The sequence below is a fragment of the Rutidosis leptorrhynchoides genome, chromosome 1 (genome assembly GCF_046630445.1).
Source record: "Rutidosis leptorrhynchoides isolate AG116_Rl617_1_P2 chromosome 1, CSIRO_AGI_Rlap_v1, whole genome shotgun sequence".
Taxonomy (NCBI): Eukaryota; Viridiplantae; Streptophyta; class Magnoliopsida; order Asterales; family Asteraceae; genus Rutidosis; species Rutidosis leptorrhynchoides.
In genome coordinates, this window is record NC_092333.1 from 409680902 (window position 1) to 409752990 (window position 72089).

Genomic DNA, 72089 nt, shown 5'->3' on the forward strand with positions numbered 1-72089 from the left:
TTTTTTTAATTAAAATTACTATTATCAGTATTATTATTATCTTTAAACTAGTATTATTACAGGTAATAATTTTACAAAAACAAAAGGGGTATATATATATATATATATATATATATATATATATATATATATATATATATATATATATATATATATATAAGTATAAATATATTTATTATATATGAAGTATACTAATACTATTTAAAAATTTCGTTTTTAACTAATAACATTTATTAAGAATCAAATAAGTATCATAATGTAATATAAGTATTAATAAAATCACATATATATAAGAATATTAATCTTATTACATAACGAAATATATATATAAATTTGTTCGATTACAAGTATATGTTTTAATATATATATGAATAATATAGGTTCGTGAATCCGAGGCCAACCCTACTTTTGTTCAATGTCGTTATATGTATTTTTACTACAAAATACATTAGGTGAGTTTCATTAATCCCTTTTTAAATGCTTTCGCAATATATATTTTTTGGGACTGAGAATACATGCGCTGCTTTTATAACTGTTTTACGAAATAGACACAAGTACTTAAAACTACATTCTATGGCTGGATTATTAAAACGAATATGCCCCTTTTTATTAAGTCTGGTAATCTAAGAATTTGGAAACCGATCTCCAAATTGACGCGAATCCTAAAGATAGATCTATCGGGCCCAACAAGCCCCATCCAAAGTACCGGATGCTTTAGTACTTCGAAATTTATATCATGTCCGAAGGAGGATCCCGGAATGATGGGGATATTCTTATATGCATATTGTGAATGTCGGTTACCAGGTGTTCAATTCATATGAATGATATTTTTGTCTCTATGCACGGGACGTATGTTTATGAGAAATGGAAATATGAAAATCCTGTGGTCTATTGAAATGTTGGAAATGATTATTTATGTTAAACTAATGAACTCACCAACCTTTTGGTTGACACTTTAAAGCATGTTTATTCTCAGGTATGAAAGAAATCTTCCGCTGTGCATTTGTTCATATTAGAGACATTACTTGGAGTCATTCATGACATATTTCAAAAGACGTTGCATTCGAGTCGTCAAGTTCATCAAGATTATTATTAAGTCAATTATAGATGGATATATTATGAATGGGTATGCATGTCGTCAACTTTCGATGTAAATGAAAGTTATCTTTTAAAAACGAATGCAATGTTTGAAAAATGTATCATATATAGGTCAAGTACCTCGCGATGTAATCAACTAATGTGAATCGTTTATAATCGATGTCGACTTTGTCCGGATGGATTAGGACGGGTCCTTTCAGTTTCAATAGGGATTATCTCCTGCTCTTTCCTTTCTTCACTTAACTCGCTGATGTGGTTCGTTAAGATGGATGACGCCATATTTGATACCTATTTTCGGCTAGCGGCTAACAAGTATCAGTACAAAGCTAGAACTATTTAGTGTGGAGATGTAGATTGCCGATTGATGTTTTCCCTCGGGATGGATCCCTGCAGACCCGGTTCACGGCCAGAATGTCGTGGGTGGCTTTATCAATCTTGCGGAACCAACTTTGAGTTGGCCCGTCTAGTGTTCTGCGGCTAAGTGTTTAAGGAGCAAGTACTATGTGAGAGAGAAAGTTGTTCTCTGCCACAAGTCCAGTGAGTTGTAAAGTGATGGCCCATGTAACCTATTTATAAGCATGAATGCTCCGTGATATTCGGGGACACGTGTCATGCTGCTATTGATTGATTTATGCGAGATTTACGTAACTGAATCTATGCTAAATAGTGATGTGGCATTTGTGCTACTTACTTAAGGGCTTAAGCATAGAAAGTTGCCTTCAGGGCCTACGCAAAACGCTAGGTTGCCTTATATGTAATTTATTTATTGTTCTTGACAGAACACGCTGAACGGGTAAATATTAAAAAATGCTTTTAACACCGTTTATATGTGTTCTGAACGATTCTTCCATATATAAATGATGTTTTTATTCGTGTAAAATATAAGATACACCATTATCTATCATCTAACTTCAATGTGGAAATGTGCAATAAAGCTGATAATATTTGTCATCTAGTTAATATTTCATTTTTTCTTTCCTTTTTTTTTATATAAATTTTATAGTATTGTCAATTGTCAATATATACATATTAAAAATTTAAGAGAGATTTTAGAACTTATAATCATACAACATTCATATTAAGCATCCTAATCCTACAACAAAGTTTGTTGAAAATAATTGTCATTGTGTATAGCAGCCAAGCACAATCTTATCCCACTCCTTTCTACCAATCTTTACATTTTATCTTAAAATAACTAAACATACAATACAATTTATTAGTAAAACACAAAGATTGATGGGAGTGTAGATATAAAATTTTGATTTGAACTTATATAGTAATTTTTTTATATTTTTTTAAAGCGTTCAACTTAGTTACATGTTGCAATCTATTACTATCACTTTGGTATGTAGTAAAAAATGAAATGTAACTGCTATATATACAAATCAGCATCATCTTGGTTATAATAATCATTTATAGGCCTTTTATTACAAGAAAAAATATAAGATACAATCCTCCATCGATATGATATCACAAGCTTTTGCATCTAACCTTGATGCATAAAAATTTTCGTTTGTTTATGACAATTAATATATAAGTTCATCGAGTAATAATCAATGACCCGACCCGTTCATTAACTCCTTCCAATCCTCAAAGATGGATCAACACCTTTTCCCAAACTTGTTGCGAAGAGCCTAGCGATCTCCAACTGAGTGTGAGCAATTATTTCAGTTCTTTTTAAATCAATTTCGCCTCTTTTAATCTCAGCGTCCGCTCTTATTTTCTCTAATTCTCGCAATGTTTCAACTTTAGCTTGTTCAGACTTAACCATTACTTTTGCCAACCATCTTATGCTAGTGGCAACATCCAAGTTTTCACCTTTTCTTCGCCTTTTTTTACCCTCGGTTATTCTTGTTTTTTGATCTTTTGATTGCATCTTTTCGTTATCATTGCTATAAAGAGCCGGGGTGCTACAATCGCTCTCAATCTCCATTTTTTCGGACGGTTCATTTTCAGGTTTTTTTGTGCCCACGTCATCCTCCTGATAAAAATTTACCGTATACATTAAGATCTATAACTTGTAAATGCCAAGGTTGAAAAAAATCAGACTGGAAATTGAACACATTAAAATTAAAATGTGTCACCTTTGGTTTTACTAATGTGTCACCTTTGGTTTTACTAATGTGGATTAAAAAGAATAAAAAAAATCAGAATTATTTGTTAATGCCTAATGGGCCCACATAATGCTTTAGTAGGTTCAATTCAAGGCTTGCTCATGAACCTACTCTCCAATATGGCAATAGACATTATTGGATATGACCCAACAAGAACAAAACATTGTTCACATCATCGTTATCACAAAAACAAGTATTTAAGTACTAAGAATCATTCATGTGAAATACAAAGTCATCTTATTGCTTAGATAATATGTACACGTACTTGATAAGCACCTATCAAATCGAAACCAAACTTGCCCAATTAAAATCTCCCAAAAATCAAATTTAATTCACTTGAGAGATTGAGGTGATAAATACATCATGGGTGAATATATTTCCGTTTAATTTTTTGATAAATTCACTAAATTTGTTCATTCTTTGATTATATTGTACAAAGTGTATAGACATGAGTGGATTTCAAAATTGAAGTGGAAATACCATGAAAATAGGTGATATTTTTTTCCCTTGATTTTTCGATAAATTCACTAAACTAGTGCATTTTTTGATTGTAGAGGGCACACTCTTAATGCTTAGATATGAATAGATTTATTCAAAATTGAAGTAAAAATATCATCATCTATCATATGCATGTAATTTTCCAATTGTTATATCATGTCAATTAAAAATTACATTTCAATGGGATGATTTTTAATGCACAAATAAAGAAAAGAAATAAATTTTGAGTGACAACTCTAGAGTTGTCATTAAAAATTTATACATGTTAATTTTATTTGTGTTGTAATAAGTCAATATTGGATGACAATGTTTTCAACAATTGTACAGTTTATTACTATGTCAATAATTGTACCGGAAATAAATTATACTATAAATATGCAATGAAGGTGTACCATTTTGATGTACACATAGAATATATTTCATATATCACCATTCTTTTACTCTATCTTATTTTAGGTTTATTAGTAGCCTATAGTCAAGAACAAACCTACTAAAGGTGGTTATAAGCCTACTGAATTATAACACGAACCAAATCACTAAAGATAGTTATAAGCCTACTGAATTATAACACGTTATCAGCACGAAGTGCTCCGTATAATCAAGGTTTATCTAAGCAAGCACAAGTCACTAATCAAGAAAATGTCAAACTTATCAAAGCTTGAGTTTGATGCCCTAGACGTATCGGGAACAAACTACACATCATGGGTTATGGACATATAAATAAATCTTGGATCATTGGGTATTCTAGAAACTTTAAAAGAAAACAATACTCGTTCTGATCAAGATAAATTAAAATCAATTGCTTTTATTCGTAAACATATTGATATCACCTTAAAACATATGTATCTCACTATCAAAGATCCACATGTTTTATGGGAAAGTATCAAGAGTAGATTCGATAATCAAAAGGAAATATTACTCCCATCTGCGAGGGAAGAATGGAGAGTTCCAAGACTTTAAAAAGGTAAGTGAATACAGCTCGGCCATGTTCAAGATCCGTTCAAAGCTTCAATTTTGTGGTCAAGAAATAAGTGATGCTGATATGAGAAAACTTTCTCCACAATGCATTCTGCAAACATTACTATACAAGAAAATTTAAGATTGCAGAATTACAAAACTTTTTCCAAACTTCAAACTTATCTCTTAGTTGCAGAAGTGAATAAAGAATTACTGATGAAGAATCAAGAATCTCGTCCTACGGGTGCGCTAGCATTCCCTGAAGCTAATGCTATTAACAATAATAATAATAAAAAAAAAAAATGCACCTGGACGAGGACATGGGCGAGGTCGTGGTCATATTGGCCAAAACCATCATCATGGAAATTACCATAACAATAATAAAAATCATAACTATGTTCGAAATCATCCTTATGGTAATGGTCGTGGTGGTAATGGTTACAGTGGTCGTGGTCGTGGACAAAGAAATAATAATCCACAAAATTATAAATTTCAACCACCATACAATCCCACAAATCATAATGTTGAAGGAAGTTCTTTAAAGAATATTGAAGATTCTTGTTATCGATGTGGTAAAATTGGCCATTGGTCTAAAAACTGTCAAACAAATCAATATTCTGTTAATCAATATCAAGTATCCCTAAAGGGAAAAGGAAAAGAGGCAAACCTTGTGGATGACCTTGATACAAAAATTACTGAGCCAACAAGTGACTACTTTAATGAATAAATTTCCTATTATATGTCCATATCAAATAAATAGATGTAGATTTACCATCTATACCATATCTACTTTACTATATGTTTCCTTATTATGTACTTTCGTTCATAACATATTTTGAATGTAATATATTGATGAATTATGTACTAATTATTTGTTTCTCATATTTTGAAGTTCATGATGTACACTACTGGAGTACAAAATCAGTCAAATGGTGGGAATCTTTGTATTGCAGACAGTGGTACCACACATACTATACTCAAATCTAAAAAATATTTCACTGATTTTAAAGCAACAGAAGGAACGGTACATACTATATCAGGTCCTGCAGATTTAATAAAAGGAATGAGAAAGGCAAAATTCATGTTACCAAATGGTACAAATTTTCTGATAAAAAATGCCTTATTTTCTCCCATGTCAAAAAGAAATATGTTAAGCTTCTCTGACATTTACAAAAATGGATATGATTATCAGTCAGTGACTACAGAAAATGATAAATATTTAAGTATCACTGAGAAGAATCATGTGATTGAAAAACTACCAAGACTTAGTTCTGGTTTACATTATACATATATAAATGTACCAGAAGCGCACATGGTAGTAAATGAAAAGGCATGTGATCCTGTAATGATCAATCTGTGACATGAAAGATTAGGCCACCCAGGATCAACAATGATGAAAAGAATAATTCAAAATACACATGGACATCCATTGACGGATCAAAAGATCCCTCATGATGCACTTATTCCATGTACATCATGCTCACTTGGAAAATTGATAATAAGACCATCACATCTTAAGGTTGAAAAAGAATCACCAATGTTTCTTGAAAGAATTCAAGGTAATATATATGGACCAATTCATCCACCATGTGGACCATTTAGATATTTCATGGTCCTAATAGACGCATCTAGTAGATGGTCTCATGTTTGTCTATTATCAAGTCGAAATGTTGCATTTGCAAAATTTCTTGCTCAAATTATTAAATTGAGAGCACATTTCCCCGATTATACTATTAAAAGGGTGAGATTGGATAATGCTGGTGAGTTTACATCTCAAGCATTTAATGATTTTTGCATGTCTATTGGGATTGTTGTTGAACATCCTGTTGCCCATATGCATACACAAAATGGTTTAGCCGAATCACTAATCAAACGATTGCAGTTAATAGCTAGACCATTGATAATGAGAACAAAACTCCCAGTATCTGTATGGGGTCATCCAATTTTACATGCTGCATCATTAATTCGCATTAGACCATGTGCAAATCATACATATTCTCCTTTGCAACTTGTTTTTGGCCATCAGCCAAATATTTCTCACTTTAGAACATTTGGTTGTGCGATTTATGTTCCTATCGCACCACCACAACGCACTAAAATGGGTCCTCAAAGAAGGATGGGAATATATGTTGGATATGAAACATCTTCAATCATAAGATATATTGAACCCATGATGGGTGATGTTTTTATAGCACGTTTTGCTGATTGTCACTTTAATGAAACATTGTTCCCTAGATTAGGGGGAGAAATAAAAAATAAAGAAAATGATGTTTCATGGTGTGAACCTCAATTAATGTATCTTGATCCTCGTACAAAAGAATGAGAGACCGAAGTTCAAAAAAAAATGCATATGCAAGAACTTGCGAATAAATTGCCTGATGCATTTACAGATATAAAAAGAGTGACTAAATCATATATACCAGCAGCAAATGCTCCAGCTCGAATTGAAATTCCAAAAGCTGGCAATAATGTCGCTCTTGAGTCTTTGCCACGCCAGAAACGTGGGAGACCAATTGGTTCCAAAGATAAAAATCCTCGAAAAAGAAAATCAGCTGATAATGACGTAAAAGAAAGCATTCAAGAAGAACCACAAATCAATACTCCTTCTGCAGAGGAGATTGATGATGTTAATACGGAATTTTCAATTAATTATGCACATTCAAAAATATTATGGAACCGAAATGAATGAAAAATCTTGATGAGATATTTTCATATAATGTTGCATATGACATCATGAATGATGATGATGATCTAGAACCAAAATCTGTCATGGAATGTCAAAGTAGACATGATTGGGATCATTGAAAAGGAGCAATACGAGCTGAATTTGAATCGCTCAATAAAAGAAAAGTTTTCGGATCTATCATTCTCACACCTAAAGATGTGAAACCTGTGGGATATAGATGGGTTTTTGTGCGAAAAAGAAATGAGAAAAATGAAGTTACAAGGTATAAAGCTAGACTTGTAGCTCAAGGTTTTTCTCAAAGACCAAGAATTGATTATGAGGAAACTTATTCTCCTGTTATAGATGCAATTACTTTTAGATACTTAATCAGCCTGGCAGTTTCTAAAAATTTAGAAATGCATCTCATGGATGTTGTGACTGCTTATCTATATGGATCACTTGATAGTAATATATATATATATGAAGATACCTGAAGGATTTAAGGTATCAGAAGCAACCAATGCAAAACCCAAAGAAATGTACTCAATCAAGTTACAAAGGTCTTTATATGGATTGAAACAATCTGGTCGCATGTGGTATAAACGATTAAGTGATTACTTGATAAGCAAAGGGTATACCAATAATCTTATTTGTCCATGTGTATTCATTAAGAAAACATCCGGATATGTGATCATAGCCGTTTATGTAGATGATCTTAACATCATAGGTACAAATAAAGAGATCCATGAAGCCATTTAACTTCTAAAGAAAGAATTTGAAATGAAAGATCTCGGAAAAACCAAGTATTGCCTTGGTTTGCAGATTGCGCATATGCCTAATGGTTTACTTGTACATCAAACAACTTATACGGAAAAGATTTTAAAACGTTTCAATATGGACAATGCAAAACCATTAAGTACTCCTATGGTTGTTAGATCACTTAATGTTGACAATGATCCATTTCGTCCCTGTGAAGATCATGAAGATATTCTTGGACCAGAAGTACCATATCTTAGTGCAATTGGAGCTCTTATGTATCTTACAAATTATACAAGACCTGACATTTCTTTTGCAGTTAATTTATTAGCAAGGTTCATCTCTGCTCCTACCAAAAGACACTGGAATGAGATCAAACACATATTTCGATACCTTCGAGGAGCTAGAGACTTAGGATTATTTTATTCTAAAGAATCAAAACAAGATTTGGTTGGTTATGCAGATGCAGGTTATTTATTCGATCCACATAAAGCTAAATGGAGGTACTACAATATCATGGCGTTCTCAGAAACAAACACTTGTTGCAACATCATCAAATCATGCCGAAGTGATTGCATTACATGAAGCTACTCGGGAATGTTTTTGGTTGAGATCAATGACACAACTCATTACTGATTCTTGTGGACTAGAACGCGATAAAAGTCCAACAATTATCTATGAAGATAATGCAGCTTGCATAACACAGATGAAAGAAGGGTATATCAAAAGTGACCGAACAAAACACATACCTCCTAGATTCTTCTCATATACTCGAAATCTCATTAAAGGCAACCAGATTGAAATGAGATATATTTAATCCAGTAAAAACTCTGCTGATCTTTTCACGAAAGCACTTCCAACTGATATTTTCAGAACACACGTTCATAACATTGGCATGAGACATGTTCAAAAGATGTAACAGCTGAAGTGATGTCTACTTGAGGGGGAGTCAACTCCATGCTGCACTCTTTTTCCCTTAGCTAAAGTTTTTTTCCACTGAGTTTTCTTTAGCAAGGTTTTTAACGAGCCAGTACAAGTTACTCTCTAATAAAATCGTCATCCAAGGGGGAGTGTTGTAATAAGTCAATATTGGATGACAATGTTTTCAACAATCGTACAGTTTATTACTATGTCAATAATTGTACAGGAAATAAATTGTACTATAAATATGCAATGAAGGTGTACCATTTTGATGTACACATAGAATATATTTCATATATCACCATTCTTTTACTCTCTCTTATTTTAAGTTTATTAGTAGCCTATAGTAAAGAACAAACCTACTAAAGGTAGTTATAAGCCTACTGAATTATAACATGAACCAAATCACTAAAGGTAGTTATAAGCTTACTGAATTATAACAATTTGTACATTTAAAGTAACTACTCATTTTCTAGACCTAACTACCACTAAGTCAATAAATACAACTATTTCATGCATCAATCTTTTTCATACTAGTTCCTTTCATGTAATTTGGGCTAGTTCTTGTTACGAGCTATACATGCCTCTTTCATTGTATTTAGACAATAGAACCTTCATTGTTTTAATAAGGTTTCTATCAACATAATCATCTTTTTTCGAGAAAAAAAAAAGAAAACAGAAAAAAAGAAAAGAAAAAATTACTTTTTCATAAAGACACCCTTAAAGGTTAGTTATTAGAAAAATTTATAAAGAAAATATAATATTAATATATTTATAACGACAATATCAACATGTGTGATGGACATGCACAAAATTGCTTAATTACCAACACATGTTTTTGACCAAAAACAAAAATATTATCCATCTCACGTAATTTGTTAGGTTTTCCTTCTAAAACTTAATACGTATTGATATACATCGACACAATTAACAATCGGTCTTTCAATATGTACGCCATGTACTTGAAATTCCATGAAATGATTAATCATGTATATTATACGTTCGCTTATATCTAATCTGTTGTCTAGCGTGTGGAATTTATTATTTAACAATTCATAATTTATATTTATAATTTGCAAATCTAATCTAATTATATCTTATTTTCAAGCTCTAATCATTTCGTTGTTTATGGATACACATGTACGTTTAGATCGATACTTATACATGTTTTATTTAAATAGCGAATTTACTTTTAAGAAGCCAGGTTAGTATGATCACTTAATAATTAGAATTGAAGAGTAGCCGTAAAACCATTTTATCCACGTTAACGCTAGTCGTCTTTAAAGATGTCGTTAGCAAAATCCTTTATTTCAAGGGATACTGTTTGTTGTTGAAAGCTGGAGGGCTTATTTGGTCAAGGCTAGATAATTGAGGGTCCAAATGGGCTTTGTCTCATTATTATCCATTATCCATTATCCATATACTAAAACACTATTTCACTATTCATCAATAGTAACCAGGAGTATTTTCGTCATTTCACCTTTTTTTTAGTCTCCAACGATAAAAGAAGCAACTTTCGCAAAAGAACCAACCCTTCACTGTTTACCAAAAGATGTCGAAAAAAATTCCGTTTTACAAAAAATTCAACTAACTTTTTTTTTCTCTCTTTTCTTCCTCAACGATAAAAGAGACAACTTTCATAAAATGAACAACCCTTCAATTCTACCAAAAGATGTCGAAAAATATTCTTTTTTACAAAATAGATCAACTAACTTAAAAAAAAAAGCGCTAAAATAAGCAACTTTCACAAAAGGAACAACCTTTCAACGTTAGATGTCGAAAAAAATTCTTTTTTACAAAATAGATCAAGACCTTTTTTTAACTCGCATTCAAAACGGAGCCCCGGCGCGAAGCGAGGGCTGCACTACTAGTTTATATATATTGATAAGAAATTAAGGCTTCATAACCTAATTTGATCATCAATCGTTTTTTGAGGTGATCTTCTCTGAGTCATACACTTACAAATCCTCATTTATGCTATTGTGTTTTGATCATCGTTCCATTAATCAATCTTAGTTTTCGATTGTTGAGTGTTTCTTCTTTCAGTCACTAATCTTTGTGTCTGTAAATTTGGCACTATGTGTTCATTCGGTATTCGGATTGTCTGGATCTTTGGTTTTATTAAGTAGAGATAAAAGTTATTGAAGTATTGTTTTGATATATTTTGTTTATCAGAGCGTTGATTCGTTCCTGAGATTTTGTGATAGCGAAACTCGTTATAGGGTTTTGTTATATTTGGGGCATCTTTGTAATCTGGTGTTATTGAAGGGTCCTAGTTTGTTCGTTTGTTTCTGAAAGTTTCTTTATTATCTTTTGTTATTCTAACAATGGATTTGTTGTGATCTATTGCTCTAGATACAAACCCTAGTTTTTCAAAATTAGGGTTTTTGTGGTGAGTTCATCTGTTGCTTTACTTTGCTATATTGATATTATTGTTTAATGATCTCCCTCGTAAGTATCCTTCTCCTTTTTCTTCTTCTTCTTCTTCTTCTTCTTCTTTCTTAATATAACTCGTGAGTATCAAGTAAGATAGTTATCCTTGATATGCCAATGTTTGATTGGGGTGAAAAGTTGTATCTAACTATTTCAAATACTTGATATCTTGCAGCCTTTAAAGTTGTCTAAGAAGGAATCTTTGTAGACCTTATAACTCTGTTCTCTGAGTCTTTTACTTTTTTGTTTATTGCTTATTCTAACACTGCAACACTTATTTTGCTTTATTGGAGTTTGGTAATCTCTTTCCTTTCTCTATTATTAACCTTGCAGGGTTGTTTCTGGTTCTAGGTGTTGTTTGAGTTTATCTGTTATCTTTGTTTATCTGGTCGATATTTGTTTTTTACTATGGGTGACGATAATGCTATTACACTTATTAATAAGCTTGATTTTGGTGATCCATTGTACTTGCATTCCAGTGATACTTCTTGTATACCATTTGTTTCATTAAACTTAAAGGAACTGAAAATTATAAAATATTAAGTAGGTATGTTTTGTTGGCTCTTGGTACTACAAATAAAATTGGATTTATTTGATCCTACCTATGTTAAAAATATTGATGATAGTGTTTTGTCAAAAGAGTGGGATAGATGCAATTATGTGGTTTTGTCTTGGTTACTTGGTTCATCATGATGATATGTACGCTGGTTTGATTTTTTCAGATAATGCTTGTATTGTGTGGAATGAGCTTAAAGAAATAGTTTTAATTTTTAATTTTCATTATAATATAAGTACATTAAACAAGGTAGTAGTTCATTGTTTGAATATTATCATAAGTTAAACTCTTAGTGAAAACGGTATGATGTTGTGGTTCAATTAAATCAGTGTACTTGTGCTGATGCGCAATTAAATGTGCAACATAATAACATGCTTAATTAAACTCATGCAGTTCGTAATGGGCTTGAGTGATACTTATATGAATGCTAGATGTAACTTGTTTCTTAAAGAGCCTTTGCCTGATTTGAAAATTGCTTATTGTGTTGTCAAGAGAGAAATCTCATAGACTTGTCTAAAAATGATAATAACAAGCCTCAATCATTTTGTCTTTTTTTCTCAAATTGGGTCTAATACACCTTCTTCTAGCGAAGCTGTTAATGGTAACAATTTTATAAATAAGAGGATTCAAATAATTTCAATAAAAAATCTAACAGTAATTTAAAATGCACTAAATGTAATAGGTTTGGACATACCATTGAATGGTGTTTTGAAATTGTGGGTTATCCTCCTATTAGTGAACAAATGATGAAGCTGTTAAGTTTGATAAATGAGAAGTCTAGTACTAAAATTGCTAGTGGAGATATGGAAGGTACTGTGATTAATACAAGAAAACTTTTAAATAAAAATTTTCAAAAATTTTTTAATTCCAACATTTTTGAAAAGAGAAACATAAGTAAAGGTTAGACTGTTGATTAATGTGGTGTCAACCAGCACATGACTGTGTCTGTTGTTGGTTTAAAAAATGTTATTGATATTTCTCATTAGGCCTGACTGTAGGTCATCCTAATGGCACTAAAGCTCGGTGATTTACAGTTAACATGTGATATAAATTTGTATACTATTCTAGTTGTTCTTGAATACTGTGTGAGCTTACTTTCTGTCTCTAAAATGTCTGAGGATAATAGTGTGTTTGTTGGTTTTGATGCTCTTAAGTGTTATATCAGGATTTGAAGCTAGGGATAACTGTAGGGATTGATGATATGCTAGATAATTTATATGTACTCAACAAGAGTAACATGTCTTGCATAAATGTTTACATGAGTAATTATAAGTAGTGTTGTAAATCTCCTCCTTTCTCTCCGAAATCTCGTTTTTAGAAGTCAACCGAGACGAGATGTCCATCTCCCGAGATTTCCCGGTCAACGGGGTTAAATTTGGTCAAAGCCACGATTTCTCGGATTTTCTTGCTCATTTCTCGGATTTTCTCGTATGATCTCGTAATTGCTCAGATTTTATCACTCATTTCTCGGATTTGTTTTGTAAAATATCGTAATAATGCATATAAATATACATTTATTTATTTATATATATAAATTTATACTAAAAACACTAAAAAGTCAACGTATGTCAACATCCGAGATCTCCCCGAGAATTTTCTGAGATGCCGAGATCTCCCCAAAAATGTCTAAACGAGATCTTCCCGAGATCCGAGTTCCCCAACCTTGATTATAAGTGATATGTGTCTAAGCAGTTATGGCACTCAAGGCTTGTTCATCCTTCTAACCACGTTTTTGATATCTTAAAAGGGATAAATAATATGGCTAGTGACTTAAATAATTATAATCCTTATGATGTCCGTCATAAATCCAAACAAACAAGAGAGTCCTTTCTTTTGAGTGATCATAAATTCACAAGTGGTGGAGATTTAGTTCATCTTGACTTGTGGGGTCCTTTTAAAATTCAAAGTAAATAAGGTTTTAAGTTTTTTTTTTATTGTTGTGGATGATTACTCGAGGGGTGTCTGGATTTATCTTATAAAATCTAAAGATGAAGTGCTGAATCAAATTTGGAATTTTGTTTCTTTTTTAGAAACTCATTTTTCTAAAACTGTTAAGACCATAAGGTTTGATAACGACATTGAATTTATAATCAATCAGATGAATGTTTTTGCGACTACCAAGGATATTTTACATCAGACTTCTTTCGTTTACATTCCACAACAAAATGGTATTGTGAAAAAAAAAAAAAAAACACTTGTTAAATATTGCAAGAGCTCTTATGTTTCAATGGGGTAACCTTTAAATATGGAGAGTGAGTGGTGACTGCTTGTTATATTATTAACATGACTCATTCTTCTGTGCTCTCTGGTTTGTCTCCTTATAAATTCATTTTAAAAAACCTAATATTCTCTCCCATTTAAGAGTTTTTGATTGTCTATGTTATGTTATTGTTAAAAAAAGCTATTGATAAATTATCGAGTAGATCATAACGGTGTGTTCTGATTGGTTATTCAAATCAAAAAAAGGTTATAAGTTGTATAGTCTTTAGATTAAAAATGTTTTATTTTCAAGTGATGATAATTTTATGAAACTGTATTTCCTTTCAAAACTTACAAGTTTCTGTATCAATTTCTAATCAAAATTTAAATCATATTAGCTTTTTGTTTAGTGAACCATGATATTTAAGTCTTATTGATCAAGGGAAATATACTTGTGATGGTGATGGCAATAGTGATTCTTGTCCTATAAGGGTTGAGTCTTTACGGAGGGTAATAGTCGTTACAATTGTCCTTCTAGTGATGGGAACAGTATTGCAACACCAGTGGATAATTTCACATCTCCTGAGGACACTATTATTTTTGAAATAAATACTAATCATGATTTAAGGAGATCAACCGGAGAGTTCAATCTTCCTAGGAAATTTGATGACTTTGTGGTTGAGGAAAAGTTAAATATGGTTTGAAAGGGTTATAAAATATTCTTTTCTTAGTTCTAAATTCTGTGTTTGTGTTTAATCTGAACAAATATGTTGAATCTAGAACTTATAAAGAAGTTGTTGTTAATCAACATTGGATTGATGTTACGAACCTTGAAATGGAAGCTCTTAATAGGAATAATACTTGGATTGTTACTGAGTTACCTCCTAATAGAAAGCCTATAGGTTATAAATTAAATTATAAAATTAAGTATAAATCTAATGGTGAGATAAATAGATACAAGACTAGGCTTGTGGCTAAGGGATATAGTCAAAAGTAAGGGATTGATTATGATGAAACTCTCTCTCATGTTGTTAAACATGTGACTGTTAAGTGGTTTATTACTCTTGTTGTAAACAATAATTGGCCTTTGTATCAACTTGATGTTAAGAGTACTTTCTTATATGGTGACTTTCATGAGGAAGTTTATTTGACATCCCTGAAGGAAATTATTTTGATAATGATAACAAGGTGTGCAAACTTACTAAGTCTTTATATGGTTTAAAGCAAACACCTAGACAATGGATTGCTAAATTAAACTCTACACTTATTGAAATGGTTTTGAACAAAATGCTAGTGATTTTTCTTTATATGTTAAAAAAACTAAAAATGTTTTCATTGTTTTGCTTGTATATGTTGATGATATTGTTGTAACTGGCAATGATTTTACTGAAATTGATAAGTTTAAACAATATTTTTAAGTCAGAGTTTTTGATTAAGATTAGGAAAATAAAAATATTTTCTTGGCATTGAAGTTTTAAATAGTGAAAAGGGTGTTTATATGTCTCAATGAAAATATCTTCAGAAATTGTTAAATGTTTATGGTATGCTTTGTTGTAAACCTGCAAATACTCTTATTGAACCAAATCATTGTGTTTCTATTATCCTAGTGAAAAGACAGCTTTGTCTAATATAAATGAATATCAAAAGTTAATTGACAGATTAATCTATCTTATTCTTACTAGGCATGTTATTTCTTTTTATGTTCGAGTTATAAGTCAATACATGCATGTTTTTTTACAATCTCATCTTGATCTTACATTTAGAGTGTTAAGATATCTTAAAAGGGCTTCAAGGAAAGGAATTTGGCTTTTCAAAGGTAATACTTTCAGTCTTTCTGCCTATTGTGATGCAACTTTGGGGAAGTGTAACCAACGGATCTTCGGTCCAGCGGTACCGTGGTTACACTTGTGTACTTGCAGGGCTAGAGGTCTCGGGTTCGAACCTCGTCACCCGCTCTAGGAATTGAAATATATTCCTTGAAGGTGGCCCAAAGGTAAGGTTTTACCGACCCGCTCCGGGACTAAGGTCCGGCCCGCCTGCCCCTCGGGATGGTTTAAGGGTCGGATCCTCTGGTTCGGGTTTCCTGCCCGAAAGCGCGTGTATGTGCAAATGATGACTAGGCTTCGGTCCGGACTAATGCAAACTTGACTTTCAAAAAAAACTTTGGGGAAGTGTAAGGTTATAAGAAAGTAGAACGTAGAACGCGACATCACCTACAGTCCTTTTCTATATGTCATAGTTTATTTTTGTGGGTCTTTAATCTATTAGAATAGAATTAGTTAGATTTAGTATAAACTAAAGTTATTGAGGTATTGCTTTTTATATATGTTGTAATTTTTCACCAGCTTATTTAATTGTACATATATAAAAAATGTAAAATCTTGTATGTCAATAATAATAATATATTTATAATATATAATATATACGAAGTAATAATATAGTTTCTCTATTCTATATTGATAGTCTCTTAGTTTATTATGAATGTCATAAATTAATAGTTACTGTAATTGTTATAAATAGATAAAAATAATAAGATAGAAAAAAATTTATAATGTTTACTCTTACATATAAGACAAAAAAAATACGTAAAAGTAAGAGTTAAAATTAAACGTTAAAAATAATTAGATTTTTTAAATGTATTTTTTGTTTGGAGACTTGATATATGTGATGAACTATGAAGGGAACATAATTTATCCTCATATTATATACACGGTACTAGTATATTTGATCGAACTTTGCAAGTATTAAAATGATTGGCTATCGTATCGGACCAGTTTATTGTAGGGAGTATAAAATAAAATAAAATATATAGAATAAAATAAAATATTAATAACATAACAAAAAATAAAATAAAATAAAAATATTTAAATGTAATTTGTTGTTTAAAGAAATATAAAAAGGGAAACCTAGCCACTAACCTTATTCTCCGGATCCACGCCATTAGAATCAACAGAATTCTGTCCAATCCCTTGCACCACCGGAGCCGAAACCACCACCGGCGCCGTCACACTAACCGGAAAACTCGCTGAATCAACCGTCACCATCTCCGCCGTCGCAATCGGTATCGCTTGCGCCACCGGCAAACGATCAAACACAACCGGAACACTACTTGAAACCGGAACTGCAGCACACGGCGGCGGATCACTACCACTGGTCACGACTGTCGAACCACCACCGGTGCCACGTAACAACAGATCTAAACGCGGAAACAACGGCCATGAAGACACGTCAGCAGTAGCTGATTCAGAACGATACCGTTTCTTCATAGACTCAATTTTATTCTTACACTGTGTTAACGTTTTAGGTGATTTACTTGAATTGGCACGTGATGACACGTGCTTAGCTACATCATCCCAATCATGTCCTTTTAATTTGGCGCGGTTTCTGAGTATCCATTTAGCTTCGTAAGCTTCTAGAAGACATGAAACCGCGCCTTCACTCCACTCGTCTCGTTTAAGACGATCTCCACCACCGTTACCTGAAGGTTTGGTGGTTGTGGTGGCGGTGGTGGTGGTGGTGGTGGTCGGAGGTTTTTTAGGAGAAGAATTATTATTATCCATATTGAGGTTGTTTGGTAGTTTTCATGTTAGAAAAAATTGATGAAATAAGCTGCTAACATGAAAGTAAAGTAGAGGGTGATATTTTTTGAGTGACTACGAAAAGGGATAAAGCCACTAGCATTTTAGAGGGTACAAATTTGTGTAAAGGAAATATTAAAAGCTACTTTTAGTAGTTACCTTTTTATTTAAATGGTATGGTATGGTATTGTATTTTATTTTGTTTCGAATATACACATATACATACATACGCGTGCGCGCGCGCGCGCACACACACATAACAATTTAACAACAACAATATTCAATTCCGCTTTTGCGAGGTATGAGGAAAGTGAGATGTAAACAATCTCTCATCTACCCTAGAATACAAGAGGAGTCGTTTCTCTACCTACGTGTAGATAATCCACCTACAGGAAGATAAAATCATATCTCTCTCTCTCTCTCTCTCTCTCTCTCTCTCTCTATTCCAGTGCAGAGAGATTGCTTTCAAGAGGACCTCCGGTCAAACCACGAAATTGATTTGGGAGTGGAGCAAAATTAGATATGGTAATATTGATGTCGAAATTGATTCGTAGAAGCAGCCTGCTACAAACCTCGAAACCAGAGCAGAAGCAGGTGGCCTGTCAGATTTTGAGAAGGCAGAATGGTTAGATGCGAGGGCCAAACTGTTACAAAAAGAAAAAAAATCGGCAATGCTAAGGCAAAATTCGAGATTAAAATGGGCTTGCGAAGGAGACGATAATAGTAAGTTCTTTCACTCGACCATTTGTAGAAATCAAAACAACTGCAACATCAGAGGATTGCATATTAATGCTTGTTGGGTAGAAAGTCCTATCGAAATCAAATGTGATATCTTCAATTGCTTTCGTAAATTAATGTAGATGATGTATTGATGCTTGAGGCCCTAATCCTTGAATCTGAAATTTGGAATGCCATTAAGAATTGTGAGCCATCAAAGGCACCGTGCCTGGATGGTTTTAACATGAGTTTTTCAAGAAATCTTATTGGATGTTAAATGATGATCTGAAACGTGCTATTGATTGGTTTTAGGTCAATGGATGCATATCGAACGGTTTCAATACATCCTTCTTCATGTTAATTCATAAAAAGAAAGACCCAATAAGCCTCGGAGACTACCGCCCGATTAGTCTAATCGGAAGCTACTACAAAATTATTGCGAAAATTATAACCATTCGTTTACAAAAAGTTATTCATAATATCATTGGATACGAACAGAGTGCGTTCATAAAGGGTCGATATATACTTGATGGTATTCTAGTTGCCAATGAGTTTGTAGATGACTTGAAGTTTCAAAAGCGAAAAGGTCTTATTTTCAAAGCCGATTTTGAAAAGGCTTTGAAAGCCTAAATTGGAACTTTCTATTTAAAGTTTTAGAGATTATGGGCTTTGGTGGTAGATGGATTTCTTGGATCTCTGCATGCCTTAAATCTGCCTCGATTTCAATCTTAGTAAATGGATCTCCAACGAAAGAGTTTACGCTTCAACAGGGTGTTCGACAAGGTGACCCACTATCACCTTATTTATTCATCATAGCGGAGGAAGGCCTTAACATGCTAACAAAACATGCAATGAATAATAATCTTTTTAAAGGCTTGAAAATTGGGAACGAGGAGGTACCAATCTCGCATCTCCAATATGCCGATGACATGATTTTTTTCGATAAGTGGAATAAAAGAAACACGGGTAGTCTATTCAGGCTTTTAAAGTGTTTTGAAATCTTTTCAGGTTTGAAAGTGAACTTATCGAAGAGTTGTCTTCATGGAATTGGTGTAGAAAACCTCGCAATTGAAGAAATAGCAAATTATATTGGATGTCGAGTAAGAAACTTTCCATTTACTTATCTCGGGGTCCCGATTGGTTAAAAAATTGAAAGTGTTAATGATTGGCAAATGGTCATAAACAAGTTCCAAACTAAGCTCGCGGATTGGAAATCGAAAACGTTGTCTTTCAGGAGTCGCCTTACCTTAATCAAATCGGTCCTAAGTAGCCTTCCGTTGTATGCATTTTCCCATTACGTGCTCCTCAAAGTGTTCTTAATTTGCTATAAGGTTTGAGACGCAAATTTTTTTGGGGGGGATCGAGGGGAAAATTCAAAAATCTCATGGGTTAAATGGAAAAATATTCTTTTACCTTTTCAGGGCGGGGGATTAAATATTGGTACACCAAAAGCTAAAAATCTTTTATTTCTTAGCAAATAGTGGTGGCATTTTCATAATGAAACGAACTCCTTTTGGGTAAAAATAATTAGAAGTCTTTACGGGCGGAACGAGGGTTTAGGCTCTCACACTTTAATTTGTTCTTGAAACATGAATAGTACTTGGAATGGTATTCGAGCAGCAGGTTTTCAGGTCGATTGTCTTGTTATCAATTTTTCAAGTTCATTCATGAAGGACGTCAATAACGGAGACAACACTCGTTTTTGGAAGGATCTATGATACGGTAATCAACCATTTTCTAAAAGGTTTGGAAGGCTATTTAGATTGGAACTCAATGAAAATGTGCTAGTTCAAGATCGGCTCATTAAAAATGGCAACGATTGGATTCATTCATGGTGTTGGATCAGGGAACCATCAGGGAGGACAAGCAGTGAATTACAAGAATTAATCGAATTGTTGCAGTATTTCAAATATGCGGCAGTACTAGGGAAGAATGGCGATGGAAGTTAAATGCTTCAGGACAATTTTATACTTCTGATCTTACTGCATTGATCGATGAAAAGCTACTTACGGGTACAAGCTCCACAACCAAAACACTTAGAAATAATTTTCTCCCACAAAAAATTGGAATATTTATTTGGCGAGCAAGGTTGCAGAGATTTCCGGTTCTTACGGAACTCGATAAAAGGGGTATTGATTTAGATACGGTACATTGCCCGATTTGTAATGGAGATATTGAGTCTACGGATGTAACAACCCGAGCTTTTCTGTTAAAACCTTCGTTAAATTCTAGACGATCGTTAGTTAAATCATACTAAACCCTGGGAGGGTTACTTAATTAATATGGTTAGATATTAACTGAATAATTATTTTCGGATATTAAAATACGAAGGAAATGATACTGTTATGTTAACTACAAAAGTTGTTTTTTGGTTTAGCGAAATACTCGGAGTAATTATTAATAATTAATTTAATAATTATTAACTTAAAAAATATAATTAAGTTATTAATATTTTTAATAAATTAAACTTTGTGAATTTGTTTAAACATTCGGTTAACAGTTCGGAGATTCGGTACGGTTAATGGCAACTAGAAGCGAACCACACGATCACACGATCAAGCAAAACAAGCCCGGGAATACTTCCCATGGGCCATTTGGCCGAACCCTGTAGAGACCCGTCCTAATCCATCCGGACGAAGTCCATATCGATTATAAACGATTCACAACAGTTGATTACATCGCGAGGTACTTGACCTCTATATGATACATTTTACAAACATTGCATTCGTTTTTGAAAAGACAATCTTTCATTACATCGAAAGTTGACGGCATGCATACCATTTCATAATATATCTAACTATAATTGACTTAATAATAATCTTGATGAACTCAACGACTCGAATGCAACGTCTTTTGAAATATGTCATGAATGACTCCAAGTAATATCTTTAAAATGAGCAATTTAACAGCGGAAGACTTCTTTCATACCTGAGAATAAACATGCTTTAAAGTGTCAACCAAAAGGTTGGTGAGTTCATTAGTTTAACATAAATAATCATTTCCATCATTTTAATAGACCACAAGATTTTCATATTTCATAAACATCATTCTCATATCAGGCATTTCGCAAACTGCATAGAGAAAAAAAAAATCATTCATATGGATTGAACACCTGGTAACCGACGTTAACTTAATGCATAGAATATCTCCAAAACAGAACCTCTCGTCTGTATAATAATCTCGAAGTACTAAAGCATTCGTACCTCGAATGGGACTTGTCAAGGTCCATAGATCTATCTTTAGGATTCGCGTCAATCAGGGGTCATTTCCCTAAATTCTTAGGTTACCAGACTTGAAGGGCGATATTCAGTTTAATAATCCAACCCATAGAATGTAATTTTAAGTACTTGTGTCTATTTCGTAAAACATTTATAAAAACAGCGCATGTATTCTCAGTCCCAAAAATATATATATAGCAAAAGCATTTAAAAAGGGAGCAAATGAAACTCACTGTACTGTATTTTGTAGTAAAATACATATGACGACATTGAACAATGCAGGGTTGGCCTCGGATTCACGAACCTATATCATTTGTGTATTTATTAATACGTATAATGTAAATCATAAAATTTCATTTATTAATATGTATTATTTATATATTTATAGTTTTGTAGAATTTATTCTAAATTCCATTTTAAAACGTATACTTATATTATATTTTAAATTATATTTTATATATCGATTTTATGTATATATATTTATAATGATTTATATTTATACAATTAGTGGTATTAATATATCTATATACATATATTTGTGATTAGTATTGTATTTATGAAATATTATTAGTTTGTTAAGTGAATTATTAATACAATCCTAGTAAATACAATAAGTATAAATAATGTACAAAAGATTTATTTGTAAAAAATAATTTAGATAATAATAATTTACTACTAATAATAGTAATAACTTTATTAATAATGTTAATACTAATAGCAAAAATGAAAATGATAAATGATAATCATAATAATGATAATAATTCTTAAAATGATAAACTTAATGATAATAGTATTAACAATATTTATACCAATGCTACTTGATAGTATTATTAATAATGTTACTTAATAATAATACTACCGATGACAATAATATAACTATATTAAGGTTAATAATATTATTAATTATGTTATTGTTAATAATACCATAATACCAATCAATAATACCATAATACCAATCAATAATAATAATACTAGTAATAATATTTGATAGTGTTAATAATATTAGTAATAGCAATAATGATTAGAAAACTACCTCTAAAATTCGGAGTAAAAAGAAGTGCCACAGTCGGGTCTCGAACCCGTGACCATCTGCTACCCCGTCACCTCCCTTAACCATTCCTCCATGAATGTCTTTCTGTTTATATTTATTCCCGAATTTAATTAACTCTCTTATGTTTTCGACCCAACAACCAATTACAAAGCCTAATAAACCTTGTAGCCCAACTAAATATCATAACAACAACCGGCCCAATTACCTAATCGAGTTCCATGGCCCACAGCCCACAGCAGTTTCTTTTTGTAATTAATAAAAAAATTATTGTAATGGCCTAGGTTCGAACCTAGGACCTCTTAGAAAATCACAACACCTCTAACCATCCAAGCTATTTGGTTTTTCTGAAATTAAACACAGGTTAATCTTCTTTAACCCTTAATTCTGACTGCCATCTTCGTCTTAACATCATCATTATCATTCTTGCACCATCTTCCATTATCGATCGGTTCATTATCATCATGACTATCTAATAATCATATCAACTATTCATGTTCTTCTTCATAAGATCATAACACCCATCATCATCATACATCGATTTCAACATCATTCTAATCTCTTTCCTGTTTTAACAACGACACATTCATCATTATTTTATCATCATGATCTCGTCGTCCTCCATGATAATCACCGTAAGCTTCATCCTCGTTTTCATTTTATTATCATCCCAATCGTATAACATCAATATTATCACTAATTCCTAATTATCAATATCGTTATTACTTATTATCTAATCATCATCATCGCCATGTTTTCGTGACCCATCATCATCAATATCATAATATCTCATCATCATCAGCGAGAAAACGTAACTATCATCATTTCATCATCATCAAAACGTCATCGTGTATTATTATCATCTCACAGTAAAATTAATAAACGATTATCATCATCAAACAATCACTTACCCTAATCATCATCAACTTTATTAACTAATGATCATCATCGTCTTCGTCCCTAGTCATCATCATTGATTTACTTACTTCGTTTCCGGCTTAAAAGAAACAGAAGTAAATCAAAGTGCAGCAGCAGTAATCATGTAGTAATAGCAGTTTTGGACAGAAATAGATGCAAAAGCAGCTGCAGCTGTAGCTGCAGTGGAGAATGAGCAGTTTGGGTTGATCGTATTAGCAACTGCAGTAGCAAAGAGAGTAAATAGCAGCAGCGGTCTTGAGTTGTTGAAGAGAGAGAGAGAGAGGTAGAGAGAAGAAAGGAATGGAGGTGATGGTTGCCGTGGTTATGGTAATCAGTGGTGGTGATCTTGTTTTATTGTAAACTGAAACGAAAGGTGGTGAGTGGTTGCTGCAGTTATGATGGCCGATGATAGGGGTGGTGATGATGGTTCCATGGTGGTCTCGTTGGTGTTGGTTCAAGAGATGACTTGAGCTTTGGTTGATCGAGCATATGAATAAGTATAGGTAGTAAGTGTATATATATATAACACTTAGTTATATGATAAACTAATATGTAATAATAAATATCTCAATAATTATAATATATAACAAATAATTGAGTGGATTTAAATGAAATCATTGAACACAGTGAAAGAATCGGCAAGTGGCAATAATTGTTGATCATGTGCAGTGTTTTGTGTCAATTAACAAAGAAAAGAAACGATACATTTGTTGGTTTGTTGAGTTAATACAAGTGGTAGAATGCATATATCTAAAATGTATCTATATTTAACTCTTTATGCAAATCATAGATTGATATTTATTCAATCAGCAACAGTAACAGATATAAAGTATTAATTATATAATCTAATGTAATTAAAATGTGTTAGTCGTTAGCCTTCGCCTTTCACGGGCTGAAATTCGTACTCCGTTGTTAATCAGTAGCGGATAAAAGTCTTCGGAAAAATTCCAAATTTTTACATCAACTATATTTATTTATTTTAGTCATTATGGTATAAAATTGGTTATTAAATTATTAAATAAAAATTACATCAATTGTCCCTCTCATTTATGGGTAAAATATAAAAAGTGTAAAAATTAAATATTTAGATCCTAAATATACTTTTAATAAGCCTATAACTTATATAACTCATTTTCGGATCGCCTTTTATTTTAAAATTACATAAATTCGTATTTAACTTGCTTAATATCAATCGGAATATCAAAGGAGTATTACAATCATTCAATATTTATTTTTAATATACTTTAATTATATATAGATATGTTTTAAATAATAATATTATATATTATTTTATTTTATATTATTAATTCTAACAATTACCTCATGTAATATTTCAATTTATAATTCTAATTATTATTTATATATATATTCACAAATATCTATTTACAATTAATTGTTCGTGAATCGTCGGAACTAGTCGAAGGTCAAATGAATATATGAACATTGTTTTAAAATTTTCTAGACTCAACATTACATACTTTGCTTATCGTATCGAAATCATATAAAGATTAAGTTTAAATTTGGTCAAAAATTCCCGGGTCATCACAGTACCTACCCGTTAAAGAAATTTCGTCCCGAAATTTGTGTGAGGTCGTCATGGCTAATAATAAATATATTTTCCTGACGAATATGAGCTGATAAGTAGAGTTTTATTATTATTGAATAATACAGATAAAATAATTCGATTATTCGTAGAGCACGAATGAAGCTATCAAAAAAGAGTGAAATGAATAAATAATGCTTCGTTTTAACTTTTGATGTAGTCACATTTGAATTTAGAAAATAAGGTGCATATTAGCTTTTGATGTTGTCTTGCTTGAATTTCGGAATTCGAGAGATTTAAAAGAAAACCTTGGAAATCTATAAGATCTGATTCTTCGGCGAATAAGGAAATTAAGATCTCTCTAATTAAATACGGTGATCTGCTTCGATTACACTGTCTGATAATTCCATTATAAATTAAACTCTTCCGTTCTATTATTATCACCATTCCTATACTTTCCTACTTGTTTCATACATCCAAAAGATTCTGAAAATGCTTAATCCAGTTCTGATCCTTGTCCTCATCCTTACTATCGCAACAATCATTCTCCTTTTCCAACTTCCACCAGAAGAATCTGCTTTCTTCTACTTCGCCCTTGGGATTATAATATTTTTAATTCTCCCGTGTCTTTATGTTGCGATAAACATTGATATACACGGTTTGTAATTTATGTGTTGTTATCGGACTTTATATTCTCTCTTATATTTCGAAGCTCTATGCTTTTGTTTTCTCTTCCCGACTTCAAGTCAAGCGAATAATGGTCCAGAATTTGTAGATATAGATTTTCGAATGATTATAATGTTCTAAGCAGGAAGGAACGTGATAGCACCATTTGATTTTCAAATTTATCAACATCACGGAAGATAGAACCATCAAGAATACATTTTCTTGATTTGTTCAGGAGTGTAGAATGAAAGAGTTATGTAACATGGCACATGATGACGTTAGGGTCTGTGAATCATCACGTTCCATTAGAAACTCAGCATCACTTACTGTAATATAATCACGTTGATTAAGTGTCATTATATTATACTAACTCATGCATCAATTTCCAACACTACTTAAAAATCATTCATAATTCAAACTCAAATTCCAAAGAAATTTAGAAACTAAAGTAGTTTCCTTTATGATGTAATATAGATAGCATGAAGTGATAAATAATTTCGGACGAGAATATTTATGAAAATATCTTCAGAAATATCGAAGATATTTATGATGATATTTTGGAATTTCTAAGTTCGATGGTTGATGAAGAAAGATTTTTCGCAAGATTTTAACATGTGTACGGAGCAAGATATTCGTTGAAGGTTTCATCGGATCCAGAATTACTTGGATTCTTTGAATATATGGTATGGTCCGTGTATTTGGCCTTGGTCTCCTTCATGGTTTGCTCAATCTGTTTTTCAGTACCAAATTTTCTATCGAGCGTTCCTAACACTCCCTTCTTTATCATCAAACTTTTGGCCGTTTAGACCATCTACAATTTTTCTGTTTCCTCTACATTTAATGCTATGATATGATATCTGAATCATCGGTTATCAATCCGAGGTGGTTTCATGAGACTTGTTTTTAGATGATTAAACGTTGATGGTAATATGGTAGAATATAAAAGGTTTCCTGGTAACAATAAAAGAACACACATAATATGTCAAGGTGATAATAAGGTTGTTTCGAATGAAAAGTCGAAGTTGACTTGCTGGAGCTGTGACAAAATTTGCTACTTTGAAAGGAATCATCAAGTTATTTTGGGTAATAATAACACCAATGGAATTAGCACAGATACGTGTTAAATATTTACTCAGGTTCCGAGTGTTTTTCAGAGGCATAACTATATGTATCAACCTTTTCTTCCGTAGATGATGTGCGGTTGGTTCATCCTATCGATTGAGGTGTTTTCAAGAATCATGAAGGTTTGAACGCAGATTGTAATCGTAAGATACAAATGAGGTTTAAGATGAAATCAAGTGGCAAACTTGAAGAAATGTTTAGTTTCATATGTTATAATCAATATTTTAATTCATTTTAATTGTCCAATGCTATTAGTCTACAGTCGATAGTCCACAGTTAATAGTCCAATAATTCATATATAGTTTAATTTATAATATTCGAATTAATTAATACGTATCGTGACCCGTGTACATGTCTCAGACTCGATCACAACTCAAATTATATATATTATTGTAGAATCAACCTCAACCCTGTATAGAGAACTCGTTCATTACTGCATATAGAGTGTCTATAGTTATTCCAAATAATATATATAAATGCGTCGATATGATATGTCAAAACCTTGTATACGTGTCCCGATATTTAAAGTGCATAAAATAAATAACAGAAATTAAATAACGATAAATAAAGTGCGTAAAGTAAATAACAGAAATTAAATGACGATAAATAAAATTGCGAGAATGTAAATTTCGATAATTAAATTGCGATAAGTAAAATGTAATGAGTTAGCTAGGAACAATTAGCTAGGAACAGTTAGCGTGGATTCTTAACAAAATTTCTCATAGTTAATTTGTTTGTTTCTAACAAATTTTATTTTGTCAAATGTTTTCTTCATTATGCCACTTGTTGGATTCTGATAAATAAAAATCCCAATATGAAATTGGATGAATATGGTTATTCTGTGGTTAACTGATTTGTATATCAGTGGATGTAAGTAGGATAGTAAATGGCTATTGAATCTGATTCGAAGAATGTACAATGTAACTTATTAATGTGAAATCTAAATATTCCTCGGGTATTACCTACCCGTTAAAATATTTTCATCATTAACAGTTTGTACAAAAGAATTTTTAATTACAATCATTATGAAAAATATATATACATATATATTTTCTTTAGATGTAATCATGGATTTAATGAGTTAACATGGTATTAATCTCATTTGCTTTTTGGTTTGAGCTAGAATAAGTAATCTCTAAAACTTTTAGAAACCACATATTCTTCGCAGAATATTTCTTCAATGAAGTTATGAATTAATACTTCATCGTTCATTGTTGTTGGTACTCCTTGGTATCTATGGTGCGTATGACGTTGATGTTCGTGTGACAGATTGTGAAGTTGAGGTTTGCGATGCGGTTGTTGCTGGTGGTGGTAATGGTACTGTTGGCGTTGGTGGTGGTGATACTGGTTATGCTGCTGGTGCTGCTGCTGGTGTTTGTAACCTTTGCACCATATTCTCCAAAGCCACTACCCGAGCGAGAAGCTCGTTGACTTCTTCTATTACACCGGGGTGATTGTCGGTTCGGATGAGCGGATAAATATGATCTAGAATTTGGTATAGTATATAATCATGACGAGATACCCTGGAAATGAGAGAGAAAATGGTGTTTCGGACAGGTTCGCCGGTAAGTGATTCAGGTTCTTCGTCAAGGGGGCAATGTGGTGGATGGAAAGGATCGCCTTCTTCTTGTCTCCAATGATTGAGGAGGCTACGAATCCATCCCCAATTCATCCAGAATCGATGATGACTGATTGGTTGATCCATTCCGGTCACACTGCTTTCGGAGCTTGAGTGGGATTCCATTTCGGAATTCGAGGGACTTGAACTAATGACAAATTCCATTACGTACGATTGGATAAAGGATTTTTTGATATAAAATGATTTTCCAGCTATCGGGTGGTATCCTATTTACATAGGATATATATATATATATATATATATATATATATATATATATATATATATATATATATATATATATATATATATATATATATATATATATATATATAGATCAAAAGATTTCGTAGATTATGGAGGAATTTACGGGATATATCAGGCAAAGTTTAAAGTAACAGATACGATAAGATATGATTTAGCAGATACGCTAAGATATGAATTTTGTCTATACACTACTCATGCAATTAATGTAGCAAGACGTGTCTAGACTAATAATGATAAGCAGGTAATTTTCTAAGGATGATAAGTAGATGATTTCCGACTAGAAATGATAAGCAAAACTTTTGACATGCAGACACGGTCGAAGTCCAGACTCACTAATGCATCCTATCGACTTATCAATTAGACACACTAATGCAGACCTGGTTCTCTAAGACCACCGCTCTGATACCAACTGTAGAGACCCGTCCTAATCCATCCGGACGAAGTCCATATCGATTATAAATGATTCACAACAGTTGATTACATCGTGAGGTACTTGACCTCTATATGATACATTTTACAAACATTGCATTCGTTTTTGAAAAGACAATCTTTCATTACATCGAAAGTTGACGACATGCATACCATTTCATAATATATCTAACTATAATTGACTTAATAATAATCTTGATGAACTCAACGACTCGAATGCAACGTCTTTTGAAATATGTCATGAATGACTCCAAGTAATATCTTTAAAATGAGCAATTTCACAGCGGAAGACTTCTTTCATACCTGAGAATAAACATGCTTTAAAGTGTCAACCAAAAGGTTGGTGAGTTCATTAGTTTAACATAAATAATCATTTCCATCATTTTAATAGACCACAAGATTTTCATATTTCATAAACATCATTCTCATATCAGGCATTTCGCAAACTGCATAGAGAAAAAAAAATCATTCATATGGATTGAACACCTGATAACCGACGTTAACTTAATGCATAGAATATCCCCAAAACAGAACCTCTCGTGTGTATAATAATCTCGAAGTACTAAAGCATTCGTACCCCGAATGGGACTTGTCAAGGTCCATAGATCTATCTTTAGGATTCGCGTTAATCAGGGGCCATTTCCCTAAATTCTTAGGTTACCAGACTTGAAGGGCAATATTCGGTTTAATAATCTAACCATAGAATGTAATTTTAAGTACTTGTGTCTATTTCGTAAAATATTTATAAAAGCAGTGCATGTATTCTCAGTCCCAAAAATATATATATATATCAAAAGCATTTAAAAAGGGAGCAAATGAAACTCACTTTACTGTATTTTGTAGTAAAATACATATGACGACATTGAACAATGCAGGGTTGGCCTCGGATTCACGAACCTATATCATTTTTGTATTTATTAATACGTATAATGTAAATCATAAAATTTCATTTATTAATATGTATTATTTATATATTTATAGTTTTGTAGAATTTATTCTAAATTCCATTTTAAAACGTATACTTATATTATATTTTAAATTATATTTTATATATCGATTTTATGTATATATATTTATAATGATTTATATTTATACAATTAGTGGTATTAATATATCTATATACATATATTTGTGATTAGTATTGTATTTATGAAATATTATTAGTTTGTTAAGTGAATTATTAATACAATCCTAGTAAATACAATAAGTATAAATAATGTACAAAAGATTTATTTGTAAAAAATAATTTATATAATAATAATTTACTACTAATAATAGTAATAACTTTATTAATAATGTTAATACTAATAGCAAAAATGAAAATGATAAATGATAATCATAATAATGATAATAATTCTTAAAATGATAAACTTAATGATAATAGTATTAACAATATTTATACCAATGCTACTTGATAGTATTATTAATAATGTTACTTAATAATAATACTACCGATGACAATAATATAACTATATTAAGGTTAATAATATTATTAATTATGTTATTGTTAATAATACCATAATACCAATCAATAATACCATAATACCAATCAATAATAATAATACTAGTAATAATATTTGATAGTGTTAATAATATTAGTAATAGCAATAATGATTAGAAAACTACCTCTAAAATTTGGAGTAAAAAGAAGTGCCACAGTCGGGTCTCGAACTCGTGACCATCTGCTACCCCGTCACCTCCCTTAACCATTCCTCCATGAATGTCTTTCTGTTTATATTTATTCCCGAATTTAATTAACCCTCTTATGTTTTCGACCCAACAACCAATTACAAAGCCTAATAAACCTTGTAGCCCAACTAAATATCATAACAACAACCGGCCCAATTACCTAAACGAGTTCCATGGCCCACGGCCCACAACAATTTCTTTTTGTAATTAATAAAAAAATTATTGTAATGGCCTAGGTTCGAACCTAGGACCTCTTAGAAAATCACAACACCTCTAACCATCCAAGCTATTTGGTTTTTCTGAAATTAAACACAGGTTAATCTTCTTTAACCCTTAATTCCGACTGCCATCTTCTTCTTAACATCATCATTATCATTCGTGCACCATCTACCATTATCGATCGGTTCATTATCATCATGACTATCTAATAATCATATCAACTATTCATGTTCTTCTTCATAAGATCATAACACCCATCATCATCATACATCGATTTCAACATCATTCTAATCTCTTTCCTGTTTTAACAACGACACATTCATCATTATTTTATCATCATGATCTCGTCGTCCTCCATGATAATCACCGTAAGCTTCATCCTCGTTTTCATTTTATTATCATCCCAATCGTATAGCATCAATATTATCACTAATTCCTAATTATCAATATCGTTATTACTTATTATCTAATCATCATCATTGCCATGTTTTCGTGACCCATCATCATCAATATCATAATATCTCATCATCATCAGCGAGCAAACGTAACTATCATCATTTCATCATCATCAAAACGTCATCCTGTATTATTATCATCTCACCGTAAAATTAATAAACGATTATCATCATCAAACAATCACTTACCCTAATCATCATCAACTTTATTAACTAATCATGTTCATATCATGATCATCATTGTCTTCGTCCCTAGTCATCATCATTGATTTACTTACTTCGTTTCTGGCTTAAAAGAAACAGAAATAAATCAAAGTGCAGCAGCAGTAATCACGTAGCAATAGCAGTTTTGGACAGAAATAGATGCAAAAGCAGCTGCAGCTGCAGTGGAGAATGAGCAATTTGGGTTGATCGTATTAGCAGCTGTAGTAGCAAAGAGAGTAAATAGCAGCAGCGGTCTTGAGTTGTTGAAGAGAAAGAGAGAGGTAGAGAGAAGAAAGGAATGGAGGTGATGGTTGCCGTGGTTATGGTAATCAGTGGTGGTGATCTTGTTTTATTGTAAACTGAAATGAAAGGTGGTGAGTGGTTGCTGCAGTTATGATGGCCGATGATAGGGGTGGTGATGATGGTTCCATGGTGGTCTCGTTGGTGTTGGTTCAAGAGATGGCTTGAGCTTTGGTTGATCGAGCATATGAATAAGTATAGGTAGTAAGTGTATATATATAACACTTAGTTATATGATAAACTAATATGTAATAATAAATATCTCAATAATTATAATATATAACAAATAATTGAGTGGATTTAAATGAAATCATTGAACACAGTGAAAGAATTGGCAAGTGGCAATAATTGTTGATCATGTGTAGTGTTTTGTGTCAATTAGCAAAGAAAAGAAACGATACATTTGTTGGTTTGTTGAGTTAATACAAGTAGTAGAATGCATATATCTAAAATGTATCTATATTTAACTCTTTATGCAAATCATAGATTGATATTTATTCAATCAGCAACAGTAACCGATATAAAGTATTAATTATATAATCTAATGTAATTAAAATGTGTGAATCGTTAGCCTTCACCTTTCACGGGCTGAAATTCGTACTCCGTTGTTAATCAGTAGCGGATAAAAGTCTTCGGAAAAATTCCAAATTTTTACATCAGCTATATTTATTTATTTTAGTCATTATGGTATAAAATTGGTTATTAAATTATTAAATAAAAATTACATCAACTGTCCCTCTCATTTATGGGTAAAATATAAAAAGTGTAAAAATTAAATATTTAGATCCTAAATATACTTTTAATAAGCCTATAACTTATATAACTCATTTTCGGATCGCCTTTTATTTTAAAATTACATAAATTCGTATTTAACTTGCTTAATATCAATCGGAATATCAAAGGAGTATTACAATCATTCAATATTTATTTTTAATATACTTTAATTATATATAGATAGGTTTTAAATAATAATATTATATATTATTTTATTTTACATTATTAATTCTAACAATTACCTCATGTAATATTTCAATTTATAATTCTAATTATTATTTATATATATATATATATATTCACACATATCTATTTACAATATATTGTTCGTGAATTGTCGGAACTAGTGGAAGGTCAAATGAATATATGAACATTGTTTTAAAATTTTCTAGACTCAACATTACATACTTTGCTTATCGTATCGAAATCATATAAAGATTAAGTTTAAATTTGGTCAGAAATTCCCGGGTCATCACAAACCCCCTCCCCTCACCCCATCTATTGGCCTTTTAACTAGTCCATGAGTTTACTTGTGAGGTTTAGGCCCTAATTCTATTTAATTAAAATAGCAAACCACATTCCTTATTGAAACGACCCGTCCATATTACTATAAATGCAGTACGTTATTCATTGGTCCCATAGCGAGGTATTTGACCTCTATATGATACGTTTTAGAAAAATATTGCATTCGTTTCATAAAAAGTTCCATGACCCGTCCTAATCCATCTGGACGAATACATTACATTTGGTTACATCGCGAGGTACTTGACCTCTATATGATACATTTTACAAACATTGCATTCGTTTTAAAAGACAAACTTTCATTACATCGAAAGTTGACGGCATGCATACCATTTCATAATATATCCAACTATAATTGACTTAATAATAATTTTGATGAACTCAACGACTCGAATGCAACGTCTTTTGAAATATGTCATGAATAACTCCAAGTAATATCTCTAAAATGAGCAAAAGCACAGCGGAAAATTTCTTTCATACCTGAGAATAAACATGCTTTAAAGTGTCAACTAAAAGGTTGGTGAGTTCATTAGTTTATCGTAATCAATAATTTCCATAATTTTAATAGACCACAAGATTTTCATTTTCATTTCTCATAAATATACATCTCGTATCAGGCATTTCGCAAACTGCATAGAGATAAAAATCATTCATATGGTGAACACCTGGTAACCGACATTAACAAGATGCATATAGAATATTCCCATCATTCCGGGACACCCATCGGACATGATAAAATCGAAGTACTAAAGCATTCCAAATTCCAGAATGGGGGTTGTTAGTTCCCGTAGATCTACCTTTAGGATTGCGTCAATTAGGGGTGCATTAATTCTCAAAATTAGTGATGTTCCCTAATTCTTAGGCTACTAAGCTAAAAGGGGCATATTCGGTTTAATAATTCAACCATAGAATGTAGTTTCGATTACTTGTGTCTATTTCGTAAAACAGTTATAAAAGCAGCGCATGTATTCTCAGTCCCAATAATATATATTGCAAAAGCATTTAAAAAGGGAGCAAATGAAACTCACAATACTGTATTTTGTAGTAAAAATACATATGACGACATTGAACAATGCAGAGTTGGCCTCGGATTCACGAACCTATATCATTTGTTTATTCATTAATACATATATAATCGTAATCGAATATATATATTATTATTACCTAATTAATTGTTACTTTAACTATGTTTTTCATTAATAATTTAATTAATTACATTTATTAATATTTATATAAAAAGAATAATATAGCTTCGTTATATGTAGTAAATATGAATTTTATATTACCAATAGTTGTTTGATGAAGTAATGTTGATAATAATAAATAAAAAGTTTTTTCATCCTATAATACTAATAATCTTAGTTATAAAATGATAATTTTTATAAAAGTGATACTTTTAATAATAATAAATACTAATAATAATAACTATAAAAATAAATGATTTTATTAATAGTAATAATACTACTTATTTATAATAATAACTATAATGATAATAATGTAAATAATAAGGTTAACGATAGTAATCAAGATAACAATTTTAATCATAATGATATATTATCTTATACATATAATTTTTATCCTTATCTTTTAAATCATAATACTGAATATTTTCTAATTATCTTATTTAGTATCTTCCTTTCATCAACTTTTATATCATAATTATAATTATATATATAAACATAATAATATTATCAATAATCAATAATGGTAATAATAATGATAATAATAATAATAATAATAATAATAATAATAATAATAACAATAATAATAGAGTTATACCTCACTTTAATAGGCTTTTAAAAAAAAATGCCCCAAGCCGGGCTCGAACTTGAGACCCCTCGCTCCCCGACAACCACACTTAACCAGTGAACCATTCAAGTTTTTCTGAATTAAGCCCAACTCGTATAAACTTAACCCGATACATTCTGTTTCATATTCTTCATTCTTCTTCATAATTTTACTATCTGGATTCCTTAATAAAAAAAAAACTAATGAATACCAAAAATAGTTTTTGAGTTTATTAATAACCATAAATGATTCACCTGTAAGTTTGAGTTTAACAGAAAAACAAAAAAAAAATCTTATAAGAACAGGTACCTGCTGTTCGCGTAAGAAGAAAAAAAATTAAACTTTGATTTTTATTTTAAGAAGGTTTTAGCCAAAACTTAAAACATGAAATAGGTTCCAAATTATTCATATAAACTTTCTAGGTCGTCAATTTGATTCAAAACATCAAAACATTTACGAATTTCTTCATACACACTTTGTTTGACTTTTTTGAAAATTAAGTTTGACTCTAAAATTCATAATCAAAAGAAGGAATTAACAACTGTGATTTTACAGATAGATTAAATAACAGCTTCCTAACAGAACCTCATTAATAAAATTTTGAATTAAATTCGAATTAGAGCTTTAAAAAAAATTAATACGCGAACAGAGCAGGACCTGGTTTCTTTCTATTTTATTTTTATTTTTAATTCGAAATTTCTCAGCTATAAGTAATGTAATTGAAAATAGAAATAAGGAGTTGAATGATTTTCAGAATAATATAGTGTAGTCGTTTGTTTTATAACCCAATTATGTCGACGGGATCTCAATCAGACAAAGAAAGAAAAAAATAAAATAAAAATAAAAATTGACAAGGACTCTCAACAGATTTTGGTTACTAATATGATTGAATTCAATCTTGTACCAGATAGGAGACATGAAACAAAATTTGGTACAGAGTGATAGATATATGTAACAAGATCGTACTATATTCATGTGTTTATAATTGATATAATTAATATTAATAATAATAATTAGTAAATATAAATATTTTAATAATAATAATATTATTATTAATATTATTAGAAAATATAAAAATACTGATAATCATAATAATAAAAAAAATGATAATAATATTACTAATCAATATACTAATAATAATAATAATAGAACTAATAATAATGATAATAATATCAATAATACTAATATAAATAATGATAATTATAATGATAATTATAAAAATGATAATGATCATATTATTAATGATAATAATAAAGATAATGATTTTTAATGATAATACTTAATATTAATACTAGTAATAACAAGTTACATGTTTCATTTTTCATATCTATATTGTATATATCAAAATAATATTAATATTACAAATAATAATATAAATTTTATTATTACTAATAATAATGAGAGTAATAATAATAATGTTGATATATCACTATATCTAAACTTGTAATTAATATATTAATATTACATATGTCATTTAATACTTATATATATAATCACATATTCTGAATATTTAATATTTTTACATTATATATATATATATATATATATATATATATATATATATATATATATATATATATATATATATATATATATATATATATATATATATATATATTATAATATACATACAACATTAATTATGTGTGTATATATATATATATATATATATATATATATATATATATATATATATTAATAGCAACTTAATTATTTTATATACTATTTTACATATTTAACTCAATTGATTTAATTGTATTTTATTGTTTCAAAATATTATATATACCCCTATATTTATATTTATAATTATATATATTTTACATATTTATGTATACACAATTGTTCATGAATCGTCGGGAGTAGTCAATGATTAAATAAATATATTAAAACAGTTCAAAAATTTTGAGACTCAACATTTCAGACTTTGCTTATCTTGTCGAAATCATATAAAGATTAGGCTTAAATTTGATCGGAAATTTCCGGGTCGTCACAGTACCTACCCGTTAAAGAAATTTCGTCCCGAAATTTGATTGAGATGGTCATGGCTGACAATAAGTATGTTTTCATGATGCATACGAGCTAGAAATTAGAGTTTTTATCATCATTGAGTAATATGGATAAAACAATTCATTTATGTGAAGAGTTCGAGTGAAGCTATCGCAAAAGAATGAAATGAGAAATAAAGTTTCGTCTTAACTTTTGACGTTGTTTTGGTTGAATTCCAGAATTCAAGGGATTTAAAGAAAATCTTCGAAATCTAGAAGATTTGATTCTTCGGCAAACAAGGAAATTAGAATCCTCTATAGTTAAATGCGATGATCTATTTCGATTGCTCTGTCTGATATTTCCATTATAAATTAAACTCTTCCGTTCCATTATTCTCACCATTCATATACTTTCTTTCTTAGTTCGTACATCCAAAAGATTGTGAAAATGCTTAATCCAGTTATAATCCTTGATATTTTCCTAATTATCATTTCTGTCATCTTTCTTCTCAATCTTCCACCAGAAAAATCTATTTACTTTTACTATTACCTTGGGGTGATACTATTCTTAATTCTACCGTGTATTTATATTGCTATTTGTATTAATACCCATGGTTTGTAACCTCCGTGTTGTTATTGAGCTTTATATTTTCTCTTATATTTTGAAGCTCTTTGCCTTTTTATTCTCTTCTCGACCTCTAGTAAAGTGAGTAATGGTCCAGAATTCGTAAGTATGGAGTTTCGAATGATCTTAATGTTCTAAACAGGAATGAACGTAATAGCACGATTTGATTTGTCAAATTACCAGAATCACTGAGAATAGAACTATCAAGAATATACTTTTTTGATATGTTCAGAAGTCAAGCAGAATGAAAGAGTTATGTAACATGGTACATGATGACGATATGATCTGTGAATCATCACGTTCCATTAGAAACTCAGCATGACTTACTGTAATATAATCACGTTGATCAAGTGTCATTATATTATACTAACTCATGCATCAGTTCCCAACACTACTTCAAAATCATTCGTAATTCAAACTCGAAATGTAAAGAAATTTAGAAACTAAAGTAGTTTCTTTATGATGTAATATAGATAGCACGAAGAGATAAATAATTTCGGACGAGAATATTTATGAAAATATCTTCAGAAATATCGAAGATATTTATGATGATATTTTGGAATTTCTAAGTTCGATGGTTGATGAAGAAAGATTTTCCGCAAGATTTTAACATGAGTACGGAGCAAAATATTTGTTGAAGGTTTCATCGAATCCAGAATTACCTGGATTCTTTGAATATATGGTATGAACCTTGTATTTAGCCTTGGTCTTCTTCATGGTTTGCTCAATCTGTTTTTCAGTACAAAATTTTCTATCGAGCGTTCCTAACACTTCTTTCTTTATCATCAAACTTTTGGCCGTTTAGACCATCTACAATTTTTCTGTTTCCTCTGCATTTAATGCTACGATATCTGAATCATCGGTTATCAATTCAAGGTGGGTTCAGGGGAATTGTGTTTTTAGATGATTAAACGCTGATGGTAATATGGTAGAATATAAAAGGTTCCCCGATAACAATAAATGAGCACACATATATATTAAAGTTATAATAAGATTGTTTCAAACGAAAATTCTAAGTTGATTTGTTGGAGCTGTGACAAAATTGCCTAATTTTGAAAAGGTATGTAAAGTTATCTTCGGTAATAACAATGCCAAAGGAGCTAGCGCAGATACATGTTAAATGTTTACTTAGGTTCTGAAGGGTTTTAGATGCATAACTATATGCATCAATCTTTTCTTCCGTAGATGAAGTGCGGTTGGTTTATCCTCTCGATTGAGGTGTTTTCAAGAATCATGAAAGGTTTGAACGCAGATTGTAATCGTCAAGATACAAATGAGGTTTAAGATGAAATCAAGTGGCAAACTTGAAGAATTGTTTAGTTTCATATGTTATAATCAATATTTTAATTCATTTTAATTGTCCAATGTTGGTAGTCCACAGTTAGCAGTCCACAGTTACTAATTCAATAATTCATATATAATTTATAATATTTAAATTAATTAATATGTATCGGGACCCGTGTACATGTCTCAGACTCGATCATAACTCAAAGTATATATATTATTTTAGAATCAACCTCAACCCTGTATAGAGAACTCGATCATTACTGCATATAGAGTGTCTATGGTTATTCCAAATAATATATATAGATGCGTCGATATGATATGTCAAAACCTTGTATACGTGTCCCGATATTTAAAGTGCGTAAAATAAATAACAGTAATTAAATGACGATAAATAAAATTGCGAGAATTTAAATTGCGATAAATAAATTGCAATAATTAAATTGCGATGAATAAATGTAATAAGGAATTAACAGTTAGCTAGGAATTTATTAGCGTGGATTATTAACAGAATTTCTCATAATTAATTTGTTTGTTTCTAACAAATTTTATTTTGTCCAATGTTTTCTTCATTATGCCACTTGTTGGATTCTGATAAGTCAAAATTCAAATATGAAATTGAATGAAATTGGTTATTCTGTGGTGAACGGATTCGTATATCTGTGGATGTAAGTAGGATAATAAATGACTGTTGAATCAGATTCGAAGAATGTATAGTGTAATTTATTAATGTGAAATCTAAATATTCCTCGGGTATTACCTACCCGTTAAAATATTTTCACCATTAACAGTTTGTACAAAAGAATTTTTAATTACAATCCTTATGAAAACATATATACACGTATATTTTCTTCAGATGTAATCATGGATTTATGAGTTAATATGATATTAATCTCATTTGCCTTTTTGGTTTGAGCTAAAATAAATAATCTCTAAGACTTTAGAGATTACATATTCGCCGCCTAATAGTTCTTCAATGAAGTTACGAATCAATACTTCATCGTTGATTCTTATTAGTACTCCTTGGTATCTATGGTAAGTACGATGTTGATGCTCGAGGTACAGATTGTGATGTCGAGGTGTGGGATGCGGATGTTGCTGTTGGTGGTGGTGATGGTACTGTTGGTGTTGTTGTTGGTGGTACTGTTGCTGCCGGTGCTGTTGCTGGTGCTTGTAACCTTTGCACCATATTCTCCAAAGCCACTACCCGAGCGCGAAGTTCGTTGACTTCTTCTATTACACTAGGGTGATTGTCAGTTCGGACGAGCGGATAAATAAGATCTAGAATTTGGTATAGTATATGATCGTGACGAGATACTCTGGAAATGAGAGAGAAAATGGTGTTTCAGACAGGTTCGCCGGTAAGTGCTTCAGGTTCATCGTCAAGAGGGCAATATGGTGGGTGGAAGGGATCACCTTCTTCTTGTCTCCAATAATTTAGTAGACTACGAACCCATCCCTAATTCATCCAGAATAGATGATGACTAATTGGTTGATCCATTCTGGTCACACTGCTTTCGGAGCTTGAGTGGGATTCCATTTCGGAATCCGAGGGACTTGAACTAACGACGAATTCCATTTCGTACGATTGAATAAAGGATTTTTCGATTTGAAATGATTTTTTAGCTATCGGATGGTATTCTAATCACATAGAATATCTATATATAGAGCAAAAGATTTCGTAGATTACGGAGGAATTTACGGAATATATCAGGTAAAGTTTACAGTAACAGATACGCTAAGATATGAATTTTGTCTATACACTATTCATGCAATCAATGCAGTAAGATGTGTCTAGACTTAAGAATGATAAGCATGTAATTTTCGACAAGAAATGATAAGCAAAACTTTTTGACATGCAACTAAGGTCGAAGTCCAGACTCACTAATGCATCTTAACGACTTATCAGTTAGACACACTAATGCAAGACCAGGTTCGCTAAGATCACCGCTCTGATACCAACTTTCATGACCCGTCCTAATCTATCTGGACGAATACATTACATTTGGTTACATCGCGAGGTACTTGACCTCTATATGATACATTTTACAAACATTGCATTCATTTTTAAAAGACAAACTTTCATTACATCGAAAGTTGACGGCATGCATACCATTTCATAATATATCCAACTATAATTGACTTAATAATAATCTTGATGAACTCAACGACTCGAATGCAACGTCTTTTGAAATATGTCATGAATAACTCCAAGTAATATCTCTAAAATGAGCAAAAGCACAGCGAAAGATTTCTTTCATACCTGAGAATAAACATGCTTTAAAGTGTCAACCAAAAGGTTGGTCAGTTCATTAGTTTATCGTAATCAATCATTTCCATAATTTTAATAGACCACAAGATTTTCATTTTCACTTCTCATAAATATACATCTCATATCAGGCATTTCGCAAACTGCATAGAGATAAAAATCATTCATATGGTGAACACCTGGTAACCGACATTAACAAGATGCATATAGAATATCCCCATCATTCCAAAACACCCATTAGACATGATAAAATCGAAGTACTAAAGCATTCCAAATTCCAGAATGGGGTTGTTAGTTCCCGTAGATCAACCTTTAGGATTCGCGTCAATTAGGGGTGCACTAATTCTCAAAATTAGTGATGTTCCCTAATTCTTAGGCTACCAAGCTAAAAGGGTCGTATTCAGTTTAATAATTCAACCATAGAATGTAGTTTCGATTACTTGTGTCTATTTTGTAAAATAGTTATAAAAGCAGCGCATGTATTCTCAGTCCCAATAATATATATTGCAAAAGCATTTAAAAAGGGAGCAAATGAAACTCACAATACTGTATTTTATAGTAAAAATACATATGACGACATTGAACAATGCAGGGTTGGCCTCGGATTCACGAACCTATATCATTTGTTTATTCATTAATACATATATAATCATAATCGAATATATATATTATTATTAGTGAATTAATTGTTACTTTAACAATGTTTTTCATTAATAATCTAATTAATTACATTTATTAATATTTATATAAAAATAATAATATAGCTTCGTTATATGTAGTAAATATGAATTTTATATTACCAATAGTTGTTTGATGAAGTAATGTTGATAATAATAAATAAAAAGTTGTTTCATCCTATAATACTAATAATCTTAGTTATAAAATGATAATTTTTTATAAAAGTGATACTTTTAATAATAATAAATACTATTAATAATAATAATAACTATAAAAATAAATGATTTTATTAATAGTAATAATACTACTTATTTATAATAATAACTATAATGATAATAATGTTAATAATAAGGTTAACGATAGTAATCAAGATAACAATTTTAATCATAATTATATATTATCTTATACATATAATTTTTATCCTTATCTTTTAAATCATAATACTGAAAATTTTCTAATTATCTTATTTAGTATCTTCCTTTCATCAACTTTTATATCCTAATTATAATTATATATATAAACATAATAATAGTATCAATAATCAATAATGGTAATAATAATGATGATGATAATAATAATAATAATAATAATAATAATAATAATAATAATAATAATAATAATAATAATAACAATAATAATAACAATAATAATAATAACAATAATAATAGAGTTATACCTCACTTTAATAGGCTTTTTTTTAAAAAAATGCCCCAAACCGGGCTCGAACTTGAGACCCCTCGCTCCCTGATAACCACACTTAACCAGTAAACCATTCAAGTTTTTCTGAATTAAGCCAAAATCGTATAAACTTAACCCGATACATTATGTTTCATATTCTTCATTCTTCTTCATAATTTTACTAACTGGATTCCTTAATTAAAAAAAATAATGAATACCAAAAATAGTTTTTGAGTTTATTAATAATCATAAATGATTCACCTGTAAGTTTGAGTTTAACAGAAAAACGAAAAAAAAATCTTATAAGAACAGGTACCTGTTGTTCGCGTAAGAAGAAAAAAATTAAACTTTGATTTTTATTTTAAGAAGGTTTTAGCCAAAACTTATAACATGAAATAGGTTCCAAATTGTTCATATAAACTTTCTGGGTCGTCAATTTGATTCAAAATATCAAAACATTTACGAATTTCTTCATACACACTTTGTTTGACTTTTTTGAAAATTAAGTTTGACTCTAAAATTCATAATCAAAAGAAGGAATGAACAACTGTGATTTTACAGATAGATTAGATAACAACTTCCTAACAGAACCTCATTAATAAATTTTTGAATTAAATTCGAATAAGAGCTTTAAAAAAAATTAATACGCGAACAGAGCAGGACCTGGTTTCTTTCTTTTTTTTTTTTTTTTGATTTTTAATTCGAAATTTCTCAGCTATAAGTAATGTAATTGAAAATAGAAATAAGGAGTTGAATGATTTTCAAAATAATATAGTGTAGTCGTTTGTTTTATAACCCAATTGTGTCGACGGGATCTCAATCAGATAAAGAAAGAAAAAAAAATTAAAAAAAAAATTGACAAGGACTCTCAACAGATATTGGTTGCTAATGTGATTGAATTCAATCTTGTACCAGATAGGAGACAGGAAACAAAATTTGGTACAGAGTGATAGATATATGTAACAAGATCGTACTATATTCCTGTGTTTATAATTGATATAATTAATATTAATAATAATAATAATTAGTAAATATAAATATTTTAATAATAATAATATTATTAATATTATTAGAAAATATAAAAATACTGATAATCATAATAATAAAAAAAATGATAATAATATTACTAATCAGTATACTACTACTAATAATAATAGAACTAATAATAATGATAATAATATCAATAATACTAATATAAATAATGATAATTATAATGATAATTATAAAAAATGATAATGATCATATTATTAATGATAATAATAAAGATAATGATTTTTAATGATAATACTTAATATTAATACTAGTAATAACAAGTTACATGTTTCATTTTTCATATCAATATTGTATATATCAAAATCAAAATAATATTAATATTACAAATAATAATATAAATTTTAATATTACTAATAATAATGAGAGTAATAATAATAATGTTGATATATCACTATATCTAAACTTGTAATTAATATATTAATATTACATATGTCATTTAATACTTATATATATAATCACATATTCTGAATATTTAATATTTATACATTTTATATATATTATAATATACATACAACATTAATTATATATATATATATATATATATATATATATATATATATATATATATATATATATATATATATATATATATATATATATATATATATATATATATTTATTTTAATAGCAACTTAATTATTTTGTATACTATTTTACATATTTAACTCAATTAATTTAATTGTATTTTATTGTTTCAAAATATTATATATATACACCTATATTTATATTTATAATTATATATATTTTACATATTTATGTATACACAATTGTTCGTGAATCGTCGGGAGTAGTCAATGGTTAAATAAACATATTAAAACAGTTCAAAAATTTTGAGACTCAACATTTCAGACTTTGCTTATCGTGTCGAAATCATATAAAGATTAGGTTCAAATTTGATCGGATATTTTCGGGTCGTCACAAAAAGCACACCATTATTATACATAATGCATGTTTTAAACAATTGGGTGATTATTTAAGGAATAATCCCCATAATACATCGGTTTTCAAATATTACACACTCGACATAACAGTTAAATATAATACATGACAAATATTTTATTGAATTAAACATTTCATTTAAACAAAAGCATGAGACTCCATGCACAGCTTGATCAGATAATGCAACAGCGGAAGACTTTCTTAAGGACCTGAGAATAAACATGCTTAAATAGTCAACACAAAGGTTGGTGAGATATATAGGTTTAGTATCGATATAAATATAGACCACAAGATTTCATAGTTATAAATATATGTACACTTATTAAAATATAGCCGTAAAAGTATAGTTTCAACAAGTTTTCAACTTATTAAAATATAGCCGACGTCCTTGAATTCATGAATCTATAAAAATAATAACGATTCAGATAATAATACATGTGAATAAAATAAAACAAGTTCATAGAATACTTATATATTAATTTTTAATATTTTTATGTTAGTAGTCCTTTGTTAGTAGTCCAAAATAGTCCGAAATGTCCAACAGTCCAATAATCGGTATATATATAATCTTAGAATTTCCCCACGACATATTGTATACGTATTGTATTTGCATCAACCTAGAGACATATTGTATATGTATTTTCTTAGAATTTATCAAAACGTATTGTATACTTATTGTCTTAGGATTTATCAAAACATATTGTATACTTATTGTCATGGAATGTACCAAGATTATTATATATATATACAATCTCGGAATTAACTAAGATTATAATATTTTGTTATACTAATGATAACATGTCCAAATATATATATAGGATATAGGAAAAGTTAGCAAGTATATGTTTAATATAGTTTTTACAATATAAATTTCGTCCATACAACTTTAATTTTAGCAGATTTTGTTTTGCTCGCCAAATATTCATTACAACTCCGTTTAAAGTGAATCAAATTGCTATGGATTCCTTAAGAAGTTATTTTTTAAAAACAATTCGAAAAGTTCAGCCCATGTATTAATATTCAGAGTTTTACCCTCTTTTTGTGCCGGTGGACAGATTTGAAAGAATCCCGGCACCCACCCAATATATGATTTTTGATAAAATACTTCCACTTTGTATAAAATCATGAAAAAAATATTGGAAGTCTTATTTACATATATATTAACATATTTCCAAAGTCTTAGCCTCGAACTCAAAGTCTAAGATAGGTTTTTAATTCCCAACCCAAAACAGCCCGCTTTTTACCGAATGGAGATTAAACGATATATGTTAAGTTTTAAGGTGTTCTTCATATGTACAAGTTATAAGTTCTTATATTAACTTAATATAACATCATAATACATATAAATAAGTGTTATTAAAGTTAAGTTAGAAAGATTAGATTAGTTTTTCAAATAAGTTTAGAATCAACTAAACTATATTCTAGTTTATAAATTCTTATATAGATAGCTATAAACATATGAATTGAACAAGAATTTAGGCAAGGTTAATACCTTGATTTTAAAGCTTGAACTTACTAGAAATAGATGAAGAACAAAGAAAGGGATACTAGAACTAGAGAGAGTATGTGTGTGTAAGTAAACATGAAGTAAAAATTAGAAAATGAAATGGTAAAAATTTGATCAAATATGGTGTCTTTATATACTAGTTGTAACTTGTCATTTTGTGAAAAATATCTAGTATAAGTTAAAAACCATTAGGTCAAGCATGACATATTATTCCATTATTGAAAATTTATATTGGTATATACCAATGGTAAGTACTTCTAGAAGCTGCGTATAATACACGTATAAATACCGTATAAATACGAGTAGGATTCTTGATGAAATTGAATGGGAATATAAGTATAGCTATCTTTGTTGAGTATAAGTATGTTAATATATGTATTTAACTCTTTTAAAAGTGTATTAATACATCTTAATACAATACATATATATTCATTTTAACATAAGGGTTATTACGTCGTTAAATGTTACATATATATATTGTTTTCGAAACCCTTAAGTTAGTAGTTTCAATTTATATATAAAACCCATTATTAATATAATTAATGAGATACTTAACTATCATATATTCAAGTTAGATATATAATAATTATTAATTAAGATTAGGGTTTAATTATTTAATCAAAAATACTTGATGTGCGTAGAGGTGTATACGAAATAGTTATATTTTTGCTACGAAATACTATTAAATACGATACAATTTTATACAAGTTATTTATTTATTTATAGAGTGGATATACCTAAACCTTTCTACAACACTTATAGGCACTTGCACCTAATCGTACAGTAGTGTAGTTTTTAGTAAGTCCGGTTCGTTCCACAGGGAGCTAGCCAAGTTTAACGCTATATTTTTAAAACTATATTTATAAATATATAAATATATATATAAGTAGTATTATTATTATAAAAGGGGATTTTTACCGTTTAATGACCGGTTTGTCGATTTTAAAACTTTAGTCGTAGTTAAAACATAATGTAAAATATTAAAAATAAATATAACTTAGTTTAAAGCGTAAAGTAAATGACAATAATTAAAGTGCGATAAATAAAATTGCGATCACTAAAAAGTACGATAATTAAAAGTGCAATAAATAAAATGACAGTAAATAAAAGTGCGATGAAATATGAAATAAAGAAATTATACTTATTTAAACTTCCGTAATCATGATGTTCGACGTGTTGATTTTAATTTATTACCATGGGTTAATTGTCCTTTGTCCTGGAATGTTCGATATGTCCATACGGTTTTGTCCATAATAGTCCATCAGTCATAAATATAAAGTGCGAAAGTCTTCATCAAATTATCCTTATACCCGAAGTCAAATATTCTAACTAATTGGGGATTCGAACTATAACAAGGTCTTAATACTTTGTTTAATGAATACACCAGGTTATCGACTGCGTGTAATCCAAGGTTTTACTACTTTGTTAACATCTACACCAATTACCCTTGAATGTAATCCACCCCTGTTTTAACGAGTCCATTGACTATTAATCCATTCCCGTGTCCAGTAAAATGAACGATAATTCGTATTTATAGATATCCCGCCCACCGTACCCGATTAAGCGTATGTGGTTATTTATAGATACGTCAAATTATAAGTCTATATATTAAATTAACGAGGTATCATTTAGTTAATATAAAGCCCATTAATAGCCCATAGTCTAATTTCCACAAGTGTCGTTCTTTTATCCAAACCCCAATTATGGTACAAAGCCCAATTACCTAATCTTAATATTTAGCCCAATATCACGATTACTTCGGCATTAAATAAGCATAATAATAACTTAGCTACGAGACATTAATTTAAAAAGGTTGAACTTAACTTACAATGATTAATAATAGCGTAGCGTTACACGGACAGAATTTCGACTTACACACTTACAACATTCGCTAACATAACCTTATTATTATTAATCTTAAATTAAAATTAAAATTAAAATTATATATATATATATATATATATATATATATATATATATATATATATATATATATATATATATATATATATATATATATATATATATATATATATATATATATATATATATCGTAAGAGATAGAGAGGATAGAAAAAGATATTTTATTTTTGGCCAAAACACGCGAACTTTATAGGACCTGAGCTGATACTTTGCACCATGCGATCGCATGGTTTTTGGTCTTCCTGGCCATGCGATCGCATGGCCTTCTTTTACAGCTCACATACTTTTGGTTTTTATTTGCCGACGGTTTTAATAAATAAATATAATATATATATAATTTTAAGAATTATTTATATATTATATTATATTTATGTGCATAGTTGACTTGTAATTTTTAGTCCGTTGCGTCGAGCGTTGAGAGTTGACTCTGGTCCCAGTTTCGGATTTTCGAACGTCCTTTCGTACTATTTAATATCTTGTACTTTGCATTTCGCGGCTCGTACTCTTGTAATTTCTAGATGTTTCTCATCAATAATTTGAACCACTTTGATTGTACTTTGTACTTTTTAGCTTTTTGGTCATTTGCGTCTTCAAATCGTCGAATCTGTCTTTTGTCTTCACCTTTTATTATTTAAACGAATATCACTTGTAAATAGAACAATTGCAACCAAAAGCTTGTCTTTCTTGAGGGATAATGCTATGAAATATATGTTCGTTTTTAGCATTATCAAATATTCCCATACTTGAGCGTTGCTTGTCCTCAAGCAATATAGTCTTGAAATAAAAATACAAGAATCACTTCTTTATTCTTCACACTTTGTACATCAGTGATTTTAATACGGCGGTATGAACAATGATAGTAATGTTGTGGTTTACAGTCCCACATGACTATGAAAATTTAGATCCTTTAAGAAATTGGATCTTTATGAAAACATTTGATCTTTTGAAATTTCAATCTAGCTTTTACCCTAGATTAGTTTTCCGGAATAACCCTTTACCGGTGTTTGTAAAATGTTTCTGTGGGTTTTGTGGGTTTTAGATTTGAAAATTTTAGCTCAAAACTTATGGTTTTGTGTTACCCACTTGCTAACCTTGTATTGGGAAAGCAACACGTCCAGTAAACTTGCTCCGTATATTACCTTTCGGTAAACTACCGTCTGTTTGTAAAGGAAAGCGTTAAACAAGCTACTGTTAAGGCAATGTCCCGTGACATGCTTTTAATTATGGTCTATAACGTGTCGGATGCAATTACTATCCTTTATAGGAGCAATAGTAAAGATCACCCTATAGTTTTTCGGTCTGGCACAAGGTCCTGTCTTTGACCATGCTATGAAACCACCGTTCTTACGGTTGACACCCGATTTAGTTCAGGTGACCTAATGAATTCCATGTGAATTCCTAGGATTTTACGTTCAATGTTAATGAACGCATTGAAAATAGGGTTTCAGAAAACAATTCGGTTTGTAATTTGATCAAAATATTTTCTCGTTCAAGCTCGAGTTTAGATATTATCGAATTCCATGAGTTTGAATTCTCAATCTTTAAAGTCAATCTCAAGGATTGAGTAATATCAGGCTTAAAAGCTGATTTTTGATCTTTAAGGAGATTATCCTTTCTGGGGATCTGATTCATTAGTCGTATAAGCTAATTTGCATGGTGCCCCCCATTGTACGAGACATATCCTCTCATGGTTAGGATAAGTCTGACCACTTGGCGACCCTGTTTGATGCTGAGGTCCGTGGATTTCCAGCTGATTTTCGAGAAAACTTTTCAAGGTTTTTCGTAGACTCTACAACTGGTCTGGATGACAACTTCATGACCTAAATCAAGAAGCGCGTGTCTTTTTCGAAAGACTTTACTTCCTTTTAATGATGGAATTGATTCATCGTGTAGATCCATCTTTCTTTCAAATATATTACAATTTATCGGGTAAAACAGTTAATTTTGTCCAAAACAAAAGTATCTTCAATTATTTGTACAAAAAAATGTGACATATGTTCTAAATAACTTGGTAAATTTTTCCCACACTTGGCTTTTATTTTCCTTTCTTTGCCTTTTTATTTTTCTCTATTCCATTTTAAATGAATTCTAACATTTTGGGTTGTTTCTCAATTTATGTCCTTTCCGAGGTAACAATAATTTCGGTGTTAACACCTAGTTTTATCGTTCATAAATTTATATAAACATGATTTTGAGTTCATTTAATTGAAAATTTTGAAAAATTTTACTAGAATTGGGTAGTCAGTATATAAGACTAGGGCTGTTCTTTATTATCAGAGAGCACTAGATTCTAATACAACTACTGCGTTACTAGTATTTTTTAATGGTAACCAAGTGTTTAAGTTAAAAATTTTAAAAATCTGAAAGAATTTAACCCCTTCCGAAATAGTTGATGTGTATCCGAAATAGTTATATTTTTGCTACTAAATACAATTAAATACGATACAATTTTATACAAGTTATTTATTTATTTATAGAGTGGATATACCTAAACCTTGCTACAACACTTATAGGCAGTGTACCTAATCGTACAGTAGTGTAGTTTTTAGTAAGTCCGGTTCGTTCCACAGGGAGCTAGCCAAGTTTAACGCTATATTTTTAAAACTATATTTATAAATATATAAATATATATATATAAGTAGTATTATTATTATAAAAGGGGATTTTTACCGTTTAATGACCAGTTTGTCGATTTTAAAACTTTAGTCGCAGTTAAAACCTAATGTAAAATATTAAAAATAAATATAACTTAATTTAAAGCGTAAAGTAAATGACAATAATTAAAGTGCGATAAATAAAATTGCGATAATTAAAAAGTACGATAATTAAAAGTGCAATAAATTAAATGACAGTATAAAAAGTGCGATGAAATATGAAATAAAGAAATTATGCTTATTTAAACTTCCGTAATCATGATGTTTGACGTGTTGATTTTAATTTATTACCATGGGTTAATTGTCCTTTGTCCTGGAATGTTCGATATGTCCATACGGTTTTATCCATAATAGTCCATCAGTCATAAATATAAAGTGCGAAAGTCTTCATCAAATTATCCTTATACCCGAAGTCAAATATTCCAACTAATTGGGGATTCAAACTGTAACAAGGTCTTAATACTTTGTTTAATGAATACACCAGGTTATCGACTGCGTGTAATCCAAGGTTTTACTACTTTGTTAACAATTACACCAATTACCCTTGAATGTAATCCACCCCTGTTTTAACGAGTCAATTGACTATTAATCCATTCCCGTGTGTAGTAAAATAAACGATAATTCGTATTTATATATATCCCGCCCACCGTACCCGATTAAGCGTATGTGGTTATTTATAGATACGTCAAATTATAAGTCTATATATTAAATTAACGAGGTATCATTTAGTTAATATAAAGCCCATTAATAGCCCATAGTCTAATTTCCACAAGTGTCGTTCTTTTATCCAAACCCCAATTATGGTACAAAGCCCAATTACCCAATCTTAATATTTAGCCCAACATCACGATTACTTCGGCATTAAATAAGCATAATAATAACTTAGCTACGAGACATTAATTTAAAAAGGTTGAACATAACTTACAATGATTAATAATAGCGTAGCGTTACACGGACAGAATTTTGACTTACACACTTACAACATTCGCTAACATACCCTTATTATTATTAATCTTAAATTAAAATTATAAATTGTATATATATATATATATATATATATATATATATATATATATATATATATATATATATATATATATATATATATATATATATATATATATATATATATCGTAAGAGATAGAGAGGATAGAAAAAGATGTTTTATTTTCGGCCAAAAAACGCAAACTTTATAGGACCTGAGCTGATACTGTGTACCATGCGATCGCATGGTTTTTGGTCTTCCTGGCCATGCGATTGCATGGCCTTCTTTTACAGCTCACATACTTTTGTTTTTTATTTGCCGACGGTTTTAATAAATAAATATAATATATATATAATTTTAAGAATTATTTATATATTATATTTTATTTATGTGCATAGTTGACTTGTAATTTTTTGTCCGTTGCGTTGAGAGTTGACTCTGGTCCCAGTTCCGGATTTTCGAACGTCCTTTCGTACTATTAAATATCTTGTACTTTGCGTTTCGCGGCTCTTACTCTTGTAATTTCTAGACGTTTCTCATCAATAATTTGAACCACTTTAATTGTACTTTGTACTTTTTAGCTTTTTGGTCGTTTGCGTCCTCAAATCGTCGAATCTGTCTTTTGTCTTCACCTTTTATTATTTAAACGAATATCACTTGTAAATAGAACAATTGCAACCAAAAGCTTGTCTTTCTCGAGGGATAATGGTATGAAATATATGTTCGTTTTTAGCATTATCAATATAATCCATATATCCATATATATACATAAATATATATTTAATACAAGTTATGATGTTCGTGAATCGTCGAACAAATGGTTGGTCAATTGTTTGTATGAAACTTATTTCAAAAGTTTTAAAACTTTTCAAAATTTATCGCTTATCATGTCGGAATAATGTTATCATATAAAGATTAAGTTTAAATTTTGGTCGGAAATTTTCGGGTCGTCACAGTACCTACCCGTTAAAGAAATTTCATCCCGAAATTTGATTGGGATCGTCATGGCTGACAATAAGTATGTTTTCATCACTCATAAGAGCTGAAAATTAGAGTTTTATCATCATTGGGTAATATAAATAAATCGATTTGATTTTGTGAAGAGTACGAGTGAAGCTATCGTAAAAGAGTGAAAGTGAGTAAATACATGTTCGTCTTATCCGGTGACGTAGCCACGGTTTATTTTTGGAATTCACGGAATTTTAGAAGAAAATCTTCAAAATTTAAATAAGATTTGATTCTTCGAAAATTAAGGAAATTATGATCCTCTTCGAATTAATGCGATAACCCATCTTGATTTCTCTGTCGGATATTTCACTATAAATCTACCTCCTTCATTTCTTTACAACTCACACCTTCTATTCTTTCTCCCTCAACTTATATTTTAAAGTATTCGTCAATATGCTTCATCCAGTGCTAATTCTTGATATACTCCTCACTTTCATATCTATCGTTCTTCTTTTTCATCTTCCTCCGAAAGAATCTATTTACTTCTACTATACTCTTGGTTTTATAGTGTTTTTAGTTCTCCCGTGTCTTTATATTGCTATATGTATCAATATATACGGTTTATAGTTTCTGGGTTGTTGTTGGGTTTTATATCTTCCCTTATATTTCGATGTCCCTGCTTCTGTCTTCTATAATCATTGTCATCCCCAATTAATGCTCTCTTTTATTTGCTGCAATTTATACTCCAATTTCTATTTCGGAGCTTTGTCCTTTCGTTTCTTCTTGCGATTAAGCACCGCTTGTAATGGTCCAGAATTCGCAGATATAAATTTTGGAGTGAACATTGTTAATGTTCTAAGAAAGAAATGGTAATGGCATGATTCTAATTTGTTAAATTAACAGAATACCCTGGAAAATACCGAATCATCAAGAAATATTTTCTTGATATTTTAGAGGTTAAATAGAATACAAGAGTCGTGTAACATACATGATGATGTTATGATCTGTGAATCATCACGTTCTATTTAGAAACTCAGCATGACTTACTGTAATATAATCACGTTGATCAAGTGTCATTATATTATACTAACTCATGCATCAGTTCCCAACACTATTTCAAAAACATTCATATTTCAAATTCAAAGGTTTCAGAATTTATAAACTAAAACAGTATCCCTTCTGATGTAACACTGATATCGCGAAGAGATAAAAGATTTTAGATAAGAATAGTTATGAAAATATCTTCAGAAATATAGAGGATATTTATAATGAAAGATATGATGATATCTTAGAATTTCTAATATCAGAGGATAATGAAGAATATTGTCCGCAAGGGTTTAGAGTCAGGAGTAAGGTATTCGTTAATGACTTCGGTATGCACTGAATCATTTAGATCCTTTGCAGGAAGATTTAGTCTTTGTGACTTGTCCACAGCTTCCTTCATACTTTGCTCAATCTGTTTTCCAGTTCCAAACCTTCTCTTTTTCTGAGCTTTGCCAATACACTACTCTTTAACATCAAACTTTTGATTGTTAAAGTCATCAACAGTTTTCGCTGCTTTATTAGCTTTCTCAAAATTTAAAGAACTGATTCGTAGACTAGAGTGCTTTTCAGAATTTTAGATTGGAAGATCATAATTCTAAGAGATAAATGTTATATGTATACATATAACTATTGATGTAGAAACGTTGAGAGATTCAAAATACTGATTTGCCGATTTCCCGGTACTTCATATGGCAATTATTGTTACAAGATGTAGATGAGTACCTTATAAAGTTTCAATGAATAAGTATAGCGATTATTCGGAGAGGCTTAAAGATCAATGAAGTTGCTGATAAGTTTTCTGCTAATGTGGCAAGATATGAAAGGTTCCCCGGTAACAATGACGAAGGGTAATCGTTATAGTAAGGCTTATTCGAATAAACAATTGAAGGTGATTTGCTGGTGCTGTGACAAAACTATCTATTTTGAAAAGAGATTGAAAAGTTATTTTAGCTAGTAAATGCCAAAGGGTCTGACACGGATACGTGTTAAATTATGACTTTGGTTTCGAGGGTTTTTCAGGTACATAACTGTGGGTAACATGTGGTTGGATCATCATCTCGATTGCTCATTATTTAGAGTGTCTTCAGGAATTTTGGAGGGTTTGAACACAGATTGTAATCGTTAATATACCTATGATGTTCTAACACAGTTTTGAAGTCAAAGTATAGCTTTGAAATATGTAGGAATCTAAGAGTGATGATACCGGTTATATCTCGAATTGAATTTTGCGATTTCAAAATCAGAATATGTAATTGAATTTGAATGAGTATGGTTGTTTTGATTTCCTATGGAAGAATGTATAGTGAGTATAGTTGCTGGTTGCTGATTCAGATTCGAAGAATGTAATATATAAATTGTGAATTTATATATCTCTCGGGTATTACCTACCCGTTAAAAATTTTTCACAATTAATATTTTGTACAAAAGAATTTTATTACCGTCTTTATGAGAATATGTATGTGTATATTTTCTTCAGATGCAATATAGATTTAATGAGTTAATATTAAATTAAACTCATTTGCTTTACGGTTGAAACTAGAATTGAATAATCACTATAAACTTTAGAAATTACATAAATTTTACGGAGTATTTCTTCAATGAATTATGAATCAATACTTCGTTATTTGTTGATGCATGATGTTGGTGTTCGTGGAATTCTTGTGAATTTCGCAAGGTACGAATGATGTTATTTGAAAAGTTTCGAGTACATCGATGATGAAAGTGTAAAATCAAATATATATTTGAATAATACACTTGATTTATTATGAGTTGAAATTTATTGAATTGAGACAGAAATTGTAGTTAATGATGGTTAGATTGCGGACGAAGGACGTACCTCATCGCATATTAGTAATATGAATTAACCGAATAGTTAAGATTCACACATAATAGCTTAGTACGGAAAGATTTATTATGGTTTAAAAATTTTTATATATAAGATCTACATATAAATCCTTCGGTGGAAATGAGTTAATACTTCATAACTCGTTAATATGACATACTTGTTGTTGATTTGTAATGATGTTCACGGTGATTCTTGAACTGGCAGAGTTTGTGATCTTATAGGTGCTGCTGATTTTGACAATACCGACGGCACTGACTGTGCTGGTGATGCTAACGGTACTATTGATGCTGCTAGTAAAACAAGTCTAACTTGTAAATCACACACCATTTTTGTCAGGGTTTCTACTCTTCTTTCTATCATTTTGGTTCACTCAACTGATTTATGGTTAGGGCTAGAATAGATAATCTCTAAGACTTTAGAGACTACATAATCGTCGCAAAATGTTTCTCCAGTGAAGTTATGAAACAACACTTCATCATTTGTTATTGTTGGTATTCCTTGGTATCTACAGAGAGTATGACATTGGTGCTCGTGGGACAGATTGTAAAGTTGAGGTTTATGACGCGTTTGCGGTTGGAGGTGGTGATGGCACTGTTGGTGTTGTTGATGGTGGTACTGGTTATGCTGCTGGTGCTACTGCTGGTGTTTGTAACCTTTGCACCATATTCTCCAAAGCCACTACCCGAGCGCGAAGCTTGTTGACTTCCTCCATTACGCCAGGATGATTGTAGGTTCGGACAAGAGGATAAATAAAATCTAGAATTTGATATAGTATATAATCGTGACGAGATACTCTGGAAATGAGAGAGAAAATGGTGTTTCGGACAGGTTCGTCGGTAAGAGCTTCCAGTTCTTTGCCAAGAGGGCAATGTGGTGGACGGAAGGGGTCACCTTCTTCTTGTCTCCAATGATTGAGGAGGCTACGAACCCATCCCCAATTCATCCAGAATAGATGATGACTGATTGGTTGATCCATTCCGGTCACACTGCTTTCGGAGCTTGAGTGGGATTCCATTTCATAATCCGAGGGACTTGAAATGACTAATTCCATTTCGTTCGATTGAATAAAGGATTTTTCGATATGAAATGATTTTTGACTATCGGATGGTATTTTAATTACATAGAATATCTATATATATATAGTGCAAAAGATTTCTTAGATTACGGAGGGATTTACGGAATATGTCAAGCAAAAGATTTCGTAGATTACGGAGGGATTTACGGAATATGTTAGGCAAAGTTTACAGTAATAGATATGATAAGATATGATTTTGCAGGTATGCTAAGATATGAATTTTGTCTATACACTATTCATGCAATCAATGTAGCAAGACGTGTCTAGACTAAGAATGATAAGCAGGTAATTTCTTAAGGATGATAAGTAGGTAATTTTCGACACAGAATGATAAGCAAAACTTTTGACATGCAGATACGGTAGAAGTCCAGACTCACTAATGCATCCTAACAACTATCAGTAAGACACACTAATGCAAGACCTGGTTTGCTAGGACCAATGCTCGGATACCAACTGAAACGACCCTACTATAAATCTAGTACGTTATTCATTGGTCCCATAGCGAGGTATTTGACCTCTATATGATACGTTTTAGAAAAATATTGCATTCGTTTCATAAAATTCACACCGTTATTAAACATAATGCATGTTTTAAACAATTGGGCGATTATTTAAGGAATAATCCCCATAATACATTGGTTTTCAAATATTACACACTTGACATAACAATCAAATATAATACATGACAAAGGTTTTATTGAATGCAACATTTCATTTAAACAAAAGCATGAGACTCCATGCACAGCTTGCTCAGATAATGCAACAGCGAAAGACTTTCTTAAGGACCTGAGAATAAACATGCTTAAACAGTCAACACAAAGGTTGGTGAGATATATAGGTTTAGCATCGATATAAATATAGACCACAAGATTTCATAGTTATAAATATATGTACACTCACAAGTGTATAAAAGTATTCTATAAGTTGTTGAGCGCTTTGGTAACCATACTTAACCATTAATGTAGCATATTCCCTTTATTATGAAATCTCCCTACACTGTACCAAGTGTAGTAAAAATGAAGTACTATGCAACCGTTTACGATACTAGAGCGACTAGCCCAGTTGGGGTTGTCAAACCCGATAGATCTATCAATAGGATTCGCGCTTACATGTTCTTACAACATGTAAATATTAGTTACCAAGCTATTAGGGAAGATATGCAAGGTGGTACAACTCAACGTAGAATATATTTTAAGTACTTGTGTCTTTGGCATAAAACATAAAATGCATGTATTCTCATCCCAAAATATTTGTAGAGTTTAAAAATGGGACTATATACTCACTGTCGTAAAAGTATAGTTTCAACAAGTTTTCAACTTATTAAAATATAGCCGACGTCCTTGAATTCACGAACCTATAACAATAATAACAATTCAGATAATAATACATGTGAATAAAATAAAACAAGTTCATAGAATAATTATATATTAATTTTTAACATTTTTATGTTAGTAGTCCTTTGTTAGTAGTCCAAAATAGTCCGAAATGTCTAACAGTCCAATAATCGGTATATATATAATCTTAGAATTACCCCACGACGTATTGTATACGTATTGTCTTTGCATCAATCCAGAGATGTATTATATACGTATTGTCTTAGAATTTATCAAAACGTATTGTATACTTATTGTCTTAGGATTTATCAAAATGTATTGTATACTTATTGTCATGGAATGTACCAAGATTATTATATATATATACAATCTCGGAATTAACTAAGATTATAATATTTTGTTATACTAATGATAACATGTCCAAATATATATATATATATATAGGATATAGGATATAGGAAAAGTTAGCAAGGATATGGTTAATATAGTTTTTACAATATAAATTTCGTCCATACAACGTTAATTTTAGCAGATTTTGTTTTGCTCGCCAAATATTCATTACAACTCCGTTTAAAGTGAATCAAATTGCTATGGATTTCTTAAGAAGTTAATTTTTCAAAAACAATTTGAAAAGTTCAGCCCATGTATTAATATTCAGAGTTTTACCCTCTTTTTGTGCCGGTGGACAGATTTGGAAGAATCCCGGCACCCACCCAATATATGATTTTTGATAAAATACTTCCACTTTGTCTAAAATCATGAAAAAAAATACTGGAAGTCTTATTTACATATATATTAACATATTTCCAAAGTCTTAGCCTCAAACTCAAAGTCTAAGATAGGTTTTTAATTCCCAACCCAAAACAGCCCGCTTTTTACCGAATGGAGATTAAACGATATATGTTAAGTTTTAAGGTGTTCTTCATATGTACAAGTTATAAGTTCTTATATTAACTTAATATAACATCATAATACATATAAATAAGTGTTATTAGAGTTAAGTTAGAAAGATTAGATTAGTTTTTCAAATAAGTTTAGAATCAACTAAACTATGTTCTAGTTTATAAATTCTTATATATATAGCTATAAAAATATGAATTAAACAATAATTTAGGCAAGGTTAATATCTTAATTTTGAAGCTTGAACTTGCTAGAAATAGATGAAGAACAAAGAAAGGGATACTAGAACTAGATAGAGTATGTGTGTGTAAGTAAACATGAAGTAAAAATTAGAAAATGAAATGGTAAAAATTTGATCAAATATGGTGTCTTTATATACTAGTTGTAATTTTTCATTTTGTGAAAAATATCTAGTATAAGTTAAAAACCATTAGGTCATGCATGACATATTATTCCATTATTGAAAATTTCTATTGGTATATACCAATTGTAAGTACTTTTAGAAGATGCGTATAATACACGTATAAATACCGTATAAATACGAGTAGGATTCTTGATGAAATTGAATGGGAAAATGAGTATAGCTATCTTTGTTGAGTATAAGTATGTTAATATATGTATTTAAGTCTTTCGAAAGTGTATTAATACATCTTAATACAATACATATATATTCATTTTAACATAAGGGTTATTACGTCGTTAAATGTTACATATATATATTGTTTTTGAAACCCTTATATATATAAAACCCATTATTAATATACTTAATGAGATACTTAACTATCATATATTCAAGTTAGATATAATCCATATATCCATATATATACATAAGTATATATTTAATACAAGTTATGATGTTTGTGAATCGTCGAACAAATGGTTGGTCAATTGTTTGTATGAATCTTATTTCAAAAGTTTTAAAACTTGTCAAAATTTATCACTTATCATGTCGGAATAATGTTATCATATAAAGATTAAGTTTAAATTTTGGTCGAAAATTTCCGGGTCGTCACACTTATTCCCTAAAAATATAGCAATGGACATTCTTCTCCTCTGCTCCCTCTCTTCATCGTCGACATCATCATCATCCACAACACCATCAATTACTAAAACTTAACATTTGATCAAAGTTGTTGTTTGCATCTTCCTCTACACATTGATATAAACAATTCGATTGTTTGAGTTATAAATCATGTAACCCTAATTCTTAAAGTTCATGTTTTTGATGATTACATATGTTATTGGTGTCTATTGCTCAAGTCTATGTGTTTATGCTTGATTGTATTCGGTAATTTTCTCGATTGCTATGTTAGGGTTAAATCCTAAATTTGAAACTTGACCTAACAGAAACTTGGACTTATAAATTGTTAAATATGATTGTATATTTGAAAAGCTCTCAAAAAACTATTAATTTTAGGCTCAAGAATCATGAGTTTTCGTTATGCTATGCTCTCGTTATGACTAGTTGAATTTTCGACTTGCTTATTGCATGAATCTGAAATCTAGATGAATTGTGTCATGACATGGAACATGAACTGATTACCATCTGATAGATTATGAAAAATTACACAATTTAGAGTAGGATATCACTTGAATCGGATTCTTAAAACTCATTTTATGCTCAATTGTTTGTGACAACGTTTGTCGTTTGTAACTTAAAACATACTTGTATGATTAAATGCTTTAATTTCAAGAATACATGCTTATAAAATCTGAAAAGTATATGATTAGTACTTGAATTTTCATGTAGATATTTCATACTAATTGTTCCTAGATGTTGAGATATATACATTCGAAAATGACCACCTGAATGGGACCGAATCTGTCTCGTTTGCACCTAAAATGGCCTAGCATGAAATAGGAGTTGTTTTTAGACTTGGCCTTCTGATATGTTAATATTTGTATGTTAAAAAGATTGAGGGGTGCCCTTCGCTGCTGACAATTGTATGCGATTACGATGGTTATTGACTACACATCGAATGATAATTCTATCAGATTACGATAGTTATTTACCACACATCGTATTTTGTAAAAGTTGCCGAAAGTCGGCTATTAATTACGAAGACTCATAATTACATGTCATAGTGTTTTATGGCTACAAAGTTAGCAGCATGCATTAGTTCAAACGGAAACATAGGTATTTGGTTACTACTAATTACACATAAAGTATTAATTAACAAATCAACATGCTACCCAACAATACGAACAATCTACTACATAAAGTATTAATCAACAAATGAAACAAATAATAAGAGATACAACCCACCAACAGCAGTACGTTTCTGGAAAAATAATAATAATAATAATGTACTCCAAAATATAAATAACATAATTAAAACCAAAGAAACTAAATACACATAAACGAAAAACATTTAAATACCTTTGTAAATACAGTATTCTCAATGTAGCTAAACCTCCTAAGAAAACAACATTATAGAATATAAACATCAAAAACATAATTCAAATACGGATTACTTAAAATTAATAGAAATCACGAAAACAATATAAACATTATACCTGATAAGCACCAAATAAATTTTATCAGATAAATCAAATTCTTTTTGCTGCTTTTATTACTTATTCTTCTTCTTAATTGAGCTGGTTAGTATTCATCCGCCGACATGAGTTTGATCAGATAAAGTTGTTTCTAAATGAGTGGTAAATAATACTACATACCTGTCACTTATAGCAAGTGATAATTTTCACTTGCTATTAAAAAATAATAATTTGTCACTATGCCTCTTTTTATAAAGATAAAGTTGCATACACGATCGCAATCCCCCAAATCCCGACACACCTACATTCATTTAAAATACAAAAAAATGTGAATATACAAAACACACACAAATAACTTGTATGTTGTTGTCTAAAATATATCAGCACTATCGAACCATGTTCAATTAATAGCAGCACACACCATAAACATATAAATCAATAACATGTTCAACAAATAATAGATACACAACTATAAATTAACAAATATACTATATCATATATGTAATCACTCAGTCAATTCATTATAATCAGACCTTTAAATTACCAAAACATAGAACTCCAGATTCTGATTCTACTAACGAAATTATAACTAAAACAATTACATGTAACTTAAATAACAAACACATTTAACCAAACACAAAGATGCGGTTGTGAGTTGTTAACTTACCAAAGAATATAAAAATGCGTGAAAATGTTGTAACGCTTCGCTAACAATGTGTGAATGTTGTCTAACACTGTGTGTCGATATCCTGATAAAAAATAGATGTATTTACTACTCTAGGTTAAGCCAAATAGAAGACTTCGATGGATAGCTTTAGAAAAATCGATTCCAATAGCTCCATATAATTAGCATTGGAAAAGAAAACAGGAAGATAAAACATATTAAAATCGTCTTCAAAACACTTTCTTCCTTCAGGCGTAAGTAAATAACAAATCGAAAATTATTCTTGTAATCAAATATCTAGATTTAACAAAAAAAAATGTAAACACTAACATTCTTGAGCATAATAATAACATAGCAACAAAACCATAAGCTAAAAATAGATTCTATAAAAAGTTTAACAGTAAATGAAATAGAACCTATAGTAGTCGACTGAAATGAGAGTGAAAATCGTAAAGTTATATGCAACATAAAAACCCCAAAAATTAGGATCCAGTATTACATCAATTAAAACAAACCCTAGTTCATCTCATAAACATATGAAACTTCAAATTAAATACTTCAACGCATTTTAAAACGGAACTCACTTTTTCCAGTGAAATACTATCAAAGAAACAACCACAGGCAATAATACTACAATAGAAAAAAATGCATCGTAAAGAATTAAAAAAATGCAACTGGAAGAAGGGTAGATCATAATCGAAGAACATTACAATAATACCCAAACAATCAGCTAAAAATAGGAACAAACTTAACAAGCAAAAGCAGCAAACAAACCTTAGATGAAAAATAAGGAATGTTACATGTAGAGAAGAGAAGGCGAGAACAGAAACATGATCAAATGATCCAAACCCTAATCAATCAGATAATTTAAACACAAGCTTTGTACATCAATCGTAAACGAACCAACTAAAAGCCTGACTTGTTAGGTTGAAAGCGTAAAATATCATTGAAATACTAACTGTGAACATCAATCTCAAGAAATGAAAGGTGAAAGAGAAATAGGAGAAGCCAGAAAAGAACCATTGAAAACCCTAAGTTTATTAGTTTGGAAACAGTATTGACGATGAAGGTGAAAGAGAGATAAGAGAAATAAAAAGCAATTTTTTTTATGGGAATGGATGTACGGGGAATGGGGTGTGGAATGTATGGGGGTGAAGGTATGGAAGGTATGGGATGGAAATAAGTTGTTCACGATACTTTATTTAAGTAAATAAAAAGAGGATATGTTATAAGTTTTTACCCTCAAAATTATAAAAAAAAAATGTGAATAGTACTTTTTGAACCAATGAGGAGCAAGCAAATAGGGTGGTCATTAGAAGATTGATAATAAGCAAACTATATTTGTAAGTTAACATGTAAAACCTTATGCATTGTGTGCTATATGGGTTGTAAAACGTTATGTCTAGAATCTGTCCAAATCAGAACACCAGACTTTCGGTGCAAAACTGTAGAAAGTGGCTAAACCAAAAGCTTAGCCATTTTTACCACTTAAACTTTGAGATGTTTGTGATCATCTCCCACTGGCCGTATGTGTTTTGCATTTTTCTAGAATAAATGATAAATGTTCTAAAACTGGTGCGCAACCAGAAATTACTGTGTGCAAATTGAAGTATATATACAAATCTATAGATGATATAACATGATGGCTTACATTTTTGAAATGTAACTGAATGACTTAAACATCTTCTAAGTTCCAAATTTCCATGTTGTATGTATTTTGACTTTTGTGCGTTTATTTGTGTACCTTTTCCATGAAACTACATGACTAGTATGCTAGAAACACTATAACGATAAACAAAGGTTTGAAACTAGTATATTGACTTTGGTTTGAATCCATGACCATTATAACATGATCTACTGAAGTGTTTGACTTAGGTTGACCATCATTGACCAAGTTTGATTTTTGTTGACTTGCCTGAACTTTGTGAACTATGTGTTGACTTTTACTACTTAATCGAGTCGGTCTGAGCAATAGGACAACTAATACTATGAATCAACTTCTATTTTACATAGACTTATGTGACAAACTATATATGTCTCTAGGTTGCTTTACATGGTTGTAACTGTCTTCTTTACTTATACTTACGCGTTACTTATGAGCACTCAAGGTGAGTTCACAGTCCCGCTTTTACTGTTTTATAAACTTTTGAGATGAGATACAAGTTGTTTTAAAACTACTTAATTTTTAGACACGATGCTTTAATCCACGTAATGCATGAGTTCAGACTAAAAAGCCCTTAGCTCAAATACGTTAAATACTTTGTAAGCGCAAATCATAGGGACGGATGCGTTACGTTTGACAGCCTCACTGCTACTACTGTGGTGCTTATTAATTCATACACTATACACTTAGTTAGTGTGTACATGATAGGGTAAGGAAAATTGTGTAGTTGTATACTACTAGTGTTGTTAAGCTTCATATTTCGAGTGCTCAGGAATGCATACACTTTTAATACTTATTTTTGGATTACATATTGTGGTCTATAAAACTGTTTATACATTCATTACAAACCTGTGAATTCACTCAACTTTATGTTGATCTGTTTTGCATGTTTCATCTCAGGTACTTATAAGAATTGCTCCCGTTGTTTGCTTAGAGGTCACATGCATTATTGCTACTGGAGTCCAGCTTTTTATTCAACTTTTGATTATTCGCATTTAGACTACTAAACTAAATGTTTCTATTTATTATCATGTGACTTATGGTTTTTAATTATCAAACAGGATTTACATTTACAAGTCAGACTTTTCAAACAATAATAAATGTGAATACTTTTGAAAAATGTCTCTTATAGAGGGCGTAACCATTACTTTGGGACTGTTAGTTCATACGCCGTTGGATGGATTCTGGCGGGGTATGACAACGGATCATGTGCTGGTTCATTGTCCACTTGCAAAAGACGTTTGGTCTCGGGTCTTTCAATGGTGGAACTCGGGTAATATAGCCTTTACTAAATTAGATGAGATGTTTATGGGCGAGTCGGGTACACCTAGTAACAATAATTTTTCGAAGATATGGCAAGCTATCGAGTGGGTAATAGGTTATATGTTATGGAGGAACAGAAATCAGGTGATCTTCAAAAAGAAAAAAGGGAATGCACCTATGTTATCAAACGAAATCCAAATCAAGAGTTTCTAAAAGATCTCAAACCACTCCAAAAAATTGGGTCTAGTTTGGTCACAATGGCTTATAAACCCAAAGACGTTTGCGGATCAAAGATAAATCTGCATCTCTCGTTTTCTTTAATTATGTCGTTATTAATCTCCTTGTAAAGGCATTAGCTCATATGCCTCCCTTGTACGGATTAATAGTTTTATTATTAATAAAATCTTTGGCCTTTGCAAAAAAAATAAAAATAAATAAAAATCAGTATACTATGCGGATCTCATGAAAATGCAACGGAGGCTACACAAAATATGAACGATAAACAGGCATATATAAACATACATAAACGTACACGTTGAAACATACATACATACATACATACATACATACATACATACATACATACATACATACATACATACGTAGATACATACATGCATTGCATACATAAACATACCTACATACATACATAGACATCCATAAACATGCATGCATGCATGCATGCATACATACATACATACATACATACATACATACATACATACATAAACATGCATACCTACATAAGCATACACACATACATAAACATACTTACATACATACATTAACATACACACACACATATATACACATACTTGCATAAAACCATCCATAAATAAACAAACAAACATACATACATACATACATACATACATACATACATACATACATACATACATACATACATACATACATACATACATACATACATACATACATAAACACATACAAGAACATGCATACATGCACACATACACGAACATGCATACATAAACATACACGAACATACATATATATACAGTGGGAATTCCAGGATCAGAATTCAATAGGGTCTTGAATTTTTTTTTTAATGCTAGTTATATTTGAATGTTATTTTAGTGGTTGTTTACCTTTAAAAAAACTACATATTTGAAAAATATATTTGGTCTGACTAGTTAAATTTAGTAGGGTCCTATACAATTTTAAAGAAAAATTAGAAATTTGAAAAATATATGGGGTCCTGTAGTTAAATTTAGTGGTGTCATGTACAATTTAAAGAGTACTTTCTATATAAAATATTCAAACTAATGGTGTTTCGTGACCCTACGAGTGTAAAGCTAAACTCGCCACTGCATATATACAAAACATACATCCATATATAAACGTGCATACATACATACACGCATGTATACATACATACACATACATACATATACACATGCATACATACATACACACACATACATAAATATACACAGATACACATACAAAAACATACCTACACATAAATATACCCATACATAAAACTCTCAAATTTAAAAAAATCCTACTCGATTATTCTAATTTTAGTACTCCACACATCTCTATTAGAAGTTATGCCATCGGTCAAAAAAACTCCTTCATGTCAAGCCTTAGTTTATCCTCCCACCTACGTGTAGGTCTACCCTTTATCCTTACATCTCCAATCGTGAGTTCCTCGACTCTCCTAACCAGGTCGCCTCATCACATGCCCAAACCAATGAAGTCGTTCTTCTCGTAGCTTGTCGCTGATGTTTTCTGACTCCATGTTTCTTCCTAAACACCATATTTGGAATCATATCTAACATGTTTATGCCACACGTCCACCTAAGCATCCTCATTTCTGCCACCTCCATCCTTCTCTTTTAGGCCTTCGTCATTGGCCAACATTTTGATCCATACAACATGGCATGTCTAATTGCCACCTTGAAGAATTTTCCTTTCAATTTCAGCGGTATCTTCTTGTCGTACAAGACCCCTTTCGCTGCTCTCCACTTTAACCAACCTATCTTAATATGATGGGTCACATCCTCGCTACCCTCCCCGATTTGTGAAGGACCGAGCCTAGATATCTAAACGAATCTTGTGGGTGCAAAATCTGGTCCCCATTACTGATATTCACTCCAACATTTGTTCATCCTCAGTCCTGTCAAAATCACACCTAAGATATTCCGTCATTTGTCTACTGATCTGTAGACCATTTTGTTCTAAGGCTTTCCTCCATTGCTCTAGTCTTCTATTAAGTTCCTCCTTTGATTCCAATACAAGCACAATATCATTGACAAAAATCAAACACCAAGGGATGCTCTATTGTATTCCTCGAGATATATCATCGAGGATCAAAGCGAAAATGAAAGGGCTAAGGGTAGATCCCCGGTGCGAGCCTCCTTCTATCGGGAAATATGTTGTGTTTCCAATAGGCGTCCGAACGCAAGACTTTGCCCCTTCATACATTACAATAATAACTCTAATATGTAACATCCCAGGTAACACGTTCCCCGTAGCATGATATTGTCCGCTTTGCCCGTAGGCGCACGGATTTTTCTTGGCAACCAAACACGACGAGCACTTTCCCAGGAGGTCACCCATCCTGGTAGTGCTCTCGCCTGAGCACGCTTAACTGCAGAGTTCTCATGGGATCTGCTGCGCTTGTGGTCCCAAAACGCGTCATGCTAGGAAAGGTCTTCACACCCTTATAAGGCATGCTTCGTTCCCCTCTCCAACCGATGTGGGACGGATGTAACACGGATATTACAATCCACCCCCCTAATGGGACACAGCGTCCTCGCTGTGCACGTTTGGTCCGGGACCTGGCTCTGATACCATCTGAGAGAACAGTGGGGACAACGTCCCACCCAGTGCCGTCTCAGCTAACCGCCTTAGTGACCACTGAGCGTATCTCAGACACTGATTTTACAGCCCGCCTCTCGGCAGTACAGCCAACCCTAATAGGGACCGCGAGGGGCAAGAGCCAATGCTTCGTCACAGGTAACACTATGAGAACCCCCTCTACGATTAACCCGCTCATAAACGGCATTAAACCAGCTCTGATACCATCTGTAACATCCCAGGTAACACGTTCCCCGTAGCATGATATTGTCCGCTTTGCCCGTAGGCGCACGGATTTTTCTTGGCAACCAAACACGACGAGCACTTTCCCAGGAGGTCACCCATCCTGGTAGTGCTCTCGCCTGAGCACGCTTAACTGCAGAGTTCTCATGGGATCTGCTGCGCTTGTGGTCCCAAAACGCGTCATGCTAGGAAAGGTCTTCACACCCTTATAAGGCATGCTTCGTTCCCCTCTCCAACCGCCATAATATATCTACGTGGGATACCTCTAACATTAAGATTATTCCAAATCAACTTTTACGGAATACAATCATAGGACTTTTCTAAGTCTAAGAAAACCATCTCGAGGCCCTTTTGTTTTTCTCTGTACTTCTCCATAAGGCTCCTTATAATATAATTGCATCCATCGAAGAACGTCCTGGTATGAAACCAAATTAGTTATCCGAAATAGTAGTTTCGCGTCGAATTCTAGTCTCAATCACTCTCTCCCAAAGCTTTATGTATAAAAAATATAATATATCATTATACATAATAATATATAGCTTTTAAAAAAATATATATAAATGTTATAAAAAGTTAATTATACTAATTAGTATAAATAAATTTGTTAGAACCCTGGAAATGAGTAATACGAGTTTTCCCTAGCTTTATGAAGGATCCATTAGATAAGAGCTATATAAAGGATCCAAGGCTCCCTAGATTATCTAATGATAGCCACCGTTATGTAATGTATTCAAGAGAGACGTGGAATGATAGTTTGACTATTTGACCATTTCTCTCTACATTCATGTGGTTTATCATTCATATTCATGGTATTCATGAGATCTTAGGTCCTACAATTGGTATCAAGAGCTATGGCCTTCATCATATGAAGGAGATCCTCTTGAATATCATGAATGTTTTCCCTCCACCTTCAAAACCTTCAAACCAAAACACATGCATCCTCATACCTTCAAACTCAAACCTCTAAATCTTCATCATCTTTATCATGAAGATATGAAGATCTTCAAAAAATTTTGAAAATTTTTCGGATCAAATCCTTTTTTCACTTACCGAATCTAACATTCGGATCTCAAAACACAACAATTCAGATCAGATTTCAAAACATAAAATCACGAGCTTATATCACAACACATTCAGATCATATTCAAATTTCACAAACACTAAATATCAAATTCACATATTCATATTTTATCAAACTGCTACTGTGTTCGATATCCTTCATTTTCATGAGCAAAATTTGTTTTCATCAATTCATGATTCTTCACAAGTTCTGAAATCAAAAACGTATTCAACATCATCATTATACACTTCGTGATTGATTGATTCATCTAAATAACAACAGATTCAAGGATTTCTCAATCGTGTTCGTCGTTTTTAACCGAAAATGAAGATTGATTAGTTTCGTGAGATTTAGAGCACCTAAGCTTGAATCGAGCATAAGTTTTTATTCCTCATAGATCGTTTATACTTCTTGATGCTCTAAAATGGATGGAGATTCATCTCAGTTCGCAGATTCATGAAGTCAAACCTTCATGAGAAAAAGTCAACATTTCAATTGGAATGAATCACGAATTTTCAGTTGTGTTTGTTGATTCACGAGAGTTAGCATGATGATTGAAACATAATTCGTGTTGAATTCATCTCCTAAATGCAACGGAGAATGATTTTAATTCTTATGTTTCATATGATAAAAAAACAACTTGTTCTTCAACGAATCCTATTTATGAAGTTGATTTGGATCTAATTCGCACACGAGATGTTCAAATCGAAGCTCAAGGATGAAGATACAATCGTTTTTGAAGCAATATTGTATCATAATTAATGTGATGTTCATCAGGTGGATGAACACATCCGGTATTCGATATGATGAAGATGAAGTGTTCATCAGATTTTCAAATTCATGGTTCTTCAATCGATGATTCAGTATTTGTTTTTAACATTCGGTATGATTGTTGACTCTGATTCGGTATTGGTATGATTGTTTTTCATTCGGTATATGATTCGATATGGCATATGCTACTGATTAGGTTCATCATTCGGTATATCATTCGGTATTGGTTATGATTATAATTCGGTATGATTCTGAATTGGATGATCTTGATGGTTATTGGGCCTAATTGAAACTGTTGGCCCAACTTTCCCTAATAGACGTTACCGGATCTGGTATTGGGCTTCACAACTTGTTACTTGGGCCACCTGAATCTGCAAGCCCAATAAGCATATCAGTCCAAATATCAAAATCGGATGGATATTGTTGTGGCAGCCCGCCAAAATCCCTATTGACGCAGCACATCATTCATCGATCCCATTGCGAGGTATTGACCTCTATATGATACGTTTTGTAAACATTGCATTCATTTCAAAAGACGCGCTTTCTATAAAAGAAAGTTCTCAAAATCATTATACATTTCTAATGTATATAGACAAATGGTTTCGACAGATGACAAAAATTACATAAATACAGTCCCCATAAATAAATTGTTTTCATAAAATATCATCCATAATGATATAATCAATAAATTAAATGATATCTTTTGAATGCATTTTTTTCTTGAATAAACCATGCAAGAATCCATGCACATAGCAGTTAAACAGCGGAAGCTTCTTTAATACCTGAGAATAAACATGCTTAAAAGTATCAACCAAAAGGTTGGTGAGTTCATAAGTTTATCAATAATCATGATTTCAATAATTTTAATAGACCACAAGATTTCATTTTCATAAACAACATACAAGATTAACACATCTGTATACAAATCAATTCATACGAGTAAACACCTGGTAACCGAAATTAACAATAATGCATATAGGATATCCCCAAAGATACAGAATTAACACATCTGTATACGTACATGATTAACATATCTGTACAAAAATTGAAGTACTAAAGCATCCAAACTCTTAGGATGGGGGTCGTTAGTGCCCATAGATCTATCTTTAGGATTCACGTCAATTAGTGGCCAGTTCACTAATTCTTAGGTTACCAAGCAAAAAGGGGTGGTATCCGGTATAATAATTCAGTCGTAGAATGTTTTAAGGAACTTGTGTCTATTTCGTCAAACATTTGTAAAAGCGCATGTATTCTCAGCCAAAAAATATATATTGCAAAAACATTTAAAAAGGGAGCAAACGAAACTCACGTATCAATATTGTGGTTCAATATTGCAGGAAAAGTATGCAAATGCAACGGAAATGATAAATGCAAGGTTAGCCTTTGATTCACGAACAATACCGCCAGACAATACCCATAATTTCCTTAGCTTTAACCCATTTGAAAACCCGTTTTGAAATCACTTGAGCATAACCCCGTCGTAGTATTTTATGTGTAATACTAATAATAATAATAATAATAATAATAATAATAATAATAATAATAATAATAATAATAATAATAATACTTCTTAATAATAAGATTAATATTAATAAACTTTATATTAATAATATTTATAATATTAATAATATAAATATAAATAATAACAATAATAATACAGTGGGAGTAATATATATGAATGTAAAATGTGTGTGTTTTTTGTATCTAGCAGAAACTGAATTCGAATGACATATATATATATATATATATATATATATATATATATATATATATATATATATATATATATATATATATATATATATATATATATATATATATATATATATATATGTATATATATATAATATAATAAATATAATAATATTAAAATATATATATATATATATATATATATATATATATATATATATATATATATATATATATATATATATATATATATAAAAGTTTATGGAGAATCAAACGTGCTTAATGTTAGCCGCCCCTTTTTCTCATTATGCCGACAGTTTTTCACGGACCAGTATTTCGTACTCTGTTGCTAATAATTGACGGGTAAAAGTATGAGTAAAAATTCTACTTTTATATTTGAATAAATATATAT

The 72089-nt window shown here is 30.9% G+C and overlaps 1 protein-coding gene across 1 annotated transcript; it reads right to left on the reverse strand.

The window, feature by feature from the left end:
* Positions 1–2449: 2449 nt before the first annotated feature.
* Positions 2450–17875, reverse strand: LOC139871723 (uncharacterized). Its single transcript, XM_071859460.1, has 2 exons — positions 17116–17875; positions 2450–3079 (listed from the first exon to the last, which is right to left on the reverse strand). The coding sequence occupies exons 1-2, from the start codon at positions 17755–17757 to the stop codon at positions 2672–2674; spliced, it is 1050 nt and encodes a 349-aa protein (XP_071715561.1). The 5' UTR covers positions 17758–17875; the 3' UTR covers positions 2450–2671.
* Positions 17876–72089: the final 54214 nt, after the last annotated feature.

Excerpts from the sequence above, each read along its gene's own strand:
- LOC139871723 (XM_071859460.1), bottom strand. The coding sequence starts at position 17,757 with ATGGATAATAATAATTCTTCTCCTAAAAAACCTCCGACCACCACCACC. Across the intron at positions 3,080-17,115 it reads GCGTGGATCCGGAGAATAAG|GAGGATGACGTGGGCACAAA; the intron begins GTTAGTGGCTAG and ends AATTTTTATCAG.